We start from the raw sequence: 72089 nt of genomic DNA, 5'->3' as shown, positions 1-72089 counted from the left end.
TTGAATTGAGAGAGAGAGAGAGAGAAAGGGAGAGGAGAAAGAAAGAGGGGGTGAAGGAGACTGATACGGTATTGATCCCACTCTGAGGGTGTTTGTGTTTCATCTCTTCCTGTCTGGGTTTCATCCCTCTCTGCCTGGGTTTCATCTCTCCCTCCCTCCCTGCCTGAGAGAGCGAGAGAGAGAGCGAGAGAGAGAGCGAGAGAGAGAGCGAGAGAGAGAGAGAGAGAGAGAGAAGGAGAGAGACAGAAGGAGAGAGAGAGAGAGAGAGAGAGACTCTGAGGCCATTTTTTCCCTCCCATCCAGCCCTTGTCTTGAAAAACTACAAGACTTGTATGATGAGAATGAATCTGCAGTGTTGTTAACTTTGCTTCTTTTTTTCTACTCTAGTTTCCGGCAGAAGGTAGTTTACTTTCTTTCTCCAGGTGGCAGCCAGAGAAGCCTGGGATCACCTCAGGTCACCCTTCCTGTTCTCAGCTCCTCCCCTTCCTGCTGACTGACTGCAGTCATTGGCCGAGCTGATGTCAGCCTGCTCCCAGTAGCCGCCTCTGGCCTAGCTATTGATCGTCAGCCTCCTGGTAGACTTTGCAGTTTTCTCCCACAGTGGTGCAAGGGAGATAGTCTGCAGGGAGAGCTCTTCCTTCAGGAACACATACATACACACACACACTACAAAACACCTGTTTTTTCTCTCTATCCCTCTATACACATGATGGCATCACCTTTATGTGAACACATTTTCTGCCTTGTATTATATACCTTAACGCTTGTGTGTGTGATGTGTGTGTTTCAGATGGTGCAGCAGTCAGGGCTGGTCCGTGAAGCAGTGTCTTCACCATGGTTGAGCTCAGACTAAACAGAGTGAGATCTTCCTCCAGCCTCACTGACAGAGTTCATCCAAGGACCATGGTTCTTCACGAAAAACTCACACACATGGTACAACACGATACACACACATGGTACAACACGATACACACACACTCACACACGGTACAATACAAAACACACACATGGTATAACACAACTCACACACATGGTACAACACGATACACACACACTCACACACGGTACAATACAAAACACACACATGGTACGACACACTCACACACAGTACAACACGACACACATGGTACAACACGACACAGACACACTCACATACATTGTACAACATGATACATACACACTCACACACGGTACAACACGACACACACACACTCACACACACGGTACAACACGACACCCACTCACACACATGGTACGACAGAGACACTCTCACACAAATGGTTCCACACGACACACACACACACTCACAGCCGCTATACAGCGATAGGACGCACACACAGCTGTGCTAGGCTGCTCCACCAACCAGACACTATGACTCTGACAAGAGTTGTAACTGTTTTAACAGCATGCATTAACTGTAAACACTGAGGCCGTTCCCGCTTTAAGTTACAATTTCAGACAGTGTCCAATATGCTATTGTGGCTATTTGAGCATAATGTAGTCCTGTCAGAGTGACCTATCAACAAAAACAGTGGTGCAAATACCATCATATTTCCACATCGATATAGCTGTTAACTTCTATGATATTTCCTACAATAGTCAATATGTGGTGTTCAATGTAGGCCTACATTCCATCAAACTTTAACAACATATGCTTGACATGAGCCATTTTAGGAATTATGTTTTCCGAAAACTCAAATCCGTTTAGAAATATGTAATACAATTGGCCAAATAGCTGATGTGTTTAACCTAACGTAGCAGTCGTAAAAAAGGAAGGCGAGAAGAAAAATAACTCCAATCCAGGAAATGTGGAGGGGGAGGAGGAGTTCATATGGAGCGTCGCCTTGTTAACATCCCAAAGCGGAAGTCACATCACAGGCTTTCATTCCATGTCCCATGAAAACCTGAACATCCGTTTTTTGGTGACTCGGCGGAGGGTACATTGTGTTATATAATACAAGAAGCAAGAAACCACTTTTAAAAAATGTTGTATTAATTGTTAGCATTATTATTACCATATAGAGAATCATACAAAAATGTATTCTACCCTCTGCCTATTGGCTTATTTGCATATTCAAGCCTGTCTCAAAATAGGACACTGCCCCTTTAAGACAGAAAAGCTCTCTTGACTCGCTTTTCAAAGACAGATATGTCAAAGTTTTGTGATCTTGTAGGAAGGAATCACTCTCCTATTGCTGACCCAAATTTGCTATAACCGGCCTAGTAACTCACTAACTAGCAAAGAATATCAACAAATGTGCACACATTGCTAATTTCTATATCGAACTATTAGCAGCTCCAAGTTGGTTTGATTTTGTGGTCTCAAACCAGTGAGTTTATAACAACTCTTCATCAACAATGACATTTATTATTATTGACAATGCAAGAGATGGGAATGTTGTTTTGTTGTCATATAATTGCGACATTTAATATCAATATAGCATTATAAATAGCTTTCCAGATTGCATTTTGGAGATGATTTTTCACAATGCGAATATTGGGTGGTAACTGAGAGAACCTTTTTGGGTCCTGAGGCAAAACCAGTGGCTACTCTGATCTAGGCTACTCTCCGACCACGGCTGATGGAAAAACAGCTCATGTCTGTTAATAGAACGAGGCTACTCTGATGCGCTCCTCAGACTACAACAAAATCACCAACTCTGTCTTGAAGTTAGATTTGGTTTGATGCATTGAAAGGGACTGTAATTATGTTGATTCAATCCCAATGAACACAGTAGAGTGAAAATGTTATCTGTTTTAAGCCAGGAAAGATAGTGTACATTTTAGTGAAGTTCAATCTTGTGTGTTTCTGCACATAACTTCTCCAGGAGCTGCGTGGCCAGGCTGGCACGCAGCTTAGCGGGAACATTGACCAAGACACACTTTTAGCCACGCAAGGGCAACAAGTCATAAAACGTGTCCTAACCTTCCCACCCATATAACTGTCTCACAACACATTCCTCACATTATACACACATGGAGAAGCATAATTTGTGTGTTGAAGAGAATGACATGGAACACTTGTTATGGACTCAATGTTTACTGACAGAATGTCTCTACACCAACTATACTGGATGGTATTGAATACAAACCATGACAACCCTTCAACTCTGATTATGAATATGTAAATATTTCTAATGTGTTAATACAATCTGAGTAATGGTCTGTAAACTGATCATGGTGGTTTTTAGATTCTGTACATTGGCTGACTTAAAGATGCAGTCCGGGATCTTGAGCACAACAAATATCTTAACATATTGTACAAATTGGATTTGTAACATACAGTGCCTTTGGAAAGTATTCAGACCCGTTGACTTTTTCCACATTTTGTTAAGGTGCAGCCTTATTCTAAAATGGATTTCAAATCAAATACTCAGCAATCTACACACAATACCCCATAATGACAAAGCAAAAACTGTTTACAAATAACAAACAGAAATATCACATTTACATAAGTATTCAGACCCTTTACTCAGTACTTTGTTGAAGCACCTTTGGCAGCGATTACAGTCTCAAGTCTTCTTGGGTATGATGCTACAAACTTTCTCCCATTCTTCTCTGCAGTTCCTCTCAAGCTCTGTCAGGTTGGATGGGGAGCGTTGCTACACAGCTATTTTCAGGTCTCTCCAGAGATGTTGGATCTGGTTCAAGTCCGGGCCCTGGATGGACCACTCAAGGACATTCAGAGACTTGTTCCGAAGCCACTCCTGCCTTGTCTTGCCTGTGTGCTTAGTGTCATTTTCAGAGTCTGAGGACCTGAGCGCTCTGGAGCAGGTTTTCATCAAGGATCTCTCTGTACTTTGCTCCATTCATCTTTTGCTTGATCCTGACTAGTCTCCCAGTCCCTGCCGCTGATAAACATCCCCACAGCATAATGCTGCCACCATCGTGCTTCACCGTAGGGATGGTGCCAGGTTTCCTCCAGACGTGACGCTTGGCATTCAGGCCAAGGAGTTGAATCTTGGTTTCATCAGACCAGAGAATCTTGCTTCTCATGGTCTGAGAGTCTTTAGGTGCCCTTTGACAAACTTCAAGCGGGCTGGCATTTGCCTTTTACTGAGAGTGGCTTCCATCTGGCCACACTACCATAAAGGTCTGATTGGTGGAGTGCTGCAGAGATGGTTGTCCTTCTGGAAGGTTCTCCCATCTCCACAGAGGAAATCTAGAGCTCTGTCAGAGTGACTATCGGGTTCTTGGTCACCTCCCTGACCAATGCGCTTCTCCCCCGATTTCTCAATTTGGCCGGGTGGCCAGCTCTAGGAAGAGTCTAGGTGGTTCCAAACTTCTTCCATTTAAGAATGATGGAGGCCACTGTGTTCTTGGGGACCTTCAATGCTGCATACATTTTTTGGTACCCTTCCCCAGCTCTGTGCCTCGCCACAATCCTGTCTCTGAGCTCTACGGACAATTCCTTCGACCTCATGGCTTGGTTTTCACTCTGACATGCACTGTGAACTGTGGGACCTTGAATTGACAGATGTGTGCCTTTCCAAATCATGTCCAGTCAATTGAATTTACCACAGGTGGACTCCATTCAAGTTGTAGAAACATCTCAAGGATGATCAATGGAAACAGGACGCACCTGAGCTCAATATCGAGTCTCATAGCAAAGTGTCTGAATACTTATGTAAATAAGGTATTTAAGTTGTATTTTTAATATAATTGCAAATATTTCTAAAAACATGTTTTTGCTTTGTCATTATGGGGTATTGTGTGTAGATGGCTGAGGATTTGTATTTATTTTATCCATTTTAGAATAAGTAACGTAACAAAATGTGGAAAAAGTCAATTGGTCTGAATACTTTCCAAAGGCAATGTATCGTACGAATTGCTTCAAAAGATGTTGTTGCAAGAGGTAACATATCATACAAAATGGATAACATAGTATACAATTGGATAACGTAGTACACAAGAAAAGGTGCGCCGTTTTGCCTATGTGAGTACCACTCAAAACTACTGGCTGAAATTATACAGTTCCGTAACATCCCTTTTAGGGCAAAACAATTAAATGATATGTTAAAACAATAAGTATATGTGTGTATATTGTGTAACTGTGGTGTACACTGAAATACATTTTCGTCTATAATTTAATTTAAAAAATATGTGCATTGTTTTACAATGTTTTTTATTGACAGATCCACTGGTCCCCATGATCATATGTAGAAAATATTTCCTGACTAATTTCCTGAGGAAAATAAATGTCTTGTCAACCTAGCCAGCACTTTATTAAAAAGACCACACTTCATGTTTACAAATGCCAGAAGAATAGGATTTCTCTTTGATTACTATATTTTTGAGAACCCTTGATTACAGAGTTAGAGTTAGCGAGGTAATGTTAATAGTTTTAAAACATGTTTCCTGGTGGTATTTCCAGTGTAAACTCTTAGAGCAGATCCCAGCCACAGACTAAACACACTGAGCAGATCTAAGGGAATTTACCATGATGGTCTGGCTTTACACACTCTGGTTTGTCTTTCTCCCTGTACTATCTGGGTCAATCCACAAAAGTAGTCCCTTTTGCATTCCTTTGACATTTTAGGTAGAAATTTATATTTAATTTAAGCAAGTTATATTAAATGAAGTACCCTTTAATATAGACCACATGTCAACCACATGTAGTTTGCTAAAGTGACAAAATGTTGAATTCTGACATGTTCCTCTGTGGAGTTGAATATTTGAACCCGCTTAACCCCAAAGTTCCTCCACGTTTTCACCATCATGAAAAGCTTGCATTCACGTGATATCGGAGTTATCGGAAAATCCTAGTTCCGCCTGAAAAAATATAGTTGCCGAGTTGTGACGTTTCACCACTTACCTTTTGAACCAAAAGATTGCAACCTTACAAATATGGATAATTTAGCTAATTTGACCATATCATCAATGTTAAGCAAGCTAGCTAACCTTATAATTAATAACAGTATCAAGCTAGCTAAAGTAATATTGGTTGAAGAATTTGTTCTGACAAAAAAGCACATGAATGAAACAAAATTGACATCACAACTAGGAAATAGGAAGTTCCGACGAGCATGTGAATGCGGCCCTAGTTATTTTGTTGCTTTGAAGAAGTCATATCTGGAGATGATTTATTTCATGTGATTAGCAATTCATTTTTAAGGGTATATTTAAAAAAAAATAAAAAGAGTCTAGCTAATTACATTTTCAGATATTACACGTTTCTAATTTTGCCATTTGCCATTTGCATTGCTAGTTATAGCCTAATGTTAGCTACGTGCAGATTCATTCAGGGTAGTAACGTTATGAGTTGGGATTAGGGTTCATTGTTTAGCTAGCTAGCTACATGTCTAAACAAAAGACTCCACTATGCAACTATTTCAATAGAATGTTTATGATGTCACAACGACAACTGTCGATAGACGTAGCTGGTAAATTCGCTCTGGCTATCTACTCCGATTTCAGAACACTCTCATCTGAGTGTGCTAGAGAGCAGAATATCTGACTAAATTTACAAACGCTCAACACCCTTTGAATATGGCCGGTGTCAGTAAACTTGGGCAAAAAAGCGTACTCACATTTTTTGCAGCAGCACAGTTGCAGTCACCAACGCTCTGGATAACATAAAAACAGCCTAACCAGCTCTGCTAGGGTGAGTAAAATGGTCAGAGTGAGCTGTTCTCTCATTTGTGTCTGGAAGTAGCTAGTCAACGTTAGCCAGTTAGCATGGGTGCTTGACTGCTGTTGTTAGGTCAGAACAGTCAAATCAACCCCACTCCTCCGAGATCAAAACACTCTGAATTTACGAACAGACAATCTGACAGCGCTCTGAGTTTACGAACGCCCAGAGCACACTCTGGCACTCCAGATTAAATTTACAAACACACCCGTACTATAAAACCGCCTTTAGTCTTGAAATCTTTGGTTGTTTAGTACATAGCCTCACGTGTAAATTCTTAAAGAGATTGGTGGGGCTGAAGCTTAAGAGGGTGTGAACGATGCTGAATGTGTGTAGACAAAGAAGAGCTCTCCTGTCGGTACAGTACTAAAATATTTAAGGACCATTTTCTCAAAATCGAGGTTACAAGTTTATCAACTTTCAAAGCAGAATTACTTTCCCATTGTTCCTCAAATGTAGTGTATGATATACCATTTTCTGGCTCCTAAGTCTCTACTTTTATCCAATGTAAAAAACACCATTTCTAATTTTGCTACATAAGCGAATTGATCCGGTCGGTCACATATAGGGAATACAGTGTAATTTGGGATGCATCCCCTGACGGTATCAGTCAGGTGTGTTGATGTTTTTGTGTAGCTTCGGGGCTGGAGGATGATTCTGATGCCTGTCCGTCTGTCTGACTGTTTGTATGTATATCTGGTGTTGGTGTGGGCTGGACTCCTGTTCCTGCTGAACTGAGCCAGTCATCCAGTAGTACTGTTATCAGCTCAGTAGGCACAGGAGGCACAGTCCTCTATAGTGCTCTCTTCCTCTTTCTCCTTCTTCCTTCTTCTTCTCCTTCTCCTTCTTCTCAATATTTTGTAATGAAATGTTGTCTTTCTTGCTGAGACGCACCTGCATCTCTGGGAGGCAAGTCTCTTTCACGCTGTTCGAAATATGAATTGAGAACCTATCATCAACCACAATGCAACAGTACCGTATGTCTCACTGAAAGCGGTTAAGTAAGAACAGTAAGTCTAACTCTGATTTCTCACAGTTCCATTCATGCATTCAGCTCCATATTAACAACACCAATAACAAGTCAGAGGTGCTGGAGTCTGGCTGGGGAAAGAGTTAGACAGTCCCACACCAGGAATATGGCACCTCACAATAGGCTTATAATAAGATAACAAAGTGAGGTTAACCTAGGATATTAAAGTGAGCAAAGTTAGGTTGACTTCTAGCAATAGAGTGAAAAAAGTTGGGTTTCTCCTTTCTATAAGGTTTTCATTGTGCTTTGATGTGCCCCACTCCCCTCCCATTAGGCTGTAATAAATCAAGCTTAAGATATTGTCACCGATGGTAATTCCTCTCTTTTACAGGCCTTTGATAGTCATTACTCTTTTAACAGGCCCTAAATATAGTCCTTTCCAGGCAGACTCCACATGGCCTTCATTTCTAATTCACACATCTGTCCTCGCTTACAACCGCCATTTTGTTTCAGGAAGAAAAGACGACAGCTCTCCACCTACCTCTTCCCGTCCTTCCACTGACCGCACCACCACCACAATTGCCTTTCCAGCTCAGTGCGTTCACTCTGATCCATTGGTTGGGATTCAATCAAAAACACGTTATAGAGCAGCACACTGCATTTGCGAAAATCTGGCTATTAAAGGCAATTTCCCTGATATTCTGTGGATTTTGGCGCAAGCATAGTAACCTTTAAAAGTCAAGTGCAATGCTCTTAACGACAAAACACCTTTGATTGAATCCCGGGCCATTGATTAGGCTAGTTACTGTCTGAGCTCAATAGTTCAACATCGACAGTTTTCGATTGTGTACAATGCTCTGTACCGGATCGCACACTCAAATAAGAGATGGCATTGTGCGATCAGGTAGTAGTAATGGCAAAGATCAACCATAGATATTGCTTTAACGAATAGGGCTTGAACATATTTGTTAGCCGGGATGGAAATTAAGCTAACGGCTAGCCAGAGGCTAGTACTTAAAGGCAGTAGTAAATGTGCCCAACTAGCCCGCCGACTAGTGGAATGTCTTTTCAAATATCGCAGAGCACAGACTTTGGACCCGGGCTAGTAGAAATTGTGTTCTACTGTCCCTGTGGGCCAGTGCCCAAAATCTTTAAAGGTATACTTTGTGGTACCCACAAATTCATTTGACTCTGGGGAAGTAGATAAAGGACCTCATTGCCAAAATCCTATAGTATCAATTTGAGTCCCATCCCTATTTGTTAGTGCTGCTGATTACATCTGTTTGTAGTTAAAAAAATAGAGGACAAGGAAGAGGAGGAGGAAGATGAGGATAAGGAAGTGGAGGAGGAGGAAGATGGTCCTCCCGGGTCCATGTCATAGTGGCTCACTGAGCAGCAGCATTAGCAGAGCCTGTCTCCTAATTTCTCATTAACACTGTCTCCTGTGTCCCCAGCCCTCCCTATCCCTATCACCATCAGTCTGCCCAGAGAGAGAGAGAGAGAGAGATCATAGAGACACGGGAGGAGAAAGAGAATAGAGAAAGAGAGGTGTGGTGAGAGAGAAGAGAAGAGAGAGGGAGAAACAGAGAATGGGCAGGAGAGCATAACGCAAGGCTCATTAGTAATTGTGCAGCACATCAAACTTATGAAGGAGACTCCAAGTTCGAATTCCCATGGATCGTGCACACACACACACAAACACACACACACACACACACACAAACACACATACACACACACACACACACGTCTAAATTCCTACTGTACATCTCCACTCCAGTGTAGGTAGGGTCTCTTCAGACATGCAGAGACAGGAGAGAGGAATTTATCTTGCATGCAAAGCTGTTCATATGGTTTAGACGTGTGGGGGGGAGGGAAATGGTGTCAGCGCATCCTCTCGTTCCACCTCTCTCTCCCTTTATCTCTTTGTCTGGTTCTAGCTGTCATGCTCTCCTCAGGTGCAGAACTTAGCCACTGTGAACAAAGAGGAGATCAATCACTGTTCACCAATCAGCTAAGCTCTGTACCTGGTGGGAGAGAGGTCACTGCCTGTCTGGCAGATAGATACACGCACCAGATTAAAAAGCTTGCTAGCCAAAACGGTATTGTGTTTAGCCCTCGGCATAAGAAGACTTGACTTTGTCAATGGTGATTTTGAAAAGGCAAACTGTAGTAAATGCGACAGTTTCAATAGTAATTTAAAAGGGTTTATGTAGGAAATGAAGAAGGATCAGGCGCAATTCAGCAGTGACACAATACTACACACACAAATGGCAGTAGTAATTCAATAGGGATTGAGTAGGCTTTCAGCAGTAGTATGTAGTAATTCAATAGGGATTGAGTAGGCTTTCAGCAGTAGTACGTAGTAATTCAATAGTGAACGTGTTTGAATTGTGTAGGTTTTAAGTAGTAGATACCCAAAAGCTCATCATTAAGGGAGAATTATGTAGTGATATGAGTAGGAAATAGTAGTGAAACATCCCAATTTCTCACTCATTACTACTTAAATTACTACGTAAATCAATACTGGTTTACTACACATCTCAATAGCAATCAAGTAGTAAAACCAGTAGGTTTTGTGTAGATCTTGTGTAGTGATGGGGAGTAATTCAGTAGTACAGTACATTTTCATGAAGGTGGGCTGAACATAGACCGCCACATAGAGACATGTGCTCAAAAAGTTTCCACCCCTGCCCCTCTCCCCTGTGTGGGGCCTCTCATCCTCGTCATGCACACCACACACCCTCCCAGATCATCATGTCTTATTTGACTTTATTATTGTGGGCGGCTGAGTGGTGGAGCCTCTAGTTGTCATGGCAACCGGCAGGGTCTGGTCTGGGTGGTAATCCCTGGCAATGTGATTTTATCTTAAGGCACAAATCAGCACGCCAGGAACCCTCCCAGAGCAGACATGAAAGACCAGGAGACTCTCTTTTCCTCTCTTCTCTTTCTCTCCCTCTTTTTATCTTTTCCTCTCTCTCTCTCTCTCTCTTATTCTCTCTCTCTCTTTTCCTCTCTATCCCTAACTCAGCGTACCAGGAATCCGGACATTAAAGGCGATACATGAAAGGCCAAACCTGTGGATCTCTCTCTCCCTCTCTATCTTTCTCTCCCACTTTCTCTCCCCCTCTCCTTCTCTCCTCCTCTCCCATTCGCTATGCTCCACCACACCAATGATATGCCCCTCATTAAGCGGATCAGGAGGGATTCCACAGGCATGTACAGGGGGAAGAAAAGAGACAGAGGGGGAGAGGAGGAAAGAGGGAGGGGAGGAAAGAGGGGGTGAATCCATCTCTATCCCCTGTTTTAAAAACAAAGTGGAGGAAAAGTTATCTTGGACTGGCAGTCTGACAGACAGGCAGACAGGCATGTTATTGTAGCCCTAGTCTCTTCCTTCTTCTTTGACTAAAAGGTAACACACTAGACCAGAGTCATGAACAAGTCAATACAAAGAAATGGATTAAGTCAAAACGAATGGTTCTGTGACCCCAGGTTTGGAGTTTGGAAGAACTGCAGCAGACTCTATTCTATTCTACTATATTCTATTCTAGGGCTGTACTGAAGCTGGAATTATATGTGGATTCATACTGAGGAAAGTGAGTGATGATGGCCAGACAGTAGTGGACAGAGACAGAGCCACTGTGACAGGAAGAGCCAACGGCTTGTGGCCCCAGCAGAGTGTGCGTGTAAAGTGATTTATCTGAGTAGAGACAGACAGAGCACTCGCCTGGAAAACCTTTCTCCACCCCTCTGCACACACAACGCTGCCGTGTGTGTGTGTGTGTGTGTGTGTGTGTGTGTGTGTGTGTGTGTGTGGGGGGGGGCACCGCCGTCTTGCTTGGCCACCGCCTGATGAAGGATGTATCTGTATGTCTCTGCATCATCTGGACAAGCACTTAGCAGCACCTCCGGTTATAAGACCATAATGTGTCCCAAATGGTAACAGCCATGCGACATATTTAACCACAGATGTAGAGATAGATCTCACAGACATGAATATAGATATCCAGTTGACTAACTGATATTGTAGGGAACACAAATATAAACACAACATGTAAAGTGTTGGTCCCATGTTTCATGCGCTGAAATGATCCCAGAAATGTTCCATACGCACGAAAAGCGTATTTCTCTCAAATTTTGCGTACACATTTGTTTATATCCCTGTTATTGAGCATGTCTCCTTTGCCAATATAATCCATCTACCTGACAGGTGTGGCATATCAAGAAGATGATTAAACAGCATAATCATTACACAGGTGCACCTTGTGCTGGGGACAATAAAAGGCCACTCTAAAATGTTCCATCTTGTTACACAACACAATGCCACAGATGTCTCAAGTTTGGAAAATTTTGCTGACTGAAACTGTGGGTTTTCATAACCGAAGAATTGCTGCACAAACTGTCAGAAACCATCTCAGGGAAGCTCATCTGCGTGCTTATCATCCTCACCAGGGTCTTGACCTGACTGCAATTCAGCGTCGTAACCAACTTCAGTGGGCAAATGCTCAGCTTCGATGGCCAATCCCAGTTTCAACTGTACCGGGCAGATGGCAGACATTGTGAACAGAGTGCCCCATGGTGGCGGTGGGGTTAAGGTATGAGCAGGCATAAGCTAGACAATGAACACAATTGCATTTTATCGATGGCAATTTGAATGCACAGAGATACCGTGACAAGATCCTGAGGCCCATTGTTGTGCCATTCATCCACCGCCATCACCTCATGTTTCAGCATAATAATGCATGGCCCCATGTCGCAAGGATCTCTAAGCAATTCCTGGAAGCTTAAAATGTCCCAGTTCATCCATGGCCTGCATACTCACCAGACATGTTACCCATTGAGCAAGTTTGGGATGCTCTAGATTGACGTGTATGACAGCGTGTTCCAGTTCCAGCCATTAACCAGCAACTTCTCACAGCCACTGAAGAGGGTTGGGACAACAATAAACAGCCTGATGAACTCTATGTGAAAGAGATGCGTCACGCTGCATGAGGCAAAGGGTGGTCACACCAGATACTGACTGGTTTTCTGATCCACGCCCCTACGTTTAAAAACATAAAAGGCATCTGTGACCAATAGATGCATATCTGTATTCACAGTCATGTGAAATCCATAGATTAAAGCTTATTGAATTTGTTTTAATTTACTGAATTCCTTATATGAACTGTAACTCAGTAAAATCTTGAAATTGTTGAATGTCGTGTTTATATTTTTGTTCAGTGTGTAAGCAATGGCTAGGGCTTGACATGACTGTGGGTATTACACCAGGCAGAACATGTAGATATCCAGAGCAAGAACAGTGAATTAACCTCAGTCGCACACCAAAATGAGACGTTCATCCATATTTCTCAAAAAGTTAATTTCGAAGTTGTTCCAAAGGTCAAATCTACAAGTGTGGAAGGTTAAGTTTAGGCCTTAACTCAGATGTGTTAATGTTAGGGCTAAGTTAAGCATTAACTCTGACATCTTAAGGTTAAGCATAAACTTAGAATGGTTAAGGTAAGGGTTAAGGTTTGGGATATGCTTAAAACAAAAATCTCAAAAACAACTTTCTATTGCTGGTGTCATGACGTTGCCCTCTTTGGGTACAGCGAGCACCATCCCCCGCTCTCTGCTTCTACAACCAGACTGCTATGGTCAGAGTGAGGTCGTAAATTCCTAGGGAAGACCCTACCTCATGGCCACACAGTATAGAGATAGAGTGAAGTTTCATAGAGAACAAAGGAATTTCTTCCACCTCACAGAACTTGAGGCCCGAACAACGTTTACGTTCCGGAGAAGGTATAAAAGATCGGTGAAGAATCCAGCTACGAACTGGTCCGTTTGTTACAACTTGGGGAAGCTCATGGGGGAAGCTCATGTGTGGCCACATTACCATAACACTGTTTATATAATAGCATCAGATATGAGGTTTACATCTAATTGTTGTATAAGGTGAATGAGTGAGGATGATACTGTTTGTAAATTGTGTAATGTGATTTTTGGACTGTTTAATGAAGGAAACTCCAGTTCCCTTTTGAGTTGAACTAAATCAGAGGACCGCCCATGAGCCCAGTTAGGGTCAGGCATCCTGGGACAGCCCCTTTTCTGAAATTCCGAATAAAACACAACTTTGAGAAATTCTCAGTAGACCATGTTTTTCTCCATTAGGAGAGGACAAAGGTTGTAGACCATTGCTGAATCTTTTAACCATACCACGTGGTGAAACTCTTAGACGATTGATACCGACAGAATAAGAACAAGTCTTTGATATTAATTACTAATCTGCAGCTAGGAATTCGGTATCATTGAACGCGAAGAATGACAACCGCCAAAACATTCATTCTATAACCAAACAAATGAATGTCACTCTGAACGATCCATCCAAACCACAGAGAGAGAGAGAGAGAGAAAGAGAGAGAGGACGAAAACTAACTTTTCAACAGCGATCAAGACGACAATATATATATTGTTTGCAATTGTTCCCAAATGAGTGAGCGTTCATGTGCAAAGGATTAGCATTTAAATTGTTATAATTATTAACTCTGTAGTGACTTCTCCGGTGAACCCCACTCCCCCTTTTGTCTAACAAGCCGCCATGCCGGTTTAGCCCACTAGGGCACATTCTCCTATCATTTCTTGTAACCATATTTACTGTGTTTGTGTGTGCACTTCTGTGATTGTTTAGTTAGTTAATAAATAAATGATTTAAGACAATTGATGTATGGATGACTCACAGTGAAGACTGGGTTCGTGCAGACGTTTGGAATGAGACTAATGTGAGGTAAAATAAATAAATAAATCATTCATTAATCAGAAGACTATTGATCAGATATTAAAATATCTGAAAGGTTATATTGGGAAATTATAACTTTGTAATCTGAATATTTTCCTTGGTGCCCCGACATCCTAGTTAATTACAGTTACATGATTAATCAGTTTGATCACGTAATACTAATTACAGAGAATATTTGATCAAAACTAAGTCTTCAATTTAGTGATAGTAAAGACACAACACTGGATTGAACCAAGCAACCTTAGACACCAGAGACAGATAGGTACAGCCATCCCCATCCACAACACCCAATCAAAACTGAAACTCTAACAGCGCTCACTGTTGCCCCTAGTGGCCGGTTTCCACATAATCTCCCGACGTCCTCAGAAATGGATGGACGTCGAATACTGACTTAATTCACGATTGACCTCGCTAGATAGTTTGGCCCTCTTTCCTAGGAAAAGTTCTAGTGTTCCTGTTATTGCCCACACTATGAAAATATCTACTCCTTCAGAGCTCTCTCTCTCTATCTCTCTCTCTCTCTCTCTGAATCATACATTTTTGTTCTCTTCCCCTCGCTGGGAGGGAGGTAACAAATAAACCCCTTGCTGTTATGAGAAGCCTGAGACCACCTTCCCTCCAAGTGGGGAACAGTGCAGTTATACATACAACACACACAAACGCAACACACATACACAGGAATTTCAGAGTAAACACAGTAAAAAGCCGCACAGGGCTAACCGCAGACTAGGTCCTCTCATTTCCCCCTCTCTCTGAAAACGCTCACTCTCTCTCCTCCTCTCCTCGTCTGCTGTCAGTTTGTTTGAGGAACACATTCCCAAATTCCTGCCCTGACAAACACATACTGACAGCGCTCCTGTGAAACCATGGAAAAGGCAGAGTTCTGAGCTTACACACACACACACACACACACACACACACACACACACACACACACACACACACACACACACACACACACACACACACACACACACACACACACACACACACACACACACACACACACAAAAGTTTTGGGTCACACCTTGTTTTTAAAAGAAAAGCACATTTTTTTTCATTAAAATTAACATCAAATTGATCAGAAATACAGTGTAGACATTGCTAATGTTGTAAATGACTATTGTAGCTGTATACAACCGATTTGTAATGGAATATCTACATAGGCGTACAGAGGCCATTTATCAGCAACCATCACTCCTGTGTTCCAATGGCACGTTGTGTTCCATTAAAAATCAGCTGTTTCCAGCTACAATAGTAATTTACAACATTAACAATGTGATACTGTATTTCTGATCAATTTGATGTTATTTTAATGGACCAAAAATGTGCTTTTCTTTAAAAAACAAGGACATTTCTAAGTGACCCAAAACTTCTGAACGGTAGTGTACGTACACACTAACAGAGCTTGAGGAGGAATGTGTGAGAGAGAGATGGCCAAGTAACTTCAGGCTGGGCGAAATACACCCAACACAAATACTTTTTTACAGTATCACTCTCAGAGCAAAATGACGAAACAAGACCCATTACAAACATCTAAACGCAGCAGAGGAACTAGAGAAAACATGGCAATGAAGTGGCAGTACATGTCAGCCCATCTACTGTATTGACAAGATCATACAGAATAGTTTCAGAGGAATATGAGCTCACATCAGCCTGTACTTTACATAATAGAAAAGGTACCAGCATCACTTGGTACATAAGAATGTTCAGAAACATATAGTACCAATAGTTATGAGAAGGCTCAGCTGGGCGGGTCAGTACCAGTTGTGTGCCAGCTCATACGACCATCTCCTCCACCACTCTGCGAGCTGATTGGTCCTTCTCATTCTGGACCAATGAGAGATAGCGCCTGGCCAGAGCCTGCTGCCCAGAGTCCTCTTGAACCATCAGCTCCCCATACAGATAAACACCCATGGCCTGGAGAAAACACACGCACACACATGTGTACAGTATACATACAGAACATACAGAAACACACACACATGTACAGTATACATACAGAACATACAGAAACACACATGTTTTTGCACAAGGGTCAGCGTTACATGTTATGTAAGTGAGTGTGTGTGCGTGTGTGTGTGTGTGTGTGTGTTACCTAGTGGTGAATGAGGAAGTGCTCCACATCTCCATAAGCCTGAGAGTATTTGTGTTTGACCAGCAGCTCACACCAGCAATGCCTCACCTGAAAGAAAAACAACAGGCATGCAGATACATGGAAGAGCTCATGAGGGTCATAGTCTGACACGGAGAATCATTTACTAAGAACAATAAAATATATAACATTTTAGGCCAACAATCTTTCTCTCTCTCTGTGTCGTCCGTCCGTCCGTGTGTGTGTGTGTGTGTGTGTGTCTGTAAGAAAAGGCCTGGCCTTTTCCCCAGAGGATCAATGGCAGCTCTGTTGCCACGGTCACCAGAGAGCTCAGAGACTGTCCCTGTCCCCGCCTCCCTCATCATCCCTCCTCATCCTCTCTATGTGTGTCCCTGTGTGTGTGTGTGCAGCTAGGTCACTCCGGATCCAAGGCGATATTCAATGTTCATCCAGGTCCCCAAGACGTCGGGAGATGCTTTCAAAACAGGCCACTAGGTGCAATGGTGAGCGATATTGTCATCAAGAAGGCTTGCTAGGGTGTTGTAGACAGAGATGTAGAATGGGCGTAAACTGAGAGCTTCGGCTCCCAGTGTTTAGCTCCCCTGGACAAACATTGAATACTGAAGTCAAACTGTGAGATATTGTTTGTGCGTGCATGTGTGTGTGTGTGTGTGTGTGTGTGTGTGTGTGTGTGTGTGTGTGTGTGTGTGTGTGTGTGTGTGTGTGTGTGTGTGTGTGTGTGTGTGTGTGTGTCTGTGTGTGTGTGTGTGTGTGTGTGTGTGCGTGCGTGCATCTGTGTGTGTGTGTGTGTGTGTGTGTGTGTGTGTGTGTATACGTGCGTGCGCGTGCATGTGTGCATGCGTATGTGTGTGTGTGTCTGTTTCTGTGTGTGTGTGTGCGTGCGTGCGTGTGTGTGAGTGTGCGTGTGTGATGGGAGTGATCTGTGAGTTAAATGATAAGAGGGTGTTTTTTTCTCTCCTAGATGATACATTTTCCTCGATGGAAGCAGCAATACTGAGGAGGATTATTTTTCTGCTCATGTCTTGATTGATGTTCCACACACATGTATGCACAGACAAACAAGTGCAAACACACGCACACGCTCACACACACTGTTTTCCCTTCCACCTGTGTTTGGGGGCGTGAGAAACAGTGAGAAACAGAGCTGGGCAACACTCCATTGAAAGCAGTGTCTCTGAAAGCACCCTTTACCTCTGGAGCCTCGTAAATAAACATGAGCTTAATTAGGCCTCAGATGGCCTATCTATCTCTTCACTCTCCTTCTTCTCTATCGCTTAACTCTTTTCCCTCTTCCCTCTGTCATCAACCCCTCTCCCTTCTTATTTCCTTCACTTTTGCTCTGTCTGTCAACATCCCGCCATCTGACATATCATTCACTATCTTTCCGCTCTTCTTTATTTCCCAATTCTCTACCTTCTCTTTCCATCTCTATTTATCATTAGTTCTACAGTACACCTCAGAAACTTTATTAGCACACTAGCAACCAGGTGTAATGCTACATCACTTATAACAGGAGGCTATCTATCTTAGCAACCAGGAGTAATGCTACATTATTTATCCAAGATGGTGTAGCAGTCAGGCGTCTTTGTCTTCGTCTTGTCCTGTCCCGTGTATATATCTTTTCATATCGTTTCTTCTTTGCATATATATATTGCATATATATATTTTTTTCAATTCTTAACCTCAACTTCAACATACTCTCCTGCAATCCGCCTCACCCAATGTGGTATGGATCTGCTATTATCTTTACTTTAGAACCGGAACCCCCAACAGAAGCTAGCCAGATAACTAGCTACTAGCTAGTAGTCAGGCTAGCCACTGCTAGCGGTCATCAGCTAACCTTTAGCCCGGACATCTCCTGACAGTCTAGCTAGCTGCTATCCGAGTGGCTACTCCTGGCTAACGTCTCTGTCCCAAAAAAAGCACCAAATAGCCTGGAGCTAACCTATGCTAGGCCCATCTCCCAGCTATCTGAATAGGTCCATCAGCCACTACTTGGTCTACAATACCTATTTTGCCAATTGGCCTGGACCCCTTTTACAACCGATACGGAGCCCCATTCATCACGACTGGACTACCTACGTAATCCGCCCGAGGGGGTTTTTCAACAGGCTCCTCCGTCGCGACGTCCCCTGAATGCCCATCTGCTAGCCTGCTAGCTGGGGCCCGCTAGCTGTCTAGAGCATACCGGACTGTTAGCTGAAGAGGACCATCAGCCAATTTCTTGGGCTACTATATATATTTTGCTAATTGGACTGGATCCTTTTACTACACGGAGCCCTGCTGATCCATCACGACTGGTCTGCCGACATTACTGCACGGGGGGGCTACAACAGACTTCTTCCGTCACAACGTCCCTCTAAGGCTCTTTTGCTAGCCTGCTAGCCCCGGCACACTAGCTGTCTGAATCGCCGTGTCTGCAGCCTGCCTAGCTACTCACTGGACCCTATGATCACTCGGCTATGCATGCCTCTCCCTAATGTCAATATGCCTTGTTCATTGCTGTTTTGGTTAGTGATAATTGTCTTATTTCACTGCAGCCCTGCTCAATATGCCTTAGCTAATCATTTTGTTCCACCTCCAACACAGGTGACCTCTCCTGGTTTAAATGGTGTCTCTAGAGACGATACCTCTCTCATCATAGGTTTACCTCCACTGTACTCTCATCCTACCATACCTTTGTCTGTACATTATGCCTTGAATCTATTCTACCATGCCCAGAAACCTGCTCCTTTTACTCTCTGTTCTGAACGTACTAGATGACTAATTCTTATAGCCTTTAGCCGTACTCTTATCCTACTCCTCCCCTGTTCCTCTGATGTAGAGGTTAATCCAGGCCCTGCAGTGCCTAGCTCCACTCCCATTCCTCATGCACTCTCATTTGCTGACTTCTGTAACCGTAAAAGCCTTGGTTTCTTGCATGTTAACATTAGAAGCCTCCTCCTAAAGTTTGTTTTATTCCCTGCTTTAGAACACTCTGTAGTCGTGTCTGAATCTTGGCTTAGGAATGCCACCAAAAACCCTGACATTTCCATCCCTAACTATAACTTTTCCGACAAGATAGAACTACCAAAGAGAGTTGCAATCTACTGCAGAGATAACCTGCAGAGTTCTGTCTTACTATCCAGGTCTGTGCCCAAACAATTTGAGCTTCTACTTTTAAAAATCCACCTTTCCAGAAACAAGTCCCTCACCATTGCCGCTTGCTACAGACCACCTTCTGCCAGCTGTGCCCTGGACACCATATGTGAATTGATTGCCCCCCATCTATCTTCAGAGCACGTGCTGTTAGGTGACCTAAAAGGGGACATGCTTAACAAACCAGCCATCCTACAATCTAAGCTTGATGCCCTCAATCTCACACAAATGATCAATGAACCTACCAGGTACAACCCCAAATCCGTAAACACGGGCATCCTCATATCATCCTAACCAACCTGCCCTCCAAATACACCTCTGCTGTCTTCAACCAGGATCTCAGCAATCACTGCCTGTGTCCGTAATGGGTCTACTGTGAAACGACCACCCCTCATATAAAAATAAACATCAGTTATAACAGGAGGCCATCTATCTTAGCAACCAGGTGTAATGCCACATCAATTTTAAAAGGAAGCTATCTATCTTAGCAACCAGGCGTAATGCCACATCAATTTTAAAAGGAAGCTATCTATTTTAGCAAGCAGGTGTAATACCACATCCCTTATAGCAGGGGGCTATCTTAGCAAGCAGGTGTAATACCACATCCCTTATAACAGGAGTCTATCTATCTAAGCAACCAGGTGTAATACCACAACCCTTATAACAGGAGTCTATCTATCTTATCAACCAGGTGTAAAACCACATCCCTTATAACAGTAAGGGAATACCCCCCCTGAAATTAACAAAAAGGAATGGAAACTTATTGGCACCGTACGAAACATATACACAATGTACAATACCACTCAAATGGACATCGTTTCATTCAAATCTTAATGCAAATGACAAGTGTCACACAGCAAAATTCCAATAGATGGTGAGCGCGCTCCACGGTAAATGTTCATATTGCAAATGCACATCAAGTCAATAACCAAGGGTCAAATTTTTAACATGTGATTTTTTTTTCACAAACATAGCACCCCCTTAAAAAAGTGCTTTCTGGACCTACTTTCAAAAGTATTTCGATTTTTTTTGTCGATTATATATGTATAAGAACTGTATGAACATACTTTTGTCATATTTTATTGTCATATTTAAAAAAAATGGTCTATAAGGCATATGTTTTGTCCATTTGCAATACGATTTCATAGGAAGTCAAAAGTAAAAGTCAAAAGTCAGTGAACCATTGCCAAATGCCATAAGAAATGTCCAAATGCAAAATGAAAGTATTGAAAGTGCCAAATCAGGATGTTATGTCCATTTGCCATGTATACGCCATAGGACGTCGAATTCCAAACCCAAAAGTCAGTGAACCATATCCAAATGGCATTTATACTGCACAAATGATATATAGCACTATGTTAAGCCATGAATCAACCTAGATGGTCTATTTGTCATGTATGATAAGGGAGAAGTGGGACTCTGTTGTTTTTAATGATTTTTTTTAAATGTCCAAAATGACCAGGGGCGCTGCCTATTGGATGGACACAGGTGGGGGATGCTCCCTACCCAACCCTAGACCCCTTGCACCCCCCTAAAGGCATAAAAAACATTTTACAAATGTGCTCCTGGTAACCCATTCCAATCACCAGGTGCACGGCTGTGGGCATTTACCATCACAAATTTGACATGCTCAAATATAATGCAGAAATGCAAAATTGACTGGCCCGATGAACTCGGGATGGCCAGGCAGTGATAGTGGTTCCTCTCCATTGCTCGTTGTGTGGATTTCATCATGTCCATTTGGTAATGTTTTTTCACTGTTGAATCTTCTTGCAAATGTACTGTCCATTTGCAATATGTTTCAATAGGCATTTTCTATCACGAATTTGACATGCTCAAAATTGACTGGCCCGATGAACTCGGGATGGCCGGGCAGTGATAGTGGTTCCTCTCCATGGGTGGGGGGTTCTCCCTACCCAACTGTGGACCCTTTGCACCCCCCTAAAGGCATTAAAAAACTTTTTTTTAAATGTGCTCCTGGTAACCCGTTCCAATCACCAGGCTCCCGGCTGTCCTTTTGCAATATGTTTCAATGGGCATTTACCATCACGAATTTGACATGCTCAAAAAAACTGCAGGAATGCGAAATTGACTGGCCCGATGAACTCGGGATGGCCAGGCAGTGATTCTGGTTCCTCTCCATCGCTCTTTGGTGTTGATTTCAGAATGTTAATTTGGTTATGGTCTATCACTGTTTAAACATATGGCAAATGGACAAAAGTCAGCCAGCAAGTCACCGTCCATCAGTCAATTAGATATCATTCTGACACCAAACTGATATCATCTGACACCAAACCCACTTTTTCCAACTCATTTAGAAGCCAACTATCACATATTTCAGAGCAGGCCCATAATTCACAGAGCCTTCAGTTGAAACCATAATAAAAACATAAAACACGTAGTTACGTTCAGCTGTGGGTCCAGTTCTGACATTATGTGTAGGCCTATGAGGCGACCTGGAATCCCGAGTTTCGGCTCGATAGGTCATTTGATGCCCGAGCAACGACCTTAATTGTTGCTGACAATCCACTTTTTCCAGGCTATGAGCTATCGGACAGAAACGTTGGTGTCCGTCTCTATGGGCCGAGGTGGTTTCAGTGCACCTAGTCTTGCGACTCTGGGACTTTTCTAAATGTCGTCATTTTCATGATGGTCAAAATGAATTGAAGTTATTGTAAATGTACGTGGCTGTTTCTCGGTCTGAGAACCTTCTAGAGCCACATAACTCACCGTGCACTATCAACTTGAGCTCTAGAACAGGTTTCTAAAGTTCACAGCTCTAGGTCTGACTGTTCTTTGATAGTTCAAACGAAGGTAACTATTGCAGGCTCTGTGTGTCTCTAAGCCCCACACTGTGTCACTCCATCCTTGCTGTGTGTGTGTGTGAGTTTTTCTTGGAAATCTGATGGAATAAATTACTGATTTACAGTTCATGAGAGTTGCCTAATCACACATATGAAGTTTTGAAAAGATCTGACCTTTTTTAACCATTCAAAACAGCACCTATGACCCCAATTTAAGGCACTTCCGGTTGACACAGAAAGCTGAAAGTGAACACATATTCTCTTTGGTGTAGGCTCTTACAGAATTTTGAGTTTTAAGTCTTTACGAACTGACTTATTTACAAAGGGTTGAATGAGTGTGTGTGATTTCAGAAAATCACAGAAAATCACAGAAATCTCGCAGAGCTCCGAAATCTACCTTAATGGATTCATCTGAACACGCCACAACTGGATCTGTAACTTTTTTTAAACATTTTTTAATTTTTTAACATTTTTTTTGAGCATCACCAATTGTACATTGTACATTTTCTCTTAAATTACTATATATACATGGCTGGTTCTTTTTTTCCTGACACCGTAGGTTCATGTACTTTGACATGAAGCAGTCAAATTAGCGCTCTATTTTCATTTTTGACCTTTAATCCCAGAAAAATGTCCTTAACTCAAAAAGCGTTGAGGCCTAGACACCATCTTTTTCTGGGCTAGCAGCCCATTAGTCCAAACCTTTGCTCATCAAGTTTCGTCTTCGAAGTCTTTTCCGTTTAGGAGAAATGGCCATGATGTGATTGGTGATGTTTTGTACATTTGCAATAAGATTCCATTCGCCATCTGGTGGAATTTACCAGGACAGCGGAAAAATGACCAAAATGTGAAAATGTTATAAAACGGAAACCGAATGTCCGAGAGACTTCGTCGATGACTTCCCGGAAGATCTGGCCCCGGTGCACGGCCCGCCGCCGTTGGCAAATTTTACAAAAATTTGCGGACGTCTAGTAAGGGACCGTACATTTGCAATATGGAGTAACTCATCGATCATACAGCAAATGCCGAAAAGTGCCCTTCATGTATGGAGTCAATCTATTTTAGCAACCAAAATTAACATAACTTATAACAGGAGTCTATCTGTCTTAGCAAGCAGGTACAATACCACATCCCTTATAAAAGGAGTCTATCTATCTTAGCAAACAGGTGTTATACCACATCCCTTAAAACAGGAGGCTATCTCAGCAACCAGGTGTAATACCACAACCCTTATAACAGGAGTCTGTCTATCTTAACAACCTGGTGTAATCCACATCACTTACTAACATGCCATTTCAGTTCTATATATTTCTCATTTTCCTTGATCTTTTTTTACCTCGCTTTCAATACACACATGCACTCACATTGGCATGAACACACACACCTGTAGGCCTGATGGGGGGGTAAGAAAGGGGTAAGAGGGAGCTCCAGGGCTCTCCCCAGGAATGCAACCCAGCACATGGAGTTACTTCACTCAATCAGTGGATGACTGATTCAGTGATTTCACTCAATCAGTGGATGACTGCGTGCAGCTTGTAGATTACGCACCAATTTACACAAAGGACACTGGGCGGACCCGTGGTAAATGTAGTCTCTTATCGTCCCAGACCCACTAAAAACCCTAGACCCACTCACAAACCAAACAGGCCAATCTTCCAATGATATGCCTACAAATACGTCACAATGCTGCAGACACCTTGGAGAAACGATAGGAAGGGCAGGCTCATTCCCCTGGCGCATTCACAGCCATATAAGGAGACAATAGAAAACAGAGCTTCGAAAATTCTGCCCATTTCCTGGTTAAAGTATCATCTTGGTTTCGCCTGTAGCATGAGTTCTGTGGCACTCACAGATAATATCTTTGCAGTTTTGGAAACCTTAGAGTGTTTTCTTTCCAAAGCTGCCAATTATATGCATAGTCGAGCATCTTTTCGTGACAAAATATTGTGCTTAAAACGGGCACGTTTTTTAATCCATAAATTAATAAAAGAGCGCCCCCTATATCCAAGAAGTTAAACACCTCACTCTGCAACTGGATCCTGGACTTCCTGATTGGCCACCACCAGGTGACAAGGGTAGGCAACAACACATCTGCCATGCTGATCCACAACACTGGGGTCCCTCAGGGGTGCGTGGTTAGTCCCCTCCTGTAATCCCTGTTCACCCACAACTGCGTGGCCAAACACGACTCCAACACCACCAGTCAATTTGTTGACGACACAACAGTGTTAGACCTGATCATCAACAACGACGAGACAGCCTGTAGGGAGGAGGTCAGAGACCTGGCAGTGTGGTGCCAGGACAACAACCTCTCCCTCAATGTGAGCCAGACAGGAGCTGATCGTGGACTACAGGAAAAGCCGGGCTGAACAGGCCTCCATTATCATCGACAGGGCTGTAGTGGAGCAGGTCGAGAGTTTCAAGTTCCTTGGTGTCCACATCACCAACAAACTATCATGCTCCAAACACACTAAGACAGTTGTGAAGAGGGCACGACAACAACTTTTCCCTCTCAGGAGACTGAAAAGATTCGTCATTGGTCCCCTGATCCTCAAAAAGTTCTACAGCTGAACCATCGAGAGCATCCTGACCGGTTGCATCACAGCCTGGTATTGCAACTGCTTGGCATCTGACTGTAAGGCACTACAGAGGGTAGTGCGTACAGCCAGTTACATCATTGGGGCCAAGCTTCCTGCCATCCATACTAGGCGTGTTAGAGGAAGGCCCCAAAAATTGTCAAAGACTCCAGTCACCCAAGTCATAGACTGTTCTCTCTACCACCGCACAGCAAGCAGTACCGGAGCACCAGGTCTAGGACCAAAAAGCTCCTTAACAGCTTCTACACCCAAGCAATAAGGCTGGTGAACAATTCATCAAATGGCCACCCAGACTATTGACCTCCCCCCAGTACCCCCTATGTATAGCCTCATTGTTGTTATTTTATTGTAACTTTTTAAATGTTTTAATTTTATTTTGACTTTAGTTTATTTAGTAAATATCTTAACTCTATTTCTTGAACTGTTTTGTTGGTTAGGGGCTTGTAAGCAAGCATTTCACTGTAAGGTCTACAGCTGTTGTATTTCAGCGCACGTGACAAATAAAATTTGATTTGATTATAAAACGACCCTGCAGGTCTCTCTTCTCCTCTCCTCCTACACATGAGGAGTGTCCTTGGTGTGGTATGGTGTAACATACTTATTTCCTCTCTGGACCCTTCAACCTAGCATGGGCTTCAAGGCCTTCTGTTGTACAATGTGCCCTATGTGCTTGACCGACAGATGGCCGTTACAAACACACACATACACATCCTATCACATGAAACCTACATGAAAGGAAGCTAGCCACAGTCACGCATTCACTCTCAGTACATGCAAACACACTCATTTGTAGGCACAGACATATACTTCCACATGCATTCACACACACATGATCATGATCACTCACACACCTTCAAACACAATCACACACGCATGTGTTTAACGTGTTATGGCAGCAATCCTGTTAACGGCATAATTGTCATCAACAACCGCTGAATTGCATAGCGTTACATTCAATGAATATTACAAAAAATATTTTTTATTCATGAAATCAAAAGTGCAATATAGGAAAACACAGCTTAGCCTTTTGTTAATCCACCTGTCATGTCAGATTTTGAAAATATGCTTTACAGCGAAAGCAATCCAAGCGTTTGTGTAAGTTTATCGATCGCTCGACAAAACATTAAGTACACTTAGCATCAAGTAGCTTGGTCACGAAAATCAGAAAAGCAATCAAATGAATTGTTTACCTTTGATGATCTTCGGATGTTTTCACTCACGAGACTCCCAGTTACACAATAAATGTTCCTTTTGTTCCATAAAGATTATTTTATATCCAAAATACCTCCATTTGTTTGGCGCGTTATGTTCAGAAATAAACAGGAAAGAGCGGTCACGACAATGCAGACAAATTCCAAATAGTTTCCGTAATGTCCACAGGAACATGTCAAACGTTTTTTTATAATCAATCCTCAGGTTGTTTTTAAAATATCTAATCGATAATATATCAACCGCAAATGTCTTTATCAGTAGGAGAGGGAAAAGCAATGGCTGTCCAAACTCTGTTGCGCGAGCAAAACTCATGCGACCACTTGACGCGATGTTATCTTTCTGGCTGATTTTTCAAAATAAAAGCCTGAAACTATGTCTGAAGACTGTTGACACCTTGAGCAAGTGATAGGAAAAGAAATCTGGTTGATATCCCTTTAAATGGAGCAGAGGGAGGCTATGGAACATGGAGTTTTCAAAATAGAAGCCACTTCCTGGTTTGAATTTCCTCAGGGTTTCACCTGCAATATCAGTTCTGTTATACTCACAGACAATATTTTACACTAGAGAGTGTTTTCTATCCAATACTAATAATAATATGCATATATTAGCAACTGAGACTGAGGAGCTGGCCATTTACAATGGGCACATTTTCATCCAAGCTACTCAATACTGCCCCTGCAGCCATAAGTAGTTAAACCAGTGCTCTCACACACTATCTTTCACACCACATTAACTGCTCACACATATCTCACAAACATTCTACAACACTTACATGGAAGGACAGAGCACTAACCATAACATTGGTTGGTTGGGAAAGGCCCGTAATTAAGCATTTCACTGTTAGTCTACACCTGTTGTTTACGAAGCACGCAACAAATACAGTTTGATTTGACAAGAGTGGTGTGTACAGCAGTAGCTATATAGGATGAGCCATGACTAGGATACATTATAAACATATAAAATGGGTAAAACTGTATATAAACATTATTAAAGTGACCAGTGTTCAATGACAATGTACATACAGTAGCAGCGGTCTCTGCAGGTTAGAGTACCGGTAGTCGCAGGCTAGTGACAGTGTCTAAGGTTCAGGGCAGGGTACTGGGCGGAGGCCGGCTCGTGATGACTTTCTAAGACACCAACTGCTGTAGATGTCCTGGAGGGCATGCAGATGTCCTGGAGGGTGGGTGGTGCAGTTGATGTACAAGGTGGTGATACAGTCTGACAAAATGCTCTCAATGGTGCATCTACAGAAGTTTGTGAGGATCTTAGGGGCCAAGACAAATTTCTTCAGCCTTCTTTAGTCCACGATCAGCTCCTTCTTTTTGTTGACGTTTAGGGAGAGTTTATTTTTCCTGCACCGCTCCACCAGGGCTCCGTGTAGTCTGTCTTGTCATTGTTAGTAATCAGGCCTACCACTGTTGTGTCGTCAGCAAACTTAATGATTGAGTTGGAGACATTATGGTCACACAATCATAGGTGAACAGGGAATACAGGAAGGGGCTGAGCATGCACCCCTGTGGGGCCCCCTTGTTGACGATCAGTGCCGCAGAGGTATTTTGCCCACCTTCAACACCTGGGGCCGGCCCTCAGGAAGTCTAGGACACAGTTGCACAGGGATGGGTTCAGACCCAGGTCCCTGAGCTTAGTGATAAGCTTGGAGAGCGACTATGGTTTTGAAGGCTGAGCTGTAGTTTATGAACAGCATTCTTACATACAGTATGTATTCTTCTTGTTCAGGTGGGATAGGGCAGTGTGCAATGTAATGTCGATTGCGTCATCCGTGGATCTTTGGCGGTATGCAAATTGTATTGCGCAGAGGGTGTCGGGTAAGGTGGAGGTGATATGATTCTTAACTAGTTTCTCAAAGCACTTCATGATGACAGAAGTGAATGCTACGGGGCAATACTCATTTTGTTCAGTTACCTTCGCTTTCTTGGGTACAGGAAAAATGGTGGACATCTTGAAGCAAGTGGGGACAACAGACTGGGATAGGGAGAGATTGAAAATGTCCCTAAACACTCCAGCCAGCTGGTCTGCACAAGCTCTGAGGACTCGGCTTGAAATGTCATCTGGGCCGGCAGCCTTTGCGAGAAATAACACTTGAATATCTTACTCACGTCGGCCACAGAGATCAAGAGCACCCAGTTTAGCTTCTCCAGAAGCGTGGCTTCGGTGTCCTCGATGTGGCTGGCTTTCCCCTTTATAATCCGTGATTGTCGGGAGTTCCTGCCACATGTGTCTTATGTCTGAGCCATTGAATTGAGACTCCAATTTGTCCTTGTACTGTCGTTTTGCAGTTTATCTTTTGGTCTGCTACTTCCAGGCAGGCTATACAGGCCTTTGCAAAGAAATTCTCGTGCTGAACCACTGAAGGCCAGACTGGGTCAATACAATCGCATACTTTACGGTCTTGTATTATTAGAAGTGAAGTACATTGTCAGTATAGGAAGTTATATTATGAGCAGAGTGCACTTACTCATCCTATGATACAAATGTCTTCCATTCCTGCTTTAAGATTTTTTGTCTTTTTACATTGATCACTACAAAAGATGCTCACTTCAGTTCAACTAAAATGTAATTGATCATGTAGATACTGGACAGTATACTGCACGTAACATAACACAGCACCAAACACTGCATGGGAGGTGAGAACAAATGAAAACTAAAGTGTGTGTGTGTGTCTTACCTCAGCGTCCTTGTTCTGTACATCATAGGTTCTCTGGATAGTATGCAATGACGTCACACTGAGCTCCATCCGTCAGCAGAAGCTCCAATAACAACACCAGCTTCTCCGACGTCACCTAGGCAATGTAAATAGAAGGGAAGAGTTATTTGTGGGTCTCAAAATGATCAACAACATCAGTATGATTTACTTGACCACATGCACTCGCACTCACACACACACACACACACACACACACACACACACACACACACACACACACACACACACACACACACACACACACACACACACACACACACACACACACACACACACACACACACACACAGGGAAGCATTAAGCGTACAGCTAACAAACACCTGTAATAATCATCATCCCGACTACAGTATTCACAGGAAAATGTGCCATACAGATCAAGTCAACCTCCACAACATACAGTACTACAATTCCAGTACAATATCCATATCGGGAAACATTTCATTTTGTTTGAGGGGTATTTTATAAAAAACATTGATTATGGATTTTGGCAACACCCTTTATCTACTTCCCCAGAGTCCGATGAACTTGGATACCATTTGGATACATAGTTTTTATCTGCGTCTAGTGTGAAGGAAGTTACATGTAGTTTCATGACCCAATGCTAACTAGCTTAGCACAAAGACTGAAAGTCTTCGGGTCCAGCTAGAACGTTATTAAAATACTAGAGGTAAACATTGAGGGAATGTTAGGGAAACGTTGAGGGAACGTTAGGGAAACGTTGAGGGAATGTTGGGGAAACGTTGGGGGAATGTTATATTTTGAAGCCGAGCGGTGATTGAGGAAGGCGGAGGACTTATTCCGTAGACTGAGTGAAAGAGACAGTGAAAACAGCTCTTATTAAAACACCACACCTTGGGGAGATGATGAGTCTTCTAAATCTATCAACAGCACACAGCCACAAGTGAAAGAAGGAACATCTTTGATTAAAGTTATTCTCTGCTGATGCCCAAAGCTTTATGACCATGAAATATTATTCAATGGAAAAAGAGAGCAGGTTTCCATACATGACTAAATAAGTTCTAGAACAGAGGAAGAGAGGGACGATAGGAAAGAGACGATTAAAGGAAGGATATGTTAGATATGTTCAGTTCTAAGTTTGCTCTGATGTAGTGTTGATTAATGATGTGTTATGATGAGATGTGGTATTCTGTGATAATATACAGAAAGGGCCTCCAGAGTGACGCCCCCACGGTGCTGTGAGCTGTGCCCAGCCTTGCCTGCCTCTCCCTGGGTTAGACCAAACACATATTTCCCAGCTCTTGTTCTCTCAAATAGGCTCCATAGAGACAGGTATGAAAATTGATCTGTGTCTGTGTGTGTATTTGTATACACACACACACCTAGATATGCAACTTTTCTAATACGTTTCTCCTCTCTTGTTCATATTTTTCACTCCTCCAACCATGGTATCCACAACCAGAGGCTGGCAAAACCTCAAGTCAAACAAATACAGTATAGCCTACACCAGGGTTCCCCATCAGGTCGAGAGTTATCAGTAGCTCGTAGCCCACCTATGAGTAGCTCGCCAAACAATTCTGAACATACATGCATTTTTCACTTGTTCCACTGCAAACTGTCATAAACAAATCTCACAAGTATCAGACACCGCAAGTTCCCAGCTATTATCTAATCAATGTAACATTGACGTTATCCTACCCCTGGTTAGCCACTTTTGGCTTCAAACGCCAAACCTAATACAATATCTGCCAATTAATTTCCAGCAATATTGCCTCTGTCTGTGTGGTGCGTGTGTTTGTCTATCACTCCATGTTTAGCCAGTTGATGTGATAACTACCTTGTGGGTTGACAGAAATACTTTCCTCAAAACCTTCCCAATTAACTGAAAGGTAGGTTTACCTGGCAGAAGTATATCATGAGTAAGTATAGAATTTGTATCTATTATTTTGTATTTGTTCACATTCCCATGAAATGAGCAACAGCAGCAGTACAGAACCATCGCTAAACCAGCACGTTAGAAGGCACATTCCTCACTCACTAGATTCACAATTAATAGGTCAGATGCACTATTAAAGAGGAATTACACAAAAAAAATGTAAATGTGTTAGTTTTCTTTCAGACATATAAAAATGGTCTTCTGATCTGATTTATGCATGGACATGGCCTCAGAACAGGGATCTCCAAACTTTTCTAGCATGAGAGATAAATACAACATGTCACGAGCTACTCATTTTTTGGAGACCCCTGCCTCAAAACATCCCATTTTGTTGTTTCTCTGTCATTTTTTTGCGAGTGAAAAACGAAACTAATCTAAAACCAGGAAAAATATAAAAAATATAATTTTGCAAAATATCAAATAGAATTTGTGGGAAAAACAAATATTTTATAGAGCTCTCCTTTGAGTTGCTAATTAATCATAATTTTACCAAGTACGTTGACAGAAAACAGTGCACTACTTTCTCTTGTACACTAAGAGCAAGGGGAGAGGAGAAGAGAAGAATGTGCCTATTTGAAAGACAAAAATGTGCAGCTCAGGACATGTTTTCTTTTTTTAAGTAGCTCTCGTGTTGAAAAGGTTGGAGATCCCAGGCCTACACACTGACAGTAATATATTGTGGATAGTCAGCACATAGATCTCTCAATTCAATTTCAATTCAAGGGCTTTATTAGCATGGGAATCTTTTCCATAATTTTGCCAAAGCAAGTGAAATAGATCATAAACCAAAGTGAAATAAACAATAAAAAATGAACAGTAAACATTACACTTACAAAAGTTACAAAATAATAAAGACATTTTAAATGTCATATTATGTCTATATATTGTGTTGTAATGATGTGCAAATAGTTAAAGTATGAAAGGGGAAATAAATAAACATATGGATTGAAGTTACAATGGTGTTTGTTATTCAATGGTTGCCCTTTTCTTGTGGCAAAAGGTCGCACATCTTGCTGCTGTGATTGGACACTGTGGTATTTTACCCAATAAATCTAGGAGTTTATCAACAAACAAAAAAAAACATTCTTTGTGGGTCTGTGTATTCTAAGGGAAATTTGTGTCTCTAATATGGCCATACATTTGGCAGGAGGCTAGGAAGTGCAGCTCAGTTTCCAAATAATTGTGTGGGCAGTGTGCACATAGCCTGTCTTCTCTTGAGAGCCAGGTCTGTCTATGGCAACTTTTCTCAACAGCAAGGAAATGCTCAATGAGTCTGTACATAGTCAAAGCTTTACTTAATTTTGAGTCAGTCACAGTGGTCAGATAGTCTGCCACTGTGTACTCTCTGTTTAGGGCCAAATAGCATTCTAGTTTGCTCTGTTTTTTTGTTAATTCTTTCCAATGTGTCAAGTAATTATCTTTCTGTTTTCTCATGATTTGGTTGGATCTAATTGTGTTGGTGTCCTGGGGCTCTGTGGGGTCTGTTTGTGTTTATGAACAGAGCCCCAGGACCAACTTGCTTAGGGGACTCTTCTCCAAGTTCATCTCTCTGTAGGTAATGGCTTTGCTATGGAAGGTTTGGGAATCGCTTTCTTATAGGTGATTGTAGAATTTAACTCTTCTTTTCTGGATTTTGATAATTACAGTGTATCAGCCTAATTATTTTCTGCATTAATTATTAATTATGTTTTACGTTGTACACAGAGGATATTTTTGCAGAATTCTGCATGCAGAGTCTCAACTTGGTGTTTGTCCCATTTTGGTTGGTGAGCGGACCCCAGACCTCACAACCATAAAGGGCTTCCATTAATGGGTTCTATAACTGATTCAAGTATTTTTAGCCAGATCCTAATTGTTTAGTCAAATGTTATATTCCTTTCGATGGCATAGAAGGCCCTTCTTGCCGTGTCTCTCAGATTTTTCACAGCTTTGTGGACGTTACCTGTGGCGCTGACGTTTAGGCCGAGGTATCTATAGTTTTTGTGTGCTCTAGGGCAACGGTGTCTAGATGGAATTTGTATTTTTGGTCTTGGCAATTGGACCTTTTATGCAACACCATTATTTTATTTTCACTGAGATTTACTGTCAGGGCCCAGGACTGACATAATCTGTACAGAAGATCTAGGTGCTGCTGTAGGCCCTCCTTGGTTGGGGACAGAAGTGTCAGATCATCAGAAAACAGTAGAAATTTGACTTCAGATACTAGCAGGGTGGGGCTTACGCTGCATCCCTGTCTCACACAATGGCCCCGTGGAAAGAAATATGTGTGTTTTTTGCCCATTTTAACCACACACTTTTGTGTACATGGATTTTATAATGTCGTACGTTTTTCCCCCAACACCACTTTCCATCAATTTGTATAGCAGACCCTCATGACAAATTGAATCAAAAGCTTTTTTGACGTCAAATAAACATCAAAAGACTTTGTTTTGGTTTGTTTATTTGTTAATTGGGGGGTGTAGGGTGAATACATGGTCTGTTGCACGGTAATTTGGTAAAAAAGACAATTTGACATCTCTGTCTGTCTGTTATTCTGTCTTACTCTCCTCACCTCACCACTCCTCCATTTTGTTAGAACTGACTGTTAGGTCCCTCCATTTTGTGAGAGGTGACTGTTAAGTCCCTCCATATTTAAAGGTCTCTGAGAGGCCCACCCATTATCCTCTTCTCTGCCAGGGAACCTTTGAAAAGCCAGAGGAATCTGGTCATAAAACCCCTAACCCCTCTCTCTCTCTCTCTCTCTCTCTCTCTCTCTCTCACTCACTCTCACACTCTCTCACTCTCACACTCTCTCTCACTCTCTCTCTCTCTCTCACTCTCACATGCACGAGCACACAAAGTCAAGCATACGAACGTACACACACACAATATGTGTGAGTGGTTCACGTGAGCTTATGTGTAGGGTCAAGACAGGGGATAGGTTTCCCACTCTAGTGGGGAAATGCTTTCAACACAAGACTATTGAGGGTATTGTTAGTCTCAGCCCTGACCGAGGGATGAGATCAAACACTGCGTGTGTGTGTGTTCTGTGTGTACGTTTGAGTGTTGCAGAGCCACTTAGCACCATGATCTGTTGGTCTTTGTAGTCTGCTTCAACTCCTCCACATGAAAGAGACATTTCATCCTTCCTTCCATTCCACATATCCTACATCTCTCAACACTCCACAACTCCTTCTCCAAAATGGACACAAATAAACACTTCTCAGAGTGGTTTTGAGATGGAAAATTGGGGGTATGGAGAGAGGCTTGGTATGAACCATAACCCCCCCCCCCATATCTTAATTTTCCTGTTTCTGTCCCCCTCTAAAGTGGTTAGTCCCATCGTGTAGCCCTCTAGCCTTGTCTAAAAGTGGGTTTCAGCCTCATCAGCTCAAAACAGCTGGACTAGGGGAACCATCATCATTCATTCTGTAGTGTGATTTGGTGTTTGGGATATTAGTGAAACATGATTTAATATCCACTGATATCAAACATACAGATTGGTGTCTCCACACACAGGGGCACAGTGAAATCCCAGAATAAGAAGGCACCATGACAGATGAGACTGCCCTAATACACTAATAACTAGGGTAATAAGTAATAAGTAGTAATAAAACAATAATAAAACAGTAGCTGAGTGTATTCAACTATATCTTTAAATAATACCATATTTGAGAACTAACTAACATTTTCTCTTAGCTCAATGTAAAAATGTGCCAAGAAATCTTGACCTTTCTAGTTAACAGACTATGTTAGGGTTTTATACCTCCTCTTCAAATGAACTGTGGGGAGGGCAAAATAATGAAACCATGAAACTGTATACAAATATCAATTAATTTTAAATGTGGATTATTTCTACTTGCCATTATAATTCACCTGATGATAAGACAATACTTGATTTTTAAACGTTTTTGCTATCATATTAGGATCCCTGGGCAAGAAAAGTTTGAAAACGACTGCCTCAGAGGATCTTAGGGAAATATGCTGGTGAAATAAGAAAAATCCAGCAACCCTGACACAATTGTGAGTTATACTTTTACATTACCATGATCTATTGAATGCTCCTCCCACAGACACACACACACACACACACACACACACACACACACACACACACACACACACACACACACACACACGTCATCAAGGGACAGCTAACAGCACAATACCAAAGGAAGCTTATGACATGTTTAGCAAACACAGGAAATTAATGTAGCTTCCCTAACATATACAGTGCATCCTATGTCTCAGTCTCTCCTTGTGTGTGTGTGTGTGTGTGTGTGTGTGTGTGTGTGTGTGTGTGTGTGTGTGTGTGTGTGTGTGTGTGTGTGTGTGTGTGTGTGTGTGTGTGTGTGTGTGTGTGTGTGTGTGTGTGTGTGCAGCCAGGTCACCCATGATACAAGTCAGTATTCGATGTTCATCCATGTCTGAGAACATTAGGAGATGACATGGAAACCGGCCCTAGGGGCAACAGTGAGAGCTGTTACCTTCAAGTCGGCTTCGGTTTTGCTAGGGAGTTGTGGACGGGGGATGGGCGTAAGCGTCTTCCTCTGATTCCAAAGTTTGCAAGTTCCTGTCCAGCAATAGAAAGTTGTTTCTGATACTTTATATAATGCCTAAACTTAACCCTAACCTTAACAATTTGGAGTTAACGCCAAATTTCACGTTTGGAACAACTTTGACATTTGAGAAACATGGATGAATGTCTAATTCTGACTTTCTATCGCTGGATTCAAACTTCATCTTAGACCTTATACCAGGGTTTCCCAAACTCGTTCCTCGGGACCCCAAGGGGTGCATGTTCTGTTTTTTACCCTAGCATTACACAGCTGATTCAAATAATCAACTAATCATCGACATTTGATCATTTCAATCAGCTGTGTAGTGTTACGGCAAAAACAAAAGTGCTCTGATTGGGGTCCAAGGACTGAGATTAGGAAACAATGCCTTAAACTATTTGAAATTTGATGTTCAGAACAACTTTGAAATTTGACATTTGAGAAACATGGATGAACTTTTAAAATAAAAATCTCAAAATGTTACTTTTTATCACCAGATTTGAACATGCAACCATTTGAATCAGAGACAGATGCTTACATACATCCACCATCCCCATACCCAAAGCCCTCGCAAAAACCGAACTGAAGACTACTTGAAGGTGGTAGTGCTCACTGTTGCCCATAGTGGTCAATTTCCACGTAAATCTCCGACACTCTCAGACATGGATGGACGTCGAAAACTGCCTTGTATCACGGGTGACCTGCCTGTTATTTCACTATAGAAATGACAGAAGATAAACAGAGAAACAGAGACAGAGAGCGAGAAAGACAGACAGACAGTGAGAGCTTCTTTATCTTTGACCTGTTCTCCCTCTCTCTCTCCACCCCTCTCTCAATCTTTCTTTCCCCCCCAAAAAACGCTAATTGAGAGAGATTTACAGAAAACCTTACCTTCTACTAATCACTGCTATCATGGTATCCATCTGAAGTGTAATGTTGACTGATGTGGTTGTTATCAATGCTTTCGCCACAAACACCTCCCAAAATATCCGTATAGGTATACAGTGAGGGAAAAAAGTGTTTGATCCCCTGCTGATTTTGTACGTTTGCCCACTGACAAAGAAATGATCAGACTATAATTTTAATGGTAGGTTTATTTGAATAGTGAGAGACAGAATAACAACAAAAAAATCCAGGAAAACACATGTCAAAAATGTTATAAATTGATATGCAATTTAGTGGAATCACTGTGACATTATAACATCTAACAGTGATTTCTCAAAGTCCATTCAACTGTGTGTGTGTGTGTGTTTGTGTGTTTGTGTGTGTGTTTGTGTGTGTGTGTGTGTGTGTGTGTGTGTGTGTGTGTGTCCTTGTGTTTGTGTGTGTGTGTGTGTGTGTGTGTGTGTGTGTGTGTGTGTGTGTGTGTGTGTGTGTGTGTGTGTGTGTGTGTGTGTGACTGACCATTTAATCGCTCCATTGCCTTTAATTTCTGTCTGACCACAGACTGGTAAAAGCTCTCTGGCACCACCAGCTAAACGCCTCAGCCCCTGCTACAGGTACTAGGGTTATGCTCTCGCTCTCTCTCTCTCTCTCTCTCTCTCTCTCTCTCTCTCTCTCTCTCTCTCTCGCTCTCTTTCCATTTCCCTCTTTAATGTATGTAATTCTCCTCCCTCCACACCTCCCCACCCTCTTATTTATCTGGCCCTTCTCAGCAAGATGTCCTTTTGTTTGTGTGTGTGTAAAATGTTCATCTTGATTACAAGGTATGCTAAGCCTGATTTCGAGACACACACACATGGTCTCATCCACAGACAATGCTTCTTGATTTATTTTGAATGGAGGGACAGACAATGAGTGACTAGCAGAAGGATGACTGCTCTCAGTAAATGGGACATTCACAACATGAACTATAAACGGTCAATCCATTCCATATACTTTATATCACACCATACCATCACATGACTTAAAGTGTCAGCATGCTTCACATTGTATGGCGCCTAGCCGAACTCAAGCGAATGTGCTCGCATTCTCCCTTATAAGATCTTCGCTTGAAAAATGAGAAAAAATCAGTAATAGTACTGTTTGTCCATATTGAGATGCCGTAGCCAGTATACACTTCCCCAAAATAGTCTGAATTAATCTAAGATAACTCAATAAAACTGTCTTTAATTTGGATGTTTTTGCAAAGGTCTTAGTAGCGTGATTTTACATCATATAAAGATCTTTGGTGCAGAAAAAATGTGCAAGAAAACGAGTCGTCTCTTGTTGAATGACAACAAACTCTTAACTGAAGAATCCCTATAAAACCCTTGCCGAAGACGAAAACGTCACAAAATGTAATCGTAATATATGCACAAAGTGTTCCGAACTGTTTCGAATGGGAAGCATGTAGACGCCTTTACTAACACCTTGTTAAACGTGTGATTGTGTGAATTATTATCTTTTTAAAATACATTTTTCATAGAAGTATTGAAAAAAGTGACTAGTCGATTCTATACATGGAGCCACAACCTTTCTATTCTGGTCAACTCCTAGGTCATAGTGGAACTATTGAACACGTCTAAACACCTCAGGCTACATGACCTGTGAAAGTCTGATTCATTCTGGTTCAAATTCATTCAGTTCTAAATGTTCAGGACTGGCCCTGCCCATGTTGGCTCATCACTTAGAGGGCATATCTATCAATAGTAAAACAATGGAGGACAAACACAAATCTTCCACTATAACAAAAAACATGCACTGGATAGGTGCAGTGAAATGTATTGTTTTACAGGGTCAGCCATAGAAGTATGGCACCCCTGGAGCAAATTAGCAGTATGTGCCTTGCTCAAGGACACGTCAGCAGATTTTAACCTTGTCGACTCGGGTATTCAAAACAGGATATTTTCGGTTACTGGCCCAACGCTCTAACCGCTAATACTTGAGGACTGACTGTTTCATTTTGCATGCATATCGACACTAATGCAACAGCATGTATTATTGCAAAATAATACAATAGCATAGAACAGTAGTGACAGTATATTAGGTTAGCTAAAGAGAACAAATAGTGTGAATAGTGCAATACTTATAGCAGAACCAAAGAATACTGGTTACTGTAGTCTACTGTACTGGCACTGCACTCCAGTGGTTCTGCAATTCTAACTAGTATGATGCCATATGGAAGACACCTGTCTCTCCATGACCCTGTACAGCTATAGCACATAAACTTTCATCATCACTGTTCTGGTACTGCTTTACTGGCCCTCTCTACACACATTGGACACTGTGATGATGATTTGTTTATGCATACAGGGTCATGGAGAGAGACAGACAATTGCCACTCTTGATCACATAGGAACTACATCATATAGGATATTTCATATTTCCATATTTTCATTGTATTTTTATTATGTACTTGAGTTTGTGTCCTCAAAAGTGATTATTCTGGAGGCGAAAGAAACGCACACCTGTTTAAGTGAGGTGCTGGCTAGCGGAGTAGAACACCTGTTTAGGAGCGCTGCTGTCTAGCAGAGTAGAACACCTGTTTAGGTGAGGTGCTGTCTAGCAGAGTAGAACACCTGTTTAGGAGAGCTGCTGTCTAGCAGAGTAGAACACCTGTTTAGGCGAGGTGCTGTCTAGCAGAGTAGAACACCTGTTTAGGTGAGGTGCTGTCTAGCAGAGTAGAACACCTGTTTAGGCGAGGTGCTGTCTAGCAGAGTAGAACACCTGTTTAGGCGAGGTGCTGTCTAGCAGAGTAGAACATCTGTTTAGGCGAGGTGCTGTCTAGCAGAGTAGAACACCTGTTTAGGTGAGGTGTTGTCTAGCAGAGTAGAACACCTGTTTAGGTGAGGTGTTGGCTAGTGGAGTAGAACACCTGTTTAGGAGAGCTGCTGGCTAGCGGAGTAGAACACCTGTTTAGGCGAGGTGCTGGCTAGCGGAGTAGAACACTTGTTTAGGTGAGGTGCTGGCTAGAGGAGTAGAACACCTGTTTAGGTGAGGTGCTGGCTAGAGGAGTAGAACAACTGTTTAGGTGAGGTGCTGGCTAGCAGAGTAGAACACCTGTTTAGGTGAGGTGCTGGCTAGCGGAGTAGAACACCTGTTTAGGTGAGGTGCTGTCTAGCAGAGTAGAACACCTGTTTAGGTGAGGTGCTGGCTAGCGGAGTAGAACACCTGTTTAGGTGAGGTGCTGTCTAGCAGAGTAGAACACCTGTTTAGGTGAGGTGCTGGCTAGCGGAGTAGAACACCTGTTTAGGTGAGGTGCTGTCTAGCAGAGTAGAACACCTGTTTAGGTGAGGTGCTGGCTAGCGGAGTAGAACACCTGTTTAGGCGAGGTGCTGGCTAGCGGAGTAGAACACCTGTTTAGGTGAGGTGCTGGCTAGCGGAGTAGAACACCTGTTTAGGTGAGGTGCTGTCTAGCAGAGTAGAACACCTGTTTAGGTGAGGTGCTGGCTAGCGGAGTAGAACACCTGTTTAGGTGAGGTGCTGTCTAGCAGAGTAGAACACCTGTTTAGGTGAGGTGCTGGCTAGCGGAGTAGAACACCTGTTTAGGCGAGGTGCTGGCTAGCGGAGTAGAACACCTGTTTAGGTGAGGTGCTGGCTAGCGGAGTAGAACACCTGTTTAGGTGAGGTGCTGGCTAGCGGAGTAGAACACCTGTTTAGGTGAGGTGCTGGCTAGCGGAGTAGAACACCTGTTTAGGTGAGGTGCTGGCTAGCGGAGTAGAACACCTGTTAAGGTGAGGTGCTGGCTAGCGGAGTAGAACACTTGAAAAAGAAAAGGCTAGTTAAATGTGAATTAAAAGTACGAATCTCCGAGCATCATTAGGTGCAAAAATTCAACATACCCAGTTGTGGCCCACTTTTTGGAAGCGAACCACTCGATTTGGTCCCTACGTTATATCGGCATCGAACACCTCACCCTCCCTAGGAGAGGGGGTGACCTCGACAATTTATTGTTAAAACGAGAGAATGCCTGGATCTTTAATTTAAAGACCCTTTGCTCCCTACGGTCTCAACGTAGACATTGATCTGAAGCCATTCTTGTGATTATTGGGATTTTTCTATTCATTGTAAATGTTCGTAGGCTTATGTAGCCAAAATGTATCTATGATCATATGCTATCCATTCATGTTTTTTATATGTTATATTCTGTAAATTAACCAATGACATCAAGCCACACACAGCCATGATTACAGACAACTGAGTGTGACACTATATAAACTAGTGACCCGCAGTGTTTGTCATTATACCCTGATGAAGACAGCTTGTCTGTCGAAACGTTGGTTATTCAAATATTGCATCCCACAGTGTTTGTCATTATACCCTGATGAAGACAGCTTGTCTGTCGAAACGTTGGTTATTCAAATATTGCATCCTACAGTGTGCGGCTCTCCCTCAAAAGTGAGTATACCACAGCAATTTCTTACAATTTTTAACAGAAAGGTGAGATTTTCATCTTTCATGGAGTATGCATCATTACTAGTTATTGTTTATGGCCCCCGCATGATAAATCTTTACTTTGGTTATGTCTATTGAGGCAGAAATATACATTTACAAATCAAATCAAATTGTATTTGTCACATGCGCCAAATAGAACAGGTGTAAATGCTTACTTACAAAACCCTTAACCAACAATGCAATTTTAAGAAAATTGAAATATTTACAAAATAAACTGAAGTAAAAAATAAAATAAAAAGTAGCAATAAAATAATAATAATGAGACTATATTATATACATGGGGTACCAGTATAGAGTCAATGTGCGGGGGTACAGGTTAGTCCAGGTCATTGAGGTAATATATACAGTGCCTTGCGAAAGTATTCGGCCCCCTTGAACTTTGCGACCTTTTGCCACATTTCAGGCTTCAAACATAAAGATATAAAACTGTATTTTTTTGTGAAGAATCAACAACAAGTGGGACACAATCATGAAGTGGAACGACATTTATTGGATATTTCAAACTTTTTTAACAAATCAAAAACTGAAAAATTGGGCGTGCAAAATTATTCAGCCCCTTTACTTTCAGTGCAGCAAACTCTCTCCAGAAGTTCAGTGAGGATCTCTGAATGATCCAATGTTGACCTAAATGACTAATGATGATAAATACAATCCACCTGTGTGTAATCAAGTCTCCGTATAAATGCACCTGCACTGTGATAGTCTCAGAGGTCTGTTAAAAGCGCAGAGAGCATCATGAAGAACAAGGAACACACCAGGCAGGTCCGAGATACTGTTGTGAAGAAGTTTAAAGCCGGATTTGCATTCAAAAAGATTTACCAAGCTTTAAACATCCCAAGGAGCACTGTGCAAGCGATAATATTGAAATGGAAGGAGTATCAGACCACTGCAAATCTACCAAGACCTGGCCGTCCCTCTAAACTTTCAGCTCATACAAGGAGAAGACTGATCAGAGATGCAGCCAAGAGGCCCATGATCACTCTGGATGAACTGCAGAGATCTACAGCTGAGGTGGGAGACTCTGTCCATAGGACAACAATCAGTCGTATATTGCACAAATCTGGCCTTTATGGAAGAGTGGCAAGAAGAAAGCCATTTCTTAAAGATATCCATAAAAAGTGTTGTTTAAAGTTTGCCACAAGCCACCTGGGAGACACACCAAACATGTGGAAGAAGGTGCTCTGGTCAGATGAAACCAAAATTGAACTTTTTGGCAACAATGCAAAACGTTATGTTTGGCGTAAAAGCAACACAGCTCATCACCCTGACCACACCATCCCCACTGTCAAACATGGTGGTGGCAGCATCAGATGGTTAATGGTTGATGGTTAATGGAAGATGGTTAAAATTGATGGGAAGATGGATGGAGCCAAATACAGGACCATTCTGGAAGACTGGGACGGAGATTTGTCTTCCAACAAGACAATGATCCAAAACATAAAGCAAAATCTACAATGGAATGGTTCAAAAATAAACATATCCAGGTGTTAGAATGGTCAAGTCAAAGTCCAGACCTGAATCCAATCGAGAATCTGTGGAAAGAACTGAAAACTGCTGTTCACAAATGCTCTCCATCCAACCTCACTGAGCTCAAGCTGTTTTGCAAGGAAAAAGTTCAGTCTCTCGATGTGCAAAACTGATAGAGACATACCCCAAGCGACTTACAGCTGTAATCGCAGCAAAAGGTGGCGCTACAAAGTATTAACTTAAGGGGGCTGAATAATTTTGCACGCCCAATTTTTCAGTTTTTGATTTGTTAAAAAAGTTTGAAATATCCAATAAATGTCGTTCCACTTCATGATTATGTCCCACTTGTTGTTGATTCTTCACAAAAAAATACAGTTTTATATCTTTATGTTTGAAGCCTGAAATGTGGCAAAAGGTCGCAAAGTTCAAGGGGGCCGAATACTTTCGCAAGGCACTGTACATGTAGGTAGGGGTAAAGTGACTATGCATTGATAATAGATAATAAAAAAGCGAGTAGCAGAATAGTAAAAAAAAGAGCGGGGGTCAATGCAAAAGAGTCCGGGTAGTCATTTGATTAGCTGTTCAACAGTCTCATGGCTTGGGGGTAGAAGCTGTTAAGAATCCTTTTGGTCCTAGACTTGGCGCTCTGGTACCGCTTGCCGTGCGGTAGCAGAGAAAACATTCTATGACTAGGGTGGCTGGAGTCTTTGACAATTTTTAGGGCCTTCCTCTGACACCATCTGGTATAGAGATCCAGGATGGCAGGAAGCTTGGCCCCAGTGATGTACTGGGCCGTACGCACTACCCTCTGTAGTGCCTTGCGGTCGGAGGCCGAGCAGTTGCCATACCAGGCACATGATGCTCTCGATTGGTGCAGCTGGAGAACTTTTTGAGGATCTGAAGACCCATGACAAATTTTCAGTCTCCTGAGGGGCAATAGGCGTTGTCGTGCCCTCATCACGACTGCCTTGGTGTGTTTGGACCATGATAGTTTGTTGGTGATGTGGACACCAAGGAACTCAAAACTTTCATCCTGCTCCACTACCGCCCCATCGATGAGAATAGGGGCGTGCTCGGCCCTCCGTTTCCTGTAGTCCACGATCATCTCCTTTGTCTTGATCACGTTGAGGGAAAGGTTGTTGTCATAGCACCAGACTTCCATGTCTCTAACCTCCTCCCTATAGGCTGTCTCATCGTTGTCAGTGATCAGGCCTACCACCTTTGGGTTGTCGGCAAACTAAATGATGGCGTTGGAGTCGTGCTTGGCCACACAGTCATGAGTGAACAGAGAGTACAGGAGGGGTTAACCTCGCACCCCTGAGGGGCCCCCGTGTTGAGGATCAGTGTGGCAGATGTATTTCTGCCTACCCTTCCACCTGGGGAAGGCCTGTCAGGAAGTCCAGGATCCAATTGCAGAGGGAGGTGTTTAGTCCCAGGGTCCTTAGCTTAGTGATGAGCTTTGAGGGCACTATGGTGTTGAACGCTGAGCTGTAGTCAATGAATAATATTCTCACGTAGGTGTTCCTTTTGTCCAGGTGGGAAAGGGCAGTGTGGAGCGCAATAGAGATTGTGTCATCTCTGGATCTGTTGGGGCGGTATGCAAATTGGAGTGGGTCTAGGGTTTCTGGGATCATGGTGTTGATGTGAGCCATGACCAGCCTTTCAAAGCACTTCATGGCCACAGACATGAGTGCTACGGAACGGTAGTCATTTGGCAGGTTACCTTGGTCTTCTTGGCCACAGGGACAAGGTGGTCTGCTATGGTGGTCTGCTTGAAACATGTTGGTTTTACAGACTCGACCAGGGACAGGTTGGAAATGTCAGTGAAGACACTTGCCAGTTGGACAGCGAATGCTCGGAGAACAAGTCCTGGTAATCCTCTGTATTTACATTAAATTTAACAGGTTAATGTTTGTTTGAGCCCTACTACTTACTTTAGTGAGTCTTTATTTTTTAAATTCATGATGATTCAGCCTGACTATAAAGCTGTTGTCTCCACTATGTTCCTATATTTATAATCTGTAGCTAAAACAACTGTGAATCTTTGCGCTCAGCTAGAAAAAAGTGAGATGCTGAGAACTGCTCCTCCAATAAGGTAGAATTTGATTACTTAACATTCTCTTTACTCCCAAATGCATGGGTCTCTTTTTCCTGGTTCACTGTGCTGTCTATTGTTGTGCTGTCTACTACTTTGACAGAGTGAAGCCAGCCAGCCCCCCCCCTGAGAAGCAACCAGCCAGTGTTTTATGTCTCAGTGAGTTTTCTAGCTATTATTTATACCTTCTCTGTTTTATTCTAAGCTTCAGATAATGGGAAGTTTTCAATCATGATGATTCAGTATGTGTTCTGTGGAAGTCTTCTAACAGTGTTTGTTCTGTAGAAGTCTTCTAACAGTGTATGTGTGTTCTGTGGAAGTCTTCTAACAGTGTTTGTTCTGTAGAAGTCTTCTAACAGTGTTTGTTCGGTAGAAGTCTTCTAACAGTGTGTGTGTGTTCTGTAGAAGTCTTCTAACAGTGTTTGTTCTGTGGAAGTCTTCTAACAGTGTGTGTGTTCTGTAGAACTCTTCTAACATTGTTTGTGTGTTCTGTAGAACTCTTCTAACAGTGTGTGTGTGTTCTGTAGCACTCTGAAAATAGTACTGCATTAGTGTACAATGGCTATGATGCATCTAGGTGGTGGTATTAGTGGCTAGTGTGTGTATCGGCGGGGCGGGGGTGGTGGCGTATCTGCGGTCCGGTTGTGGTGGGTTGGTATGGGTCTAAGTTTCTTTCTTCTGGCTCCCGAGTGGCGCAGCAGTCTAAGGCCCTGCATTTCAGTGCTAGAGGCATCACTACAGACCCTGCTTCAATTCCAGGCTGTATCACAACTGGCCGTGATTGGAAGTCCCATAGGGCGGCGCACAATTGGCCCAGTGTTGTCTGGATATGGGTTAGGGTTTGGCCGGGGTAGGCCGTCATTGTAAATAAGAATTTGTTCTTAACTGACTTGCCTAGTTAAATAAAGGTCACATATCAAAACTATGTTTGTTAAAACAGAACAAAACATCTCATGCCTAACAGAGCTAAACACAAAGGCACTTCTTAATGAAACAAACACAGTGAATTAGGCTATAGGCCTTTTATCCATCACTTTAAATGCCCGTGGAGAATGAGGTTGTTTTGAGCATGGAGCGTCTCTCACACACACACCAACGCCCGCTCGGAGGGGGCACTAGAAGCCTTGGTGGGCAAGGTTGCTGAGCATCGGGAAGTGAAATCTCTGTGCCTGCCACAAAAACAAAACAGTGCCAAGTCTGGTTGTTAGACTGGGATCGAGTTTGACTGACATATAGTCTTTTACTTTGTTTTATAGTTGTCTTGACTCGGGCGTAATGTTATCTGCTCCAGTCGGAGAACTGACCATTGGTCTATTTGGCTGTGAGGGTCCTGGCTCTTCATCAGTGGGCTCCACCCTCAAGGCCCATTGTCATAATGAGCTCTTTGGTTGCCTAATTAACTTCCTCATGTGCAGTTTCCTCCAGCATCTTAAGAAGACGCAACTTGGGGGTCAAAAATGTTGCTATCATTAAAAGCATATGGACAAGCCGTAATCACTACTACGGGTGTTTGTAGCCTGCGTGCCACGATATGATAGGCTATATGTTGTTTGAGATGAATTGTTTTGTACTGTTTTAACAACGTTTCAGAATATCATGGAAAGAACCAACATAGCTAAATGAAACAGGAGCAGTTGTGTTTGTAGCCGGTGTACGGCGAAAATCACCCCTTTCATTCATTTCTGTAGATTATAGGTTGCTTGCATGATATTAGATTTTTTTGCTCCATCTATTCAATTTTCTTATCAAACAGTCCCATCTAGTTGAATAAAGGGGAACTACCTGGTTAAATAAAAATAAAGGTACATTTGTCTTTATTTGCATGCAGCAAATGTATAGGCATAGGTTTGCTTCATTATATAAACAACATACTGTATATCTAGGTATTTGCCTTTGTTGCTTTTGTAGGGCTGTGCAAAAATTCACTTGGACTCCAAAAAAATCTAATTTTAATGAAAACAAGTTGAAATTCCTTTATTATTTATTTATAGTTGAAAACATTATTATTAATCAGCTCGCCTCACACTCCCCATTGCAGCCCCATGCAGCCTGCATTCGGCACAGCACAAACACACGCATGGCCCAAATTGAGAGAGGAGAGGAATGAATAAACAATGAAGTTGATCAAGCAAGATTTATGTGTGAATAAAGGTGATTTTATATGTGGAATATAATGACAAATGAATAGAAAGACGTCTGTTTATAAAATCAGCGGGAGAAAAACAATTGTGTAATCCCGAAGTTGTCTGTCTGACTGCCCGCACCATTAAAAACATCCTTTAGAATGATCAACCCTGATCAGGTACATTATAAAAAAAACAGAGGCAATTCTAGCAGAAATATGTTTTCATTCACTCTTTCACACGTCTGTGAGGTTATTGGGATGCCGTCTGGTGGATGGGTGCACGTCATGTTTGAGGGTGAATGGGTACACGTCATGTTTGAGGGTGGATGGGTGCACGTCATGTTTGAGGGTGGATGGGTACACGTCATGTTTGAGGGTGAATGGGTACACGTCATGTTTGAGGGTGGATGGGTACACGTCATGTTTGAGGGTGGATGGGTGCACGTCATGTTTGAGGATGGATGGGTACACGTCATGTTTGAGGGTGGATGGGTACACGTCATGTTTGAGGGTGGATGGGTACACGTCATGTTTGAGGGTGGATGGGTACATGTCATGTTTGAGGGTGGATGGGTACACGTCATGTTTGAGGGTGGATGGGTACACGTCATGTTTGAGGGTGGATGGGTACACGACATGTTCAAATCAAATCAAATTTGTCACATACACATGGTTAGCAGATGTTAATGCGAGTGTAGCGAAATGCTTGTGCTTCTAGTTCCGACAATGCAGTAATAATCCAACAAGTAATCTAACTAACAATCCCCCCCCAAAAAAACTACTGTCTTATACACAGTCTAAGGGGATAAAGAATATGTACATAAAGATATATTAATGAGTGATGGTACACAACAGCTTAGGCAAGATACAGTAGATGGTATCGAGTACAGTATATACATATGAGATGAGTATGTAAACAAAGTGGCATAGTTAAAGTGGCTAGTGATACATGTATTACATAAGGATGCAGTAGATGATATAGAGTACAGTATATATGTATACATATTAGATGAATAATGTAGGGTATGTAAACATTATATTAGGTAGCATTGTTTAAAGTGGCTAGTGATATATTTTACATCATTTCCCATCAATTCCCATGATTAAAGTGGCTGGAGTTGAGTCAGTGTCAGTGTCAGTGTGTTGGCAGCAGCCACTCAATGTTAGTGGTGGCTGTTTAACAGTCTGATGGCCTTGAGATAGAAGCTGTTTTTCAGTCTCTCGGTCCCAGCTTTGATGCACCTGTACTGACCTCGCCTTCTGGATGATAGCGGGGTGAACAGGCAGTGGCTCGGGTGGTTGATGTCCTTGATGATCTTTATGGCCTTCCTGTAACATCAGGTGGTGTAGGTGTCCTGGAGGGCAGGTAGTTTGCCCCCGGTGATGCGTTGTGCAGACCTCACTACCCTCTGGAGAGCCTTACGGTTGAGGGCGGAGCAGTTGCCGTACCAGGCGGTGATACAGCCCGCCAGGATGCTCTCGATTGTGCATCTGTAGAAGTTTGTGAGTGCTTTTGGTGACAAGCCGAATTTCTTCAGCCTCCTGAGGTTGAAGAGGCGCTGCTGCGCCTTCTTCACGATGCTGTCTGTGTGAGTGGAACAATTCAGTTTGTCTGTGATGTGTACGCCGAGGAACTTAAAACTTGCTACCCTCTCCACTACTGTTCCATTGATGTGGATAGGGGGGTGTTCCCTCTGCTGTTTCCTGAAGTCCACAATCATCTCCTTAGTTTTGTTGACGTTGAGTCAACTTATAATCAAGCCTACCACTGTTGTGTCGTCCGCAAACTTGATGATTGAGTTGGAGGCGTGCGTGGCCACGCAGTCGTGGGTGAACAGGGAGTACAGGAGAGGGCTCAGAATGCACCCTTGTGGGGCCCCAGTGTTGAGGATCAGCGGGGTGGAGATGTTGTTGCCTACCCTCACCACCTGGGGGCGGCCCGTCAGGAAGTCCAGTACCCAGTTGCACAGGGCGGGGTCGAGACCCAGGGTCTCGAGCTTGACAACGAGCTTGGAGGGTACTATGGTGTTGAATGCCGAGCTGTAGTCGATGAACAGCATTCTCACATAGGTATTCCTCTTGTCCAGATGGGTTAGGGCAGTGTGCAGTGTGGTTGAGATTGCATCGTCTGTGGACCTATTTGGGCGGTAAGCAAATTGGAGTGGGTCTAGGGTGTCAGGTAGGGTGGAGGTGATATAGTCCTTGACTAGTCTCTCAAAGCACTTCATGATGACGGAAGTGAGTGCTACGGGCGGTAGTCATTTAGCTCAGTTACCTTAGCTTTCTTGGGAACAGGAACAATGGTGGCCCTCTTGAAGCATGTGGGAACAGCAGACTGGTATAGGGATTGATTGAATATGTCCGTGAACACACCGGCCAGCTGGTCTGCGCATGCTCTGAGGGCGCGGCTGGGGATGCCGTCTGGGCCTGCAGCCTTGCGAGGGTTAACACGTCTAAATGTTTTACTCACTTCGGCTGCAGTGAAGGAGAGTTCGCATGTTTTCGTTGCAGGCCGTGTCAGTGGCACTGTATTGTCCTCAAAGCGGGCAAAAAAGTTATTTAGTCTGCCTGGGAGCAAGACATCCTGGTCCGTGACTGGGCTGGTTTTCTTCTTGTGGTCCGTGATTGACTGTAGACCCTGCCACATACCTCTTGCGTCTGAGCCGTTGAATTGAGATTCTACTTTGTCTCTATACTGACGCTTAGCTTGTTTGATAGCCTTGCGGAGGGAATAGCTGCACTGTTTGTATTCGGTCATGTTACCAGTCACCTTGCCCTGATTAAAAGCAGTGGTTCGCGCTTTCAGTTTCATGCGAATGCTGCCATCAATCCACGGTTTCTGGTTAGGGAATGTTTTAATCATTGCTATGGGAACAACATCTTCAACGCACGTTCAAATTAACTCGCACACCGAATCAGCGTATTCGTCAATGTTGTTATCTGACGCAATACGAAACATATCCCAGTCCACGTGATGGAAGCAGTCTTGGAGTGTGGAATCACCTTGGTCGGACCAGCGTTGGACAGACCTCAGCGTGGGAGCTTCTTGTTTTAGTTTCTGTCTGTAGGCAGGGATCAGCAAAATGGAGTCGTGGTCAGCTTTTCCGAAAGGAGGGCGGGGCAGGGCCTTATATGCGTCGCGGAAGTTAGAGTAACAATGATCCAAGGTTTTTTCAGCCCTAGTTGCGCAATCGATATGCTGATACAATTTAGGGAGTCTTGTTTTAAGATTAGCCTTGTTAAAATCCCCAGCTACAATGAATGCAGCCTCAGGATGTAGAGATTCCAGTTTGCAAAGAGTCAAATAAAGTTCGTTCAGAGCCATCGATGTGTCTGCTTGGGGGGGAATATATACGGCTGTGATTATAATCGAAGAGAATTCTCTTGGTAGATAATGCGGTCGACATTTGATTGTGAGGAATTCTAAATCAGGTGAACAGAAGGATTTGACTTCCTGTATATTTCTGTGATCACACCACGTCTCGTTAGCCATAAGGCATACGCCCCCGCCCCTCTTCTTACCAGAAAGATGTTTGTTTCTGTCGGCGCGATGCGTGGAGAAACCCGCTGGCTGCACCGCCTCCGATAGCGTCTCTCCAGTGAGCCATGTTTCCGTGAAGCAAAGAACGTTACAGTCTCTGATGTCCCTCTGGAATGCTACCCTTGCTCGGATTTCATCAACCTTGTTGTCAAGAGACTGGACATTGGCGAGAAGAATGCTAGGGAGTGGTGCACGATGTGCCCGTCTCCAGAGTCTGACCGGAAGACCGCCTCGTTTCCCTCTTTTACGGCGTTGTTTTTTTGGGTCGCCGACTGGGATCCATTCCGTTGTCCTGGTTGAAAGGCAGAACACAGGATCCGCTTCGTGAAAATCATATTCTTGGTCGTACTGATGGTGAGTTGACGCTGATCTTATATTCAGTAGTTCTTCTCAACTGTATGTAATGAAACCTAAGATGACCTGGGGTACTAATGTAAGAAATAACACGTAAAAAAAACAAAAAACTGCATAGTTTCCTAGGAACGCGAAGCGAGGCGGCCATCTCTGTCGGCGCCGGAAGTTACCATGTTTGAGGGTGGATGGGTACACGTCATGTTTGAGGGTGGATGGGTACACGTCATGTTTGAGGGTGGATGGGTACACGTCATGTTTGAGGGTGGATGGGTACACGTTACCAGAGTCTATCTGGTAGAGTGATGTGTGTGCCTGTTAATCTGAGTAAGTGAAACACACTTGTTTACTTCGAAATGAGGAATGCAGCTCATTAGTGAAGCGATCCATACCAAAGTTTCTCATAGTATAACATCATAATGCAACCACAGCCAATTTAACAGAGGAAAATAACACATGATATTCAAAACAGCCTGGCGTTCAGTACAGACTTGGATTCTGTGGCATGTCTGGCAAACTGGGTCATGGTCTGGAATGTGTGTGTGTGTACCCGTGTGAGTGAGTGAGTGAGTGAGTGAGTGAGTGAGTGAGTGAGTGAGTGAGTGAGTGAGTGAGTGAGTGAGTGAGGGAGTGAGTGAGTGAGGGAGTGAGTGAGGGAGTGAGGGAGGGAGTTCCACAGGGATGCTGGCACATATTGACTCCAATGCTTCCCACAGTTGTATCAAGTTGGCTGGATGTCATTTGGGTGGTGGGCCATTCTTATACACACAGGAAACTGTTGAGCGTGGAAAACCCAGCGGCCTTGGAGTTCTTGACACAAACCGGTGCGTCTACAACTATTCCCCTTTCAAAGTGTTTTGTCTTGCTCAATCACCCTCTGAATGGCACATACACAATCCATATCTCAAATATCTCAAGGCTTAAAATTCCTTCTTTAACCTGTCTCCTCCCCTTCATCTACTCTGATTGACATCAATAAGGGATCATAGCTTCACCTGGATTCATCTGGTAATTCTATGTTATGGAAAGAGCAGGTGTTCTTAATGTTTAAACCTACCATTCAAAAGGAGAGAAAATGAAATCACCACCCCCCCAACCCCCTCCCACCACCTAATGGTCCGTCCAAACTAGTCCAACTAACAAAGACATCATCAATGAGTTAAACCGCCAGCACAAACACAAAGATACATCTCAGAGAAGTATAGTTTCTGGATTCATGTGCGGGCGCTTCCATAATCCCTGGCGTCTATGAGCCCGGTAACATAAAGCTCTCGTGTGTGTGTGTGTGTGTGTGTGTGTGTGTGTGTGTGTGTGTGTGTGTGTGTGTGTGTGTGTGTGTGTGTGTTGAGGAGGCTAATTGCGTCGGGTGGTCTGAAGGTCCCGTCGGCTCCTCGATCATTACCAGCACAGACAGATGTTTTAGCACTTAGTCCACCCCATTCACACACACACACACACACACACACACACACACACACACACACACACAGTACTGTGCCCATGAAAGCCTATGAATGAAGTGATGCCTGAATCACCACTTTAGGTTTTATGTGAAAGTTTTGACTCAATTTCCCACAGAACACTGGGTCCTTTTATTTCTACGGGGTGGATCAGCTTAATATTGCGGAAAGAATGTTGCTTCCAATGTAATTGTCTGCATCATTTACAATCACCCATATTTTGGGGGTAAATATATATATCCATACACACATGCATACATACACACATATATACATACACATACCTATATAGACATACATACTTAAAAAAAAAAACATATACCTTTATTATTATTCCCCCGCAAACCCTTCCGTCGATCCCCCAGTTGGAGTAAACTAATAAACACTTTGGCTTTTACCTTCAATTTATACATCTTATACACATTTTACAGACACAGTCTACTTTACAATAGTTCTCTCTTGTTTGTTTTTAGTCCTTCCTCTATTTCTGATGTCCATCCAGGTTGATTTCTATTTGTAACTGTGCTATTTCACAAAAGTTCCAAACCTATATACATTTTACAGACCCGTATGTTCTACATGTTTTATCTTGTTATTAGTCCCACCCTTCAGCTCCATTCAACCCCTCCCATCTGTCTCTCAACATCATCCATTTCAGATTTCTATTTACCATATATTTTTCAACTGTGCTGTGATGCTTCACAAAATAATTGAACCTTCCTATTCTCATAGCTTCTACAGATTGTAAATTAAAAATAAACATTTTTGCTAAAATAATTATTATATTATTGATTGATTGACTATGGCTTTTCAAATCACCCAGTATTGCTATCTGCAGCGTTAGTTCTAGGAAAATGTTGCAATTCTTCAGCCATTCCTGGACCTGTGACCAAAAACGAGCTACATATGGACAATACCAAAGTAAATTATCTAATGATTCTGCTTCCTCACAGCAGAATCTGCAGAGCTGGGAAGATTGTATCCCCCATACTTATAACATTTTATTAGTTGCAAGAATTTTGTATAGTAATTTCAATTGAAAAATTTGAAGTTTTTAATCCGGCGTTGTTTTGCGTAATAATTCATTAACCATGTGCCATGGAATGGGTACATCAAAAATCTCTTGCCAACTATTTTGCAATTTATATGGCACAGCTGTCAGTTTTTTGGTCCTTAAATGAAATTGGTATATGTTTTTATTTATCACACTTTTCTTTAACCATTTATGTTCTTTAATACAGGGCCGACATACAAGTTCCTTACTTTTCCCCTTCTACTTGCCTCTTCCATTTTTGTGGTAATGCTGTAATTAATTGGTTAATTAATTTTGGTAGAGCAGACATTTCCATATGTCTGTGTTAGCTGCATGTGTGACATAACTCCACCAGTCCTACTTATGATATCATTCACTAAAATTATAGCTTTTTTAAAAAATTTCTTCGATAAATACAGTTTTTTTAATCAATTAGTATATTTGAATTTAACCACAATATTTATTGTACTATTTGTTTCCGTCCTTTCAGGTGGATTAAACTGAAATTGCAACCAACTCTCTAAGGCTTGTTTAAAAAATAAAGATATTTTGGAGATTATTTCCTTTTCAAACAACCGAAAGTGAGCAGGTGTAATCTGAATAAAGGGGAAAAGGCCCTTCCTGAATATAGGATAAGACATTCGTACCAATTGACTAGAGAACCCGTTTGGATTTAAGTATAACTTTTGTATGCCTTTAGTGAGAGGTCTAATGCTTTAATATTTAATCATTTCTGCCCACCGAATTCATATTCGTTATATAAATAGGCCCTTTTAATTTTATCTGGCTTGCCGTTCCAAATAAAATGGAATATTTTTTGTTCATATAATTTAAAAAGCAGGTCACTAGGTGTAGGCAAAACCATAAGCAAATAGGTAAACTGTGATATAACTAAAGAGTTAATCAGGGTGATTTTTCCACAAATAGACAGGTATTTTCATTTCCATGGTAGCAAGATCTTATCTGTTTTTGCTAACTTTCTATAAAAATGTATTGGAGTGAGATCATTTCTTTCTTTTGGGATTTGTAAACCGAGTATGTCCACATCTCCGTCAGACCATTTCATTGGTAAACTACATGGTAATGTAAAATGTGCATTTTTTGTGATCCAATACGTAATATGGTACATTTATCATAATTTGGTTTTAATCCAGAGAGGATAGCAAAAGTATCTAGATCCTCTATGAGGCCGTGGAGAGACTCTAATTGTGGTTTTAAAAGAAAACATGAATCATTAGCGTACAATGACACCTTAGTTTTTAAACCACGGATTTCTAATCCCTTAATATTATTATTTTATTTTATTTTAAAAGCTAACATTTCGATGGCAATAATAAATAGATATGCCGATAGTGGACAACCTTGTTTTACTCCTTTAGATAGATTAAAACTTTATGAGATGTAGCCATTATTTACTATTTTACACCTAGGGTTACCAAACATAACCTTAACCCATTTTTTAATAGATTCCCCAAAATAAACTCCAGTCGTACTTTATCAAAAGCCTTTTCAAAATCAGCTATGAAAACCAGGCCTTGTGTCCCCGATATTTCATTGTGTTCTATTGTTTCCAGTACTTGTCTCATATTATCTCCAATGTATCCTCCATGTAAAAAACCTGTCTGATAAGGATGAATAATATCTGACAATACTTTTTAAATGCTATGTGCCAAGCATTTTGCTAGGATTTTTGCATCACAACATTGAAGAGTAAGATGTCTCTAATTTTTTAAATGGACTGGATCTTTATATATACCACTTGGGTCCTGTTTCAGTAATAATGATATCAGACCTTCTTGTTGCGTTTCTGATAATCTACCATTTATAGAGGAGTGGTTAAAACAAGCCAATAATGGTCCTTTGAGTAAACCAAAAACAGTTTTGTATACTTCCACTGGTATGCCATCCTGCCCTGGAGTTTTCCCATCCTTAAAGGCCCCAATTGCCTCAAGCAGTTCCTCCTCTGTAATTTGGCCTTCACATGAGTCTTGCTGTTCAGATATTAATTTTACATTATTATTAGGGAAAAATCCATACAATTATTTTCAGTTGGTGGAGATGGAGGAGCCTGAAATGAAAACATATTCTTAAAGTACTTTACTTCCTCTTTGAAAATATCATTTGGCGAATCATGTGACTCCATCATTTGTAACAAGTTTTAATACTTTTTTTTGGTAGCATTTCTATATTGAAGATTGAAAAATAATTTGGTGCATTTTTCTCCATATTCCATCCAATTCACTTTAGTATTATAATATAGTACACTGGATCTTTCTTGAATAAGTTCCTCTATTTGTAAAGGTTGTCTGTGGTGGAAGAAGGTGAGGACCAAAGCGCAGCGTGGTACTTGTTCATGTTATTTAATTCAACTGAACAACATCTAACAAAGAAGCAAAAAAGCACAACCGAAACAGCTCCGTCAGGTGCAACACACTAAACAGAAAGTATAATCACCCACGCCTCAAGGGTGAAAACAGGCTGCCTAAGTATGGTTCTCAATCAGGGACAACGATTGACAGCTGCCTCTGAGAACCATACCAGGCCAAACACAGAAATACCAAATCATAGAAAAAGGAACATAGACAACCCACCCAACTCACTCCCTGACCATACTAAAACAAAGACAAAACAAAGGAACTAAGGTCAGAATGTGACACCATTTCTTTTTGTTTTTCCTCTAACTTTCTGTGCCTCTATAGTCCCGTTTTTATTGCTATCTAACTGTATTGTTAGTCCTTCAATTTCCTTTGTTAATATGGACCGTTTTGATCTAAATTGCTTTTGTTTTATAGATGAGTACTGAATTGCATTGCCTCTAAAGGCACATTTAAAAGTGTCCCATACAGCAAGGGGATCTGCTGTGCCTATGTTATGTCTGAAAAAGTCAGTTATAAATTCTTCTGTCCTAGTTCTAAACAATGTATCATCTAGTAGGCTTTGATTAAATTTCCAATATCCTCGCCCACGTGGAAATTCTGTAAGAGTAATATATATGCCAATTATGTGATGATCCGACCACATTCTGTCCCCTATCAACACTTTTTAAACTTTTGGTGCAGAGAGAATGGCATAAGAAAGTGTTGGTGGTTCGCGAAAAGCAGTGGTTCGCGCCTTCAGTTTCACATGAATGCTGCCATCAATCCACGGTTTCTGGTTAGGGAATGTTTTAATCGTTGCTATGGGAACGACATCTTCAACGCATTTTCTAATGAACTCGCTCACCGAATCAGCGTATTCGTCAATGTTGTTGTCTGACGCAATACGAAACATCTCCCAGTCCACGTGATGGAAGCAGTCTTGGAGTGTGGAGTCAGCTTGGTCGGACCAGCGTTGGACAGACCTCAGCGTGGGAGCCTCTTGTTTTAGTTTCTGTCTGTAGGCAGGGATCAACAAAATGGAGTCGTGGTCAGCTTTTCCGAAAGGGGGGCGGGGCAGGGCCTTATATGCGTCACGGAAGTTAGAGTAACAATGATCCAGGGTCTTTCCACCCCTGGTTGCGCAATCGATATGCTGATAAAATTTAGGGAGTCTTGTTTTCAGATTAGCCTTGTTAAAATCCCCAGCTAAAATCCCCAGCTACAATTGTATAATTCATTATAAAAGTATATCCATCATCTGCACAACATTGAAAGCCCTCTCATACCCCGGCCCACAGCAATACATTGGCTCTGGGATATGCAACCATTTCATTACTCTCAACTTTCCAAACAAAACAAATCAAAATAAACACACACCACACCATCCACACATACTGTGTTTTCTGTTTACTTAGTTTTTATCTTCACTATGTTGAATTAGTGCTTGTGTGTTCAATTAGTTATATGTGAAGATATATAGAAAAGCTATATTTTTTATTTTATTGTTACAATCCATAACCGGGCTAGAATTGTGCTTATTTTCCTCATCTATGAGAACTTTGTAATTCTTTTAATAACCATGGCGTAGTCTTTGTGTCTCTGAACAACTGGTTATCAATATATAGTTTATCAACGACGAGAGCTACTCGTTTCGCTTTTAATCTATTTTCTTTGAAAATTGGATACAGAACTTTGCGCTGTTCTGCAAACTGATCATTCATGCCAATTCTGTGTCTTTTACCCAGGCTTTTAGCCATTATTTTATCATTAAATGAAGCAAATTTGGCAACGATTGGGTGTTCATACCTTTGGCCTCTCTGTCGGAAGCGGTGTACACATTCGAGTTGGATTTTGTCGATAACTTCGCGTGGGATCTGAAGCGCTGTAAGGAGGAACACTCTAACTACAGATTCAGGAACTTCCCCTTCTTTCTCTTGGATACCTGTAAGTACCAGATTCTCTCTCATTGATCTAGTTTGTATGTCCAGTAAGGCTTCCCTCAGAACGGTGTTCTCCTTTTTAATTGAATTCATTTCGGTTTCAATCTTATTGACTGTCCCTTTTAGCTTGTGTGTTTCCTTCTCCAATGTCGCAGCTTTTTCATCACTCATCTCAAGGCTTGCCTTCAACTCTTTTATATCCTTACTGACTAATTCAAGTATAGTTTGTCATTTATTGATTTTAACATATCGGTTTTGACCTTTACCATTCCCTGTGGTGAAAATATTAAATCGTCTGTGTCTGTAGAAGAGTCACGTTTCCGTTTTGAAATCTGTTCCCCTGTCTTACTCTCCGTCATGTTTGACTCAAAACAATCCACGTAATTTACCCAACCACCATCAAAACACACCACGTCATTTACCCAACCACTCTATCAAAACACACCACGTCATTTACCCAACCACTCTATCAAAACACACCACGTCATTTACCCAACCACTCTATCAAAACACACCACGTCATTTCCCCAACCACTCTATCAAAACACACCATGTCATTTACCCAACCACTCTATCAAAACACACCACATCATTTACCTAACCATTCTATCAAAACACACCATGTTATTTACCCAACCACTCTATCAAAACACACCACGTTATTTACCCAACCACTCTATCGACACACACCACGTTATTTACCCAACCACTCTATCAAAACACACCACGTTATTTACCCAACTACTCTATCAAAACACACCACATTATTTACCCAACCACTCTATCAAAACACACCACATCATTTACCCAACCACTCTATCAAAACACACCACGTCATTTACCCAATCACTCTATCAAAACACACCACATTATTTACCCAACCACTCTAACAAAACACACCATGTCATTTACCCAACCACTCTATCAAAACACACCACGTCATTTACCCAACCACTCTCTGTCCTATATACAGTACAATGGCGTATTTGTCAGTTGGTGTTTGGTATGAATTCTTGTGAGTGAGCTGTTGGATAGACCCACATGTTACCTCTGTGTGTGTGTGTGTGTGTGTGTGTGTGTGTGTGTGTGTGTGTGTGTGTGTGTGTGTGTGTGTGTGTGTGTGTGTGTGTGTGTGTGTGTGTGTGTGTGTGTGTGTGTGGTGTGTGTGTGTGTGTGTGTGTCTGTCTTTTCCCTGATGTGTTTCCAGGTGTGGTGGAAAGACTAACACAGCTGCATTTTAATGACAGTGAAATGTTTCTGCATTTTCTCTGTGCTCTGTCTCTGTGTGTGTGTGTGTGTGTGTGTGTGTGTGTGTGTGTGTGTGTGTGTTGTCCTTGGAGAGTCGTAAAGCTCAAAGTGGCACTTTACTGAGCGACTCTGCCTGCCGTTAAATGACTCGTCAGGATGGGCACACATCACTACAGGAGTCCCATAGGCACACACACACATACACACACACACACACACACACACACACACACACATAGTGATGAGACAGGTAGTAAGCTTCAAATGACCCTGGAAACAGACCTACAGAAGAGTGATGAATGAGACAAATACACCACAGATAGGTAGCTACCTACAGTTGAAGTCAGAAGTTTACATACACCTCAGGCAAATACATTTCAACCCAGTTTCACAATTCCTGACATTTAATCCTAGTAAAAAATGCTCTGTCTTAGGTCAGTAAGGATCACCATTTTATTTTAAGATTGTGAAATGTCAGAATAATAGTAGAGAGAATGATTTATTTCAGCTTTTCTTTCTTTCATCACATTCCCAGTGGGTCAGACGTTTACATACACTCAATTAGTATTTGGTAGCATTGCCTTTAAATGGTTTAACTTGGGTCAAACGTTTCGCGTAGCCTTCCACAATAAGTTGGGTGCATTTTGGCCCATTCCTCCTGACAGAGCTGGTGTAACTGAGTCAGGTTTGTAGGCTTCCTTGCTCACACACGCTTTTACAGTTCTGCCCACAAATGTTCTATAGGATTGAGGTCAGGGCTTTGTGATGGCCACTCCAATACCTTGACTTTGTTATCTTTAAGCCATTTTGCCACAACTTTGGAAGTTTGGAACTTCCTGACTGAAATCTTGAGATGTTGCTTCAATATATCCACATAATTGTCCTCACTCATGATGCCATCTATTTTGTGAAGTGCACCAGTCCCTCCTGCAGCAAAGCACCCCCACAACATGATGCTGCCACCCCCGTGCTTCACGGTTGGGATGGTGTTCTTCGGCTTGCAAGCCTCCCCGTTTTTCCTCCAAACATAACGATGGTCATTATGGCCAAACAGTTCTATTTCGGTTTCATTAGACCAGAGGACATTTCTCCAAAAAGTATGATCTTTGTCCCCATGTGCAGCTGCAAACTGTAGTCTGGCTTTTTTATGGTGGCTTTGGAGCAGTGGCTTCTTCCTTGCTGAGCGGCCTTTCAGGTTATGTCGATGTAGAACTCATTTTTACTGTGGATATAGATACTTGCCTATTTGTACCTATTTCCTCCAGCATCTTCAAGGTCCTTTGTTGTTGTTCTGGGATTGATTTGTACATTTCGCACCAAGGTACGTTCATCTCATTGAGACAGAAAAAAACACGTCTCCTTCCTGAGCGGTATGGCGGCTGCGTGGTCCCATGGTGTTTGTACTTGCGTACTATTGTTTGTACAGATGAACGTGGTACCTTCAGGTATTTGGAAATTGCTCCCAAGGATGAACCAGACTTGTGGAGGTCTATTTTCTTCTGAGGTCTTGGCTGATTTCTTTTTACTTTCCTATGATGTCAAGCAAAGAGGCACTGAGTTTGAAGGTAGGCCTTGAAATACATCCACAGGTACACCTCCAACTGACTCAAATTACGTCAATTAGCCTATCAAAAGCTTCAAAAGCCATGACATAATTTTCTGGAATTTTCCAAGCTGCTTAAAGGCACAGTCAACTTAGTGTATGTAAACTTCTGACTCATTGGAATTGTGATACAGTGAGTTATAAGAGAAATAATCTGTCTGTAAACAATTGTTGGACAAATGACTTGTGTCATGCACAAAGTAGATGTCCTTAACTGACTTGCCAAAACTATAGTTTGTTAACAAGAAATTTGTGGAGTGGTTGAAAAATTTGTTTTAATGACTCCAACCTAAGTGTATGTAAACTTCCAACTTCAACTGTATATCTATCTCTCTCTGTTTGTCTGTCTCTCTCTGTCTGTCTGTCTCTCTCTCTCTGTCTATCTCACTCTCAATTCAATTCAAGGGTCTTTATTGGCATGGGAAACATATGTTAACTTTGCCATTGCAAGTGAGGTAGATAATATACAAAAGTGAAATAAACAATAAAAATGAAAAGTAAACATTACACTCACAGAAGTGTGAATACACTCACAGAAGTGTGAATACACTCACAGCAGTGTGAATACACTCACAGAAGTGTAAATACACTCACAGAAGTGTAAAGTGTAATCTCTCTATCTCTCTCTGTTTATCTCTATCTCTCTCTGTCTATCTCTATCTATCTCTGTCTAGCTCTAGCTCTCTCTGTCTATATCTCTCTGTCTATATCTATCTATCTATCTATCTATCTATCTATCTATCTATCTATCTATCTATCTATCTATCTATCTATCTATCTATCTATCTATCTATCTATCTATCTATCTATCTATCTATCTATCTATCTATCTATCTATCTATCTATCTATCTCTGTCTAGCTCTAGCTCTCTCTGTCTATATCTCTCTCTGTCTATATCAATCTCTCTCTGTCTATCTCTAGCTCTCTGTCTAGCTCTAGCTCTCTGTCTCTCTCTGTCTATATTCAATTCAAGGGGCTTTATTGGCATGGGAAACACGTTTCACGAGCCTTCCACAAGCTTCCCACAATAAGTTGGGTGAATTTTGGCCCATTCCTCCTGACAGAACTGGTGTAACTGAGTCAGGTTTGTAGGCCTGACAAAAGTGAAATAAACAATACAAATGAACAGTAAACATTACACATACAGAAGTTTCAAAACAATAAAGACATTACAAATGTCATGTTATGTATATTTACAGTGTTTTAACGATGTGCAAATGGTTAAAATACATAAGGGAAAATAAATAAGCATAAATATGGGTTGTATTTACAATGGTGTTTGTTCTCCACTGGTTGCCCTTTTCTCGTGGCAACAGGTCACAAATCTTGCTGCTGTGATGGCACACTGTGGAATTTCACCCAGTAGATATGGGAGTTTATCAAAATTGGGTTTGTTTTCAAATTCTTTGTGGATCTGTGTAATCTGAGGGTTAGGGTTTTGTCTCTAATATGGTCATACATTGGGCAGGAGGTTAGGAAGTGCAGCTCATTTTCCACCTCATTTTGTGGGCAGTGTGCACATAGCCTGTCTTCTCTTGAGAGCCATGTCTGCCTACGGCGGCCTTTCTCAATAGCAAGACTATGCTCATTGAGTCTGTACATAGTCAAAGCTTTCCTTAAGTTTGGGTCAGTCACAGTGGCCAGGTATTCTGCCACTGTGTACTCTCTGTTTAGGGCCAAATAGCATTCTAGCTTGCTCTGTTTTTAAAAAATTATTTCCAATGTGTCAAGTAATTTTCTTTTTGTTTTCTCATGATTTGCTTTTTGTTTTCTCATGATTTGCTCTACATCTATCTCTCTCTGTCTAGCTCTAGCTCTCTCTGTCATATCTCTCTTTCCCTCTCTCTCTCTATCTCAATCTAGCTCTCTCTGTCTATTTCTATCTCTCTCTCTGTCCATCTCACTCTATCCATGTCCCTCTTTCTCTTTCTCTTTCTCTTTCTAGGTCTCTTCAAATTTGTGTCTGCATCCTACTTTCTTCTCACTGTCTGTCCTACTATAAAATCCTGAACCTTTCCTTCCCATACAGTTATACTATGCCTTTTACACTCATGATCTTCCTTAAAATAACTTTACAGTAAAACTGAAGTGTGATGACGAGGAAAGTGTGGTGCCAAGTACCAGCTTACATAAAGCATACGTCTACACAGTTTGAATACAGTTTGTGTGTGTACGTTTGTGTTTTTGGTTTTACTATCCTTGTGGGGACCAGAATATCTCACAAGCCTAGTAAAACAGGGACAATTCTGACAAATTCACTGGTCCCTATAATAAAAAAAGGCTATTTTAGGCTTAGGGGTTAGGTTGAGGGTTAGGGTTAGAATTAAGGTTAGGGTTAGAATTGGGGTTAGGGTTAGGGGTAAAGGTTAGGGTTAGGGTTAAGGTTAAGGTGAAGGTTAGGGTTTAGTGAAAATAGGATTTTGAATGGGAATCAATTGTTTTGTCAAATCAACAGATACTTATTGGTTAGCAGTATTATATATATGAGAGGTGAGTGAAACAGACGTTGTTTAAACATTAGGGAAACACGTCCTTCCCTCTTTCTCATACAACAGTTTTCTCTAGTCAATGGGCCAGTGTTTTGGCCACTGCTACAATGGAAAGAGACAACTAAAAGGAGAGGCAAGACAGACTGTTTCCATAAAGCTCTGTGTATAGAGGAGCTGAAAGACCAGTTGATATGTTTAATAAGGTGGGTGTATTCCACTTTACTTGCAATGGCAAGAAATGTAGTATTCTCTCTTTCTTTGTTTCTCTCTCGCTCTGTACCTCATGAATCTAAGCTGAGAGGAATCTTTCCCTCTGGAGTGTTTTGTGGAATGTGATAATCCACTCTTTTGTGGTTGTGTGTGCAAGGGTGTGTGTGTGTGTGTGTGTGTGTGTGTGTGTGTGTGTGTGTGTGTGTGTGTGTGTGTGTGTGTGTGTGTGTGTGTGTGTGTGTGTGTGTGTGTGTGTGTGTGTGTGTGTGCGCATGCGTATAATATAATTCTCATGACTTTATGGTGGTGTCCCCCCTCTCCTCCTAACTGTAACACTTCACATGCTCTGGTCAGGTGTGTCACAGTGCAGTCTGGAGACTACTGTGTGTACATGGAAACGCAACATGGGATCACAGAGGCAGGCACGCAACATGCCACATACCACAACCTGTCTATCAACCAAGGACAAGGTTAGGACGTACCTTATGCCACTGAAGTTGTAATTCTTTCATTCTTTACCTCACGCCATCAGAGACCAGTCTGATAATCCAGTGTCTGGTAATGCAGAGGTCAACATGTCTAGTAATAGATTTAGTCTTTGTCTTTCAGACATACACATAGATGTTTGACCTTCCCTCTACAAGATACAGTATATGCAGTAATATTGACTTATTGACTCGATTCCACCAGCACTGTCCTGTCTCGTATCTCCCAAATAGCCATGGGATTGTTCAAAAGTTGTCAGGCTACAATGGGCTGCTGTAGCATTCTGAAAATATTCTCTAAGTGAAATCGTCAATTTCCGCTTCAAAACTGTCTGAATTCATCTAAGCTAAAACAATGTATGTTTTTTGATGAGTAAATCTTAGTTGCCCCATTTTACATCTAGCTAACGATTATTGTACTTCAATTAGCTATATTTCTGAAGTTTGATTACGGGCACGAAAGCTAGCATAAATTTGCTGAATATTGAGCCAGTCACTGAAAGCATTTTGACTGAAACGATATACTGCTAACCAACCAGCTACCTACTTAGTGCTGCACACAATGTTGAATCTTCCAACAATAGCTAGCTAGCAAGCTACTGTAGCTAGTAGTGCTAACGCTTACATTATGAGATTTGCTAAAGCAGCTGTTCTTCCCCCACAAGTCATTGCAGTAGCCTCCTCAGTCAGCTGCTGTGCTCAGCTGACAAAATGATAAGATCGTGGAGAAACATGCTGATCTACGGACTGATTTCTGATAACAGTCAGTTTCTCTTAATTGTGGGGCGCATGTCTACAACTTCAGGGTAATTTAAACCGGCTAAGCACGCTTCTTATGTCAGTGAAGGAAGAACGAAACAAAACAGTTCTGTAAGGTGAGATACACATAACAATCACCCACCCCACACAGGTGGGAAAAGGCTGCCTAAGTATGATTCTCAATCAGAGACGACGAACGACACCTGCCTCTGATTAAGAACCATACCATACCAGGCCAAAACAAAACCACAACATAGAAAAAAGAACATAGACCACCCACCCAACTCACACCCTCACCATACTAAAACAAAGACATAACACAAGAACTAAGGTCAGAACGTGACAGTACCCCCCCCAAAAGGTGCTGACTCCGGCCGCAAAACCTGAACCTATAAGGGAGGGTCTGGGTGGGCGTCTGTCCGCGGTGGTGGCTCTGGCACGGGACGTGGACCCCACTCCATCATAGTCTTGGTCCACTTAAGTGGTGCCTTGGGAGCAGCGACCCTCGCCGCCGACCTCGGACTGGGGACCCTAGCAGAGGGCCCCGAATGGAAGGGAGACTCCAGCAGCACCGGACAGGCGGGAGACTCCGGCAGCGCCGGAGTGAAGGGCGATTCCGGCAGCGCCGGTGTGTCAGGCTTATTGAGGTAGTATGTACAGTGGGGCAAAAAAGTATTTAGTCAGCCACAAATTGTGCAAGTTCTCCCACTTAAAAAGATGAGAGAGGCCTGTAATTTTCTTCATAGGTAAATACTTTTTTGCCCCACTGTACATGTAGGTATCGTTAAAGTGACTGTGCATATATGATGAACAGAGAGTAGCAGACTTGACTTCAGGAGGCAGCCGAGGGAGGGGACCGATATGCGTTGTGCCTGTTGCTATGGCAACCTATAAACTGTGATTAGTGATGTGAGTTATAGGACATGCCGTCACCTTGGTGTGAATCAGGTGATATTGTGTGATATTGTGCTGCTTGGAGACTCATTTCACCCTTTTTCCCCTTTTCCCCATGCAGTGTACAGCAAAGAGAGGCTCCACAGACAAGCAAAACAGAACATCATGGGATACAGGCTTTTGTTCCAGCCCAGCTCTCACACACCTGATTTCACTAATCAACGGCTTGGTGATTATAATCTATCTGTCTATAAGTTGAGTCAGGTGTTTTAGTGTTGGGCTAGCACAAAATCCTGCACATCTGGAGAATGTCTGTGACTGGGATGACGACCAAAGAAGCCGCTGCCCGCCGGACCCAGACTGCCTTTGCCTACAGGGCTTCCTGGGCTGGTTAGCAGGGGCAGACAGACCCTCATTACACCGACCACAGATGAAAATGAGAACAAAATGAGGCCCATTACCATGAGAGCATGACTAATATCCTTCAGCAGACCCCTGATACACACACCCACACCCACACATACAGACAGAAACAGACACACAAACACATATATAAGTACACACACATGTATGCACACACACACACACACACACACACACACACACACACACACACACACACACACACACACACACGCGCACACACACACGCGCGCGCACACACACACACACACACACTTGCGCGCACACACACACACACACACACACACACACACACTCACACACACACACACACACGCACGCACGGCACATAAAAGCAAGGAAAGAGGTAATACATTCTGGCTCTATTAAAGCAACCCTCATTTAAGGCCTCTCTCTATACGCTCTGTGTGTGTGTGTGTGTGTGTGTGTGTGTGTGTGTGTGTGTGTGTGTGTGTGTGTACACCAGTCATCTATGACGTAATCAACAAGCTCTCACTACAGAATTAGACAATTTTCCACATTTCTTCAAATGTAAAATTTCTAAGTTGCTCCAAAGTTTTTTGACTCCCTGGGTTGACTCCTCCTGCTCAGTATCATTCCATTTCTAAAAATGTCAAATTGTGAAGCAGCTCCAAATTAAGGCTTATGGTTTTGGATATGGTTAAAACATTACATGTCGGCACTCATTCTGAATAGTTAAGGTAAGGGTTATGGTTTGGAATAGGGTTAAAATCAAAAAATACAAAACAAGTGTAGACCACTGGGATCAAACACACAACCTTCTGATCTGGAGTCATGGGATTCCATCCATCCACCACCCCTGTCTACAACCTATGTCCACAACTCCCTAGCAAAGCTAGTCAGGTTTGTAGGACTCCTTGCACACTCCTTTCACACACGGGGTGGAGATGTTATTTCCTACTCTCACCACCTGGGGGCGGCCCGTCAGAAAGTCCAGGATCCAGTTGCAAAGGGGGGAGTCAAGACCCAGGGTCTCGGGCTTAATGACGAGTTTGGAGGGTACTATGGTGTTAAATGCTGAGCTGTAGTCGATGAACAGCATTCTTACATAGGTATTCCTCTTGTCCAGATGGGTTAGGGCTGTGTGATTGCGATTGTGTCGTCTGTGGACCTATTGGGGAGGTAAGCAAATTGGAGTGGGTCTAGGGTGTCAGGTAGGGTGGAGGTGATATGATCCTTGACTAGTCTCTCAAAGTACTTCATAACGACGGAAGTGAGTAGGCGATAGTCGTTTAGCTCAGGTATCTTAGCTTTCTTGGGAACAGGAACAATGGTGGCCCTCTTGAAGCATGTGGGAACAACAGACTGGGATAGGGATTGATTGAATATGTCCATAAACACACCAGTCACTTTGTGCATGCACTGATTAACAAGTCGTGGTGTGATCATAACAACATACAGGAACTCAATTGTTGGAAAAATGACTTGTGTCATGCACAAAGTAGATGTCCTAACTGACTTGCCAAAACTATAGTTTGTTAACAAGAAATTTGTGGAGTGGTTGAAAAACGAGTTTTAATGACTCCAACCTAAGTGTATGTAAACTTCCGTCTTCAACTGTAAATATTATTAATTAACTGGTTCCACAGCTTCTTTTTTGTTTACTCAACTTTTCAGTCAAAGTGCTACCTGAACTTAACATTTTTAGTTGGCCCAACATTAGCTCCAACATGAGAAAACCTAGGCATATATTCGATCAACTGAAAATCATGTGTTTGCTCAAATGGTCTCATATGTTCATTCAACTAGAAATTATTATTCGGGCATTTTACCTGCACAAATGGCTGTGGAACTAATTACACACACAAAGTGCCTTTAACTTACAACGTACAAATTTGACACACGTTGACAAACACTGAGTGTACAAAACATTAGGAACACCTTCCTACTATTGAGTTGCACTTCCTTTTGCCCTCAGAACAGCCTCAATTTGTCAGGGAATGGTCTCTACAAGGTGTCAAAAGTGTTCCAAAGGGATGCTGGCCCATGTTGACTCCAATGCTTCCCACAGTTGTGTCAAGTTGGCTGGATGTCCTTTGGGTGGTGGAACATTCTTGACACACACAGGAATCTATTGACCCAGCAGCATTGCAGTTCTTGACACACTCAAACCGGTGCACCTGGTACCTACTACCATACCCCGTTCAAAGGCACTTGTTTTATCTTGCCCATTCACACTCTGAATTCCACACATACCCAATCCATGTCTCAATAGTCTCAAGGCTTAAAAACCCTTCTTTAACCTGTCTCCTCCCCTTCATCTACACTGATTGAAGTGGATTTAATAGGTGACATCAATAAGTGATCATAGTTTTAATCTGGATTCACCTGGTCAGTCTGTCATGGAAAGCGCAGGTGTTCATAATGTTTTGTACACTCAGTGTATTTAGCCTCACAATGAAGAGTTTTACCATTTTCTTTTCAGGACAACCTTGGCTACAAGTTTTTAAAATATATTGTTTTATACTATATTGTGACAAGCTACAGCCTCCATTTAAAATGGTCAGTAGCAGCTAACCCATGAGGTTCATTATCTCAGGCAGGAAATATAGGCTGAAGGTTCCTAACCCTCGGTGGGTAATAGATTGGTTCTTGCTCATTAGTGATGCAGGTGTGTGTGTGTTGTCCTTGGGGAATTCCTAATTAACACGCAATCTGACCTCAGCTAATCTCTGAGCTCTAATCCCTGACCCTGATATCTGACCTTGGCCCAAAACCCAGTGACATTTAGATTAGGAAAAGTCATGCACACATGTTCACATGTACAAATGCACAGAGAGAGGGACAGGGAAAGAGAGAGAAAGAGAGAGAGAGCAGACAGCCTTAGATAGAGAGTCTACTAGGAAGCAGTGTGTCTGACAGACAGAACACACTGAGACTATGAGAGCTTGAGATAGAGGTCTATTTAAAGGGGCTCCTACCTCTTTGAAGTTCTCTTTGGGATCTGTTCTCTTCCACTTTCTGCCCTTTCCATCGCTCGGACTGACACCAATCCATTTTACTACCTGCCCAGGGAAAGGAGGGAGGGAGGGAGGGAGGGAGGGAGGGGAAAAAGTATCACACGTCTAATATGAGTTAGTACCTATAAACAGATTTTAGACGCACTTTCCATTGCTTAAGTGGAAAGACACACACACACACACAAACACACAGACTTGCACGCACGCACACACAAACACAGACATCTACACGGCTGATTACACGCAAGCCCCAACAGCGAGTCAGCGGTGGAGGTATAGCCACACAGCGAGACGGCCTTGCCGCAGAAGTAACCCTATCAGTCCCTACAGAGTGTGGTCACATCATGGCTATACTACCACACTGCCTTAGATAAGAGCACCTAAATACTACCACACTGCCTTACACAAGAGCACCTAAAACTACCACACTGCTTTAGACAAGAGCACCTAAATACTACCACACTGCCTTAGACAACAGCACCTAAAAACTATCACACTGCTTTAGACAAGAGCACCTAAATACTACCACACTGCCTTAGACAACAGCACCTAAAAACTATCACACTGCTTTAGACAAGAGCACCTAAATACTACCACACTGCCATAAACAAGAGCACCCAAATACTACCACACTGCCTTAGACAAGAGCACCTAAATACTACCACACTGCCTTACACAAGAGCACCTAAAACTACCACACTGCTTCAGACAAGAGAACCTAAATACTACCACACTGCCTTAGACAAGAGCACCTAAATACTACCACACTGCCTTACACAACAGCACCTAAAAACTACCACACTGCTTCAGACAAGAGAACCTAAATACTACCACACTGCCATAGACAAGAGCACCCAAATACTACCACACTGCATTAGACAAGAGCACCTAAAACTACCACACTGCCAGCTATTTCTATCAGAATCTCATAGTGCATGCACACACACACACGCCAGAACGCGCACATACACACCTACTGACACATTTTTTCGACAGTTATTTAGTTTTTCCTTCCGTAAGGAGTGCTCTGTCTGTAAGAGAACCAGATAAAAATCCAGATCTTCCTCTCTACCACTCTCTGTCTCTCACACACTCTTTCATACACACGCAACAGTATAGCTATCTGTATCACAGACAATCTCTATTTAACCCAAACCACAATCACAAATGACTTTGTAATAAAGACAGGGTTTGTCCCCTCATATACTACAGTAGACACCACCTCATAACATGCAGCAGATGTATGCATGGTGACTAAGAGAGACAGAGATAGAGTGAGCAAGTGGGAGAGAGAGAAAGACAGTGAAAAGGGCTGAAATAGCAATAGGGAGAGAGAGGGAGAATAAACTGAGTGGAGAGAGTGTGAGAATGTCTTTCAAACAGCTGAGGAAACAACTTCATCTCTGAGTTTCTCAAAGACACATGACAGAGAGGGAAAGAAAGAGTGAACTAGAGATAGGGGAAGAAATAGAGAGGAAAAGAGAGAGGGGGAGGTGTGTTCCCCTACCTTGCTTTGACTTCTTCCACCAGCCGAGTCTGTAACCATACGGAACTCCCTTCACATAGAGACTGATCGGGAGAGGAGAGGAGGGTGTGAACCAGAGAGAGAGAGAGAGAGAGAGAGAGAGAGAGGAGTGATCGAACAGGAGAAAGAGGAATGTTGAGCAGAGGGAGGGAGAGAGAGGGAGAGAGCGAGAGAGATGGAAGGGGAGGTAGAGAGAGAGAAAGAGGAAAGGAGTGAGCTAGATCACTTGTTCCTTTCTGACAAAAACTCACGGCTTGACTTCGGAGAGACAGGAATGAGAGAGAGGAGGAGGAGAAGGAAGAAGAGGATGAGAGCAACAATGAGAAAGATGAGGAAGGGAGGGAGGAAGGAAGAAATTAGAGGAGGAGATGGAGGAGAGGCAAAATCCCCTCATTACGTAAAGCGGTGTGTAGAGCGTCATATAGGACTAAGTCACTATTGCCCACAAACACACACACACACTCAAGGTATTCACAAACACATAAAAATGCTACAGTTTACAATAGAATGCTGCAGTATTTACTATATAATTATGTAGTAAACTGTAGATTACTATACTACACACTGTTTTAGAATACTATGCTACACACTGTAGTATACCTCGATCATTTTGTGATTTTATCCACTCGTACTCCCGCTGACATTTTAAAACCTGGTATTTAACCCCTGGACTCACTTTAAACCATTATACCCATTTAAACTCACCTGTCCAGGAAGGTGGGTCACTGCAATAGAAGCTGACATTCTAACAACTTAAACCCCGGTTTTACTGCACTGTAAGTTTATGTATTTTTCACATAGCTTAATAATGCTGGAGACTAACACACCAAGTGTACAAAACAAGGAACACCTTCCTAATAATGTAGTGGCACCCACTTTTGCACTCAGAACAGCCTTAATTTGTCAGGGAATGCACTTTACAAGGTGTCGAAAGCGTTCCACAGGGATGCTGGCCCATGTTGACTCCCACAGTTGTGTCAAGTTGGCTGGATGTCAATCGGGCGGTGGACTATTCTTGATAAACATAGCAAACTGTTGAGAGTGAAAAACACAGCATCGCTGCTGTTCTTGACATTCAAACCAGTTAGCTTGGTACCTACTACCAGTGCTGTAAAGTACTTAAGTAAAAACACTTTAAAGTACTACTTAATATGTTTTTCGGGGGTATCTGTATTTTACTTTACCATGTATATTTTTGACTACTTTTACTTTTACTTCACTAGATTCCTTAAAAACCTGTTGAGGATTAGCCCCTTTTTTTTATTTGCCTAAAATGACATACCCAAATCTAACTGCCATGTAGCTCAGGCCCTGAAGCAAGGATATGCATATTCTTGGTACCATTTGAAAGGAAACACTTTGAAGTTTATGGTAATGTGAAATGAATGTAGTAGAATATAACACAATAGATCTGGTAAAAGATCATTAAAATAAAAAAACAACCATTCTTTTGTATTTTTCTGTACCATCATCTTTGAAATGCAAGAGAAAGGCCATAATGTATTATTCCAGCCCAGGTGTAATTTAGATTTTGGACACTAGATGGCATCAGTGTATGTGCAAAGTTTTAGACTGATCCAATGAACCATTGCATTTATGTTCAACATGTTGTATCAAGACTGCCCAAATGTGCCTAATTCAAAATTGTGCACTCTCCTCAAACAATAGCATGGTATTATTTCACTGTAATAGCTACTATAAATTGGACAGTGCAGTTAGATTAACAAGAATTTAAGCTTTCTGCCAATATCAGATATGTCTATGTCCTGGGAAATGTTCTTGTTACTTACAACCGTATGCTAATCGCATTAGCCTACATTAGCTCAACCGTCCCATGGAAGGGACACTGATCCCAAAGAAGTTTTAAGAGAATAGTGTAATTTTTAATGCATACATTTTCCTAGACACCCAAAAGTACTCTTTACATTTTGCATGGTTAGCAGGACAGGAAAATGGTCTAATTCACGCTCTTATCAACAGAACATCCCCGGTCATCCCTACTGCCTCTGATCTGGCGGACTCACTAAACACAAATGCTTTGTTTGTAAGTGATGTCTGAGTGTAAACATAATATGACATTTGTAATGTCTTTATTCTTTTGGAACAATTGTGAGTGTAACGTTTACTGTTCATTTTTATTGTTTATTTCACTTTTGTATATTATCTACTTCACTTGCTTTGGCAATGTTAACGTATGTTTCCCATGCTAGTAAAGCCCCTTGAATTGAATTGTTGGAGTGTGCCCCTGGCTTTCCGTAAATAAATAAAAAAATAAGAAAATGGTGCAATCTGGGTTGCTTAAATATAAGGGATTTGAAATGATTCT

At 42.2% G+C, this 72089-nt stretch overlaps 1 long non-coding RNA gene across 1 annotated transcript; it reads right to left on the bottom strand.

Annotated features, from left to right (window-relative positions):
- Positions 1 to 16477: 16477 nt before the first annotated feature.
- Positions 16478 to 70048, bottom strand: LOC112262639. Its single transcript, XR_002955390.2, has 4 exons — positions 69746 to 70048; positions 68200 to 68283; positions 28930 to 29044; positions 16478 to 16561 (listed from the first exon to the last, which is right to left on the bottom strand). It is a non-coding gene; the product is annotated as an uncharacterized LOC112262639 (long non-coding RNA).
- Positions 70049 to 72089: the final 2041 nt, after the last annotated feature.

Source organism: Oncorhynchus tshawytscha, linkage group LG12 (genome assembly GCF_018296145.1).
Source record: "Oncorhynchus tshawytscha isolate Ot180627B linkage group LG12, Otsh_v2.0, whole genome shotgun sequence".
In the NCBI taxonomy this organism is placed as follows: domain Eukaryota; kingdom Metazoa; phylum Chordata; class Actinopteri; order Salmoniformes; family Salmonidae; genus Oncorhynchus; species Oncorhynchus tshawytscha.
Note: the sequence above shows the minus strand (reverse complement) of the source record. Positions and strands in the feature narration are given on the sequence as shown.